Raw genomic sequence first — 72,089 nt, forward strand, 5'->3', positions numbered from 1 at the left:
GACAAATGACGTTGGGGAACCCATAGAAAACTGATACACATTATTAAAATCTTCATAAAATATCAGATAATTTCAGGTGCATATGTGTAATGATCATTTTCGACCGCCAAATGGCATTTTTTTTTACTTTTTTTATTAGATCTCCGAAACCACTAGACCTGCCTTCCCAAAAATTTAATCAGTTCTTTTATCTTGTCAATACAAGTAAAATGTTTTTTGAATTATTAAAATCGGACGCTCCGTTCTCTTAAAAATTGAGTTTCGTTTTTGGCACTTTCTGCCCCGTATCTTCGGAACGGTTAGACCTGCCTTAGCTAAAAACTAATCAGCACGTCTTCTATCTATAGAAATCGATTTTTTTTCCGCACACATACATCTATTTTTTCTAAGGTATCTAAGGTAAAGATATAAAAAAAATTTCATTTTCGATTTTTTTGCGATTACTGTAACTTACCCTACGGAAAGTTAATAATATATTTAAATTAAAATACTGTAATTCCTAGTACACAGTTAAACCAAAATTTCGCGATTCATTCTCTATGTCTGTTGAGTTCTTTAGATTTTTAACGAGAATTGTCAATAGAAAAGCTCAAAAATTTGAGCTCGCCTCTTTGGCAAGTGGTTAGAGGTATGGAATATGATCCAAGGTGCCAGTTTTGATACCCCGTAGTTGACTTGGAAATATAGATAGCAATATGTTACCAATTTAAAATAGTCCTTACCCATTGCTGCATCAACAAAAGATTCATCACTATTACAGAAATTGTAATAATAAAATTCATCATAGAGATGAGACAATTGTTTGGGTTGCTATCTATAAAACCTGACGTGGTTAGTTAAGTAAATCATCAAACAGCTTATAGAACCATTAAGTTCTGATCACTGTCCAATAACAAAAATACCGTAATTTAAACGAGGTGATACGAGTCATTGTTATTTTAGACACATTAATATTTACAGAAAAACTGTGGCAGAAAGGCGAACAAATAAATACGCAGGAGCACCAGGCAACGACAACAATATGGGTCCTTTCTGACCCTTTGGTACGTCAAATCAATATATTCAAATCATCATTTTTGAATTTAACGCGGGTAACATTGTTCAAGGACAAAATTAACAAAAATATGTAAAACGGTCTTATAGAAATATAAATTTCAAGTCGAAATGTCAACGTGAAAACATTCACCTTCCAAACGCGTAGGTGTGGGTTCGTATGTGTTGCGCTGGGGTCAACCTTTTCTTAAGAGTGGACTCACTAAAAAGTCAGTTGTTACAAGGCCGTACAGGGGAGAATTTAAAATATAAATTTAAACATAATGTTCATATGTGTATATTACGAATGTTCAAATAAATTATAAGAAAGCTATAAAAATAAAAAAGAAGAAGAAAAAACATGTTTAAATTATTAAAACGTACTCTTGCATACAAAAATATGCATAATGACGTAAAAAACAATGCTGAATGAAAAACTCAAAAAATAAATAAAAATAAAAATGTACTGTAACAAAAAAATTTTTTTTTATAATTTTATTTGAACAGCGATCAGAACTTATGGGTTCTATGAGCTGTTGTGATGATATCTTACAAACTACGTTTGTTTTATTACGGATGGCAACCCAAACAGTTGTCACATCTCTGTATGATAAATTTTTATTACAATCTCTGTAATAGGGCAAGTATGATGCAACAATGCCGGGTGAGGGCTATGTTCACTTGGAAACATATTGCTATTTATATTTCCAAGTAAAAATCGTTGTCACTGCTGCCTGACAACAGGCTGCTCGAAGTGGGTATCGAACCCGGGACCTCTGAAACAAGTCCCGTCGCTCTTAATCGCTTACCTACGGGCGAGCCCAGTAACAAAAATTTAATTTAATAATTTTTTTTTAATCAACAGAGAAAAAAAAATGCATATAAAACTGGTCCCTTAAAAAACTATTTACATATAATGAAAGATACTCTGTAAATCTTTAGGCTACATGTTGTTATACAAAACTTAACACCAAATCTGATTATATAAACTATTATATATTATATAAAATATTCAAAAAATAATACATTGATTATATTATATATAATGGAAACAGTTCATATCATAAATAAATAAAATAACTGAATGTAAGTAAATTTTGGCCTTAAGGCACGCTGCAAAAGATCAATAAAAATTGAGACTTAGCAACTTTTCAAAGAAATATGAAATTTTGACTCGCTCTATTATTATTTATGAATGTTTATAGTGAAACTACTTTCCTCTTACCTATAATATTTTAACATGCTCAGAGATTGTGAACTCTATCATTACATGCAGTTGCATCAAAAACGCTAAAAAAAGTTTCAACAATTAATTACAAAGAGACGGTCCAGCCAATCTATACCAAATTACTTTACTTACTTTACTAACTGATATCTTTCGAAAATTTTGGTACTTTTGAAATTCAGGATTTTTGGCTAAAACATGAACGAAAAAGTTTACATCTATATGCTAAATGTAGAGAAACGCGAATCCTTATCGAGTTTATAAAACTCGATACCATTCTATACAAAAATGGCTTTTGAATTTGGTAGCTGTTTTTGAGAGAATTTACACTAACTTGAAACGTAGAAAAACCATAAAGTACTCTCTTTCGGAAAGTTAGTAATAAAGTTCTTGAATTGCAATATACTTGATAAAATTTACATCAGCAATCTTTTTTAGTCAAAGGAAAATAATCGGATCTATCAAAAAAATATTTGCTAAGTTTATATCTAAATTAATTATAAATGTTGTTCATTATTAATATTGAATATAAAATTATAGAAATCATGAAAATATTTGTTTTTGAAATTTATCGATAATCAAGAATGATTTAAATTTATTTTAAAATATTTAATACAAAAACGCGAATAGTGACGATGCTCGTTTATTACTTACACGTAAACGGTGATATGAAGTATTGAATTTTGATAAGAACAATTGTAATCGCAGTTATATTGTACGATTGCAATCTGCAACTTTATTGCGTTTAAAAAATGACACTCCTCAAGATATAAACAAGCAAAATTGAAACAAAATATAAAAAATATGGTTTGTCATTAATATCAATTATGAAATCATATAGATAAAAGATATCATATAGGCCGTATCTCATTGGGGTACTCATTAATTTTGCATTTAAATTCGTCATCACTCTAAACAAAACCATGTATGTACATTAAAAAAATTAAGTAAATTTTAAAAGGTTGCAAAAAAACAGCAAAAGTAAATTTTATTAGTTCAATTTGCTTAAATAAAACTGCACATTTGTCAGAAAACCGATAATATTTTTTCTTCTAACTAACATGATGATAAATTTATTGATATAATTATTTATAATAAAAAGAATACTCGAAAATAAAAACATACATTCAAAAGATACATTTTAGCGTCTAATTTAGCAAATGGAATTACGAACAAATATATAACAAAGTCTTTCAAGTGTAGTCAACGTCAAAGCGTATTGTAAAATATATAGCATTTAATTCGTGGAAAAAGTTGATAAAAACATATTTGTTAAACTTTTCTATATTAAATTGTGAAATCGATGCAGTCGTATTTGAGAAAATATCTAAAGAAGAGGTCAAATTTTGGCTTACATACACACATGCTTCTAATTTTGATCTCAAATGATTCAGAATGTCGAGAAGATATAAAATTAGAAAATTCAGATTTAAACAAATAAGTTCAGTTAATAAAAAAATAAATAAATAAATAAATGGTAAGGAAACACAACTATGTATAAGTGGTTACTTTTAGGTGAGTAAGTTCAGCTTTCGTTCTTAGATTGGTTCGATTAAATTTTTAGGTTTACTGACGCAGTGTTAGTGCAGTTACCAAATGTAACAACAAAACATATCTTTTGTTATTAGATAATAAGCAATTCAGATATAAATCAGTGAAAAAAGTGATCCATTGAGTAATTCTGCTTGATTTCCGTTAAAATATAGATAATCAAATCAAAAATATTTGTTATATTTTGCTTATTTATTTCTCCAAAATTAAAAATGCATCTTAAGCTCATAAAATATCATGAACTGTTTATGGTGACAAAGCTTTAAAAAAGGGTAGTGCCAAAATTGGTTTTCCAACTTTCGTTCTGATGCTTCACACAAAGATGTAAAACGATTTGGTCGTCCAGTTGAAGTTGATTACAAAGAAATTTTCTACTTTTACTCTTAAAACCTAACCAAACGATCAATTTTGATGTCTACATTGAACAACTAAAAAAATTAAACAACTGAATTGACAAATCGAAGTGGTGATTAATTCCATTATTGATATCACATATCTTTGGCCACTCGGCAAAAATTATTGGACCTTGGTTGGGATGTTATGCCATATCCACCATATGTAGTCTTGGCCTTGTATCTTTTGATTACAACTTTTTATTTCGATCTTTGCAATTCAATAATTATGAGGGTGTCCAATTGTACCTGATTCCGTTTTTTGCTAATGAAAACCAGAAGTTTTATTAAAGAATAATGTTCAAATAGGGCAATGCATTACAGAATAAAGTTATTTAGTTCCATAAAAGGTCTGTTATTCTAATAGAAATCCGCACTCCGCACAAATTGAGCCTCCGGTCCTGCAACCACAACCACAAAGTTTAGGGTTCAAAACCCGCGTTAAAAATATGTCTAAAGTGAAAAAAATTTTCGAGTAAAAACAAGAATTAAATAAAAATTAATATGATGGAATACATAGATGGAATCTATAGACATTAGTAGAAACATTGAAAAGAATAGCATGAAAAGATAGTGTAAGTCACTGAATGCTGTAGCGAGAACAATAAAAACTAGTGGGATGCATGGCATCGTCCCTTAAGGCCGTAATTAAAAATCTAGGTACAGAACCCAAAAAAATTTACACGAAATGTGTACACATTATTAAAATCTCTATAAAATATCTGATAATTTGATGTGCATATGTGCAATAAACATTTTTGACCAAAAAATGTCATTTTTAACTTCCCGTAGGGCAAGTTATAGTAATCGCAAAAAAATCGAAAATGAAAATTTTTATATATCTTTACGTTTCAGAGGTTTCTGAACATTTTGGCATACCTTAGAAAAAATGGATGTATGTGTGTGTGTGTGTGTGTGTGTGTGTGTGTATGTATGTATGTATGTGTGTATGTATGTGCGGATACAAATTTTCGTCGACGATTTCGGGAACACGGATCAACCGATTTGAATAATTCAAAAAACATTCGATCCGTATTGATAAGGAGACGTGCTGATTAGTTTTTCGCAAAGGCAGGTCAAGCCGTTCCGAAGATACGGGGCAAAAAGTTCCGAAAACGGTAACTCAGTTTTTAAGAGAACGGAGTGTCCGATTTTAATAATTCAAAAAACATTTTATTTGTATTGACAAGATGAAGAATCGATACAACTTTCATGAAGGTAGGTCCAGCGGTTTCGGAGATATAGAGGAAAAAGTAAAAAAATGAGCCATTTGGCGGTCAAAAATGATCATTAGACATATGCACATCAAATTATCAGACATTTTATAGAGATTTTAACAATAAGTATACATTTTGTTAACATTCCTATCGGTTCCGTACCAATGCTTATGCGTTAGACAGCGACGCGGCGCTTACGCGCTTTATATTTTGTCCCTATGTAGTTAAAGCAGTACGATTGCTTTGAAAAAAAAAGTTCAGATCTTCCACAATATGTCAAAATAAAGAAAAAAAAATTTTTTTTCAAAAAAAAAAAAAATTAAAAAAAAAATTTTTTTTTTTCAAAAAAAACTAATTTTTTGTCCAATTTATAGTTTCTCAAAAATCTTATTTTTTCAAAGTAAATTCTTTTCAAAAATGTTAATCGTTTTAAAAAAATAATAATAATTTTTGGTACGGGAAGTTAAAGCAATTTGCCTTAAGGCACGATGCCCTAATTGCCTTAAGACAGAATTCCACTTACAGCTAGTTTAACTTATTTTTATTGAGAGTCTATGACCGCTAGACCTGCCTCTCCAAAAATTTAATTAGTTCCTCATCTTGTCAATACAAGTGAAATGTTTCTTGAATTATTAAAATCGGACGCTCCGTTCTCTTAAAAACTGAGTTACCGTTTTTGGCACTTTTTTCTCCGTATCTTCGGAACGGCTAGACCGCCTTCGCCAAAAACTAATCGTCTTCTTATCAATACGAATCGAATGTTTCTTGAATTATTCAAATCGGTTGATCGGTGTTCTCGAAATCGTCGACGAAAATTTGTATCCGCACACACACACACACATACATATATTTTTTCTAAGATATGCCAAAATGTTCAGAAACTTTTGAAACGTAAAGATTTATAAAAATTTTTGTTTTCGATTTTTTTGCGATTACTATAACTTGCCCTACAGAAAGTTAATAATAATAATAAAATTGGATACTAAGTGTCCCGAAATACGGCCCTGCTGAAAACGCAGATACTATGCACACATCCAGTTCTGGTTGGCATATTGAAAGTGAATTGAATGTTAATACCTAACATACCGTTTGATGAACATGTGCCATTTCGTAATTCCATTAATCAAATAATTGTACAAATGGTATAAATAAAAATGAACAATAGTTCACGATTACACAACGATGAATAAATTTAATTAACTACGCAAGATCATGATAAAATCCTAAACAATAGTATCTGTCAATAATAAGTCATCGATAAACGTGAGCTATTAAATTTCACTTACTATTATTATATTTATAATACATAATATTAAAAGCATCGTGAACATTTGCAGAAGTCTTATAGTATAAGGCGAAAGAAGAGACAATTTAAAAAGCACAAACTTTTGACAAGTTTTAAAAATGCGTCAAAAAGCTTTGGTAAATAATGTTAAAATTGGAAATTTTTATGAATAATTGTTTATGAACTTAGCAGCAACTTTAAACAAAATTTGTCTGAACAACGCAATGCTTTCTTGTTACAAAGCATTACGTTTATTTTTCTAAGAACATTACTACTCTCGCTGTTTTCATGTAAAACTTAAAAAAGGAGCATTAATTAGTTTGCTACTGCTAATTGTAAAGAATTCTTACGGTGATGATTTGTAAGATTTAGATAAATAAACTATTTGTGCGTGGCATCGTTTCTTAAAGCAAATTGCTGGAACTTCCCAAACCAAAAATTAAAATTTTTAAAAAAAACTTTAGAATTTATTGAAACCTTTGAAAATATTAGATTTTTGAGAATTTTAAAATTTATTGAAAAATTAGACTTTTTTGAAAAATTTGAATTTGTTTTATATTTTGATTTCTTTTTTTTTGAAAATTTTAAACTCTTTTCAAAAAAAGTTGTTTTAGTTCAAGTAAAGCTGTTTTAGAGATGAAATATAGAAGCGCGTAAGCGCCACGTCGCAATCTAACGGATAAACATTGGTACGGTACCCAAAGAAATATAAACAAAATTTATGTACTCTTACCTATTAAAATTTCTATAAAATACCTGATAATTTGATATGCATATGTCCAATGATCATTTTTGACCGCCAAATGGCATTTTTTTTATTTTTTTTTATATGATCTCCGAAACCGCTAGACCTGCCTTCCCAAAAATGTAATGAGTTCTACGTTTCGTCAATACAATAAAATGAGAATTTTTATTTTCGATTTTTATAACATACATATAACATATTATTTGTTGACTTAAATCTATACTGATAAATTATAATATTTTTATTTAATTACAAATATCATAATTGTGCCTTGATTATATTTACTATACAAACATAATAATAGATAGATATTGAATTGTAGATATAAAAAGTGAAATTTAAAAATAGTTAATTTGAAATTAAATATAATTAAATTAAATTAATTTAATTTAATTAAATATAAAGCAAGAGAAGATTCGAATTAGAGAAGATCAGAATTAACTTGAGTTGAATTTGAATAAAAAATTAGAAGTAAGAAGAAAAGGCAAGGTTATTAGAATTCGAGAAGATCAGATTTAGAAGAAAAAAAGAAAAATGAAGAAATCAATTGCAAGGATATAAATAAAACAAATTATACGACCAAAATTAAATAAGATAATCTATTAGTAATAATTTTAGTTTAGTATATTGTAAAATGTTAAATATAATTTTAATATAACGATTGTAATTGATATAAATGAAACATGAAGTTTTTTAAATAAAACACTTATGTTTGTGAGTCTCTGATGTCTATCTGGCCGATTTTTTAGTTATTGGCTTTATTTGTTTTATGAATTTTTTTAACTGCCTGTAATGTAAGTTATAGCATTAGCAAAAACATCAAAAATAAAAAAATATATATATTTCTTACGTTTCAGAGGTTACTTAACATTTTGGCATACCTTGGAAGAAATGGATGTATGTGTGTGTGCGGATACAAAATTGCGTCGACGATTTCATCAACATATTTGAATGATTCAAAAAACATTCGATTTGCATTGGTGAGGAGACAAGCTGAGTAGTTTTCGGCAATGGCAGGTCCGTCCGTTTCGAAGATGCGGGACGAAAAGTGCCAAAAATGGTTTTTAAGATAATGGAGCGTCTGATTTGAATGATTCAAAAAATATTTCATTTGTATTAACAAACTGAAGAACTGGTAAAATTTTTGGAAAGACACGAATAGCGGTTTTGAATATAAAACAAGTAAAATAATATCATTAAGCGGTCAAAAATGATAATTAGACATATGCACATCAAATTATCATATATTTCATAAATATATTAATAATAAGAAAAAAATTTGTTCACATTTCTATGGGCTCCGTACCAATGTTTATCCGTTAGACTGCGACGCGGCGCTTACGCGCTTCAGTATTTCTATTCAATACAGCTAACATGATTTATTTGCTATATTTGTGTGTGCGTGTAAATTCAAAGTAGAGTCTAGAGCAATATTTTATGGAATTATAAATTAATGTATATTAACATGCCATCACCTTTCACCTTTGTAGGTGAACAACTTAAACATTTGTAAGCCGAAATAAAAATTCCAATATTTATAAATTGTAGTCATTTTATAACCAAGTTGTCTCATAACCAACTATGTCTCGATCGTTCAACGACCTTGATGAAGAATTTAAGCAAAAATGCATTTTGTCAATGAAAAAATAAACAGCGTTGACGAATAAACGACATATGCTTCGAATATTCGACAAGATGCATGTCGAATGGAAATTTTACTAATTCAAAGCTCGTAGCGGACACAGTTACATACTATGTATTTGTATAAAGGCAGGAAACTTCTTTCATTTGTGCAACATATTATGGTTATGATATATTAGTGTACAAAAATACACCAGAAGCTCAACACTCATATACAATTACGTTTATATAAAAGATAATCATAAAGAGAGGATAAGAAATCCAAGAATCATAAGAATCACTTATAATAGACTTTTGTGCCATTGTTATCATTAAACAATACAAAAAAAACTTGATGAATTTTTTTATGCTTCTATGAAAAGAAAAAATACTTCTCAAAACTAAAATCATGAAAATGTAAAATAAAATACATAATATCATTTGCATACACTCGACAGTAAGAAATATCTATACAAGACGTTACATTTACGCATGGAGATCTAACTACAAATGTGTAATGAAGTTATAAATACTTAATAACGCTTTTAAATATATTAAAATATAAATATTTATTTTAAAATAAAACTACTTAATATGTAAAATTTGTGTTATTTACCTTTTTCTTCAAGCCCATCGTGATATAATGGTTAGAAACGTAGGCTAGTCGCGGCTTTGATCTCGAGCAGTTCGATATCAATCAGTATGATATCAAATTACAACTTGAGGTTATAAATCTCAAATATATATTCTCAAGTAAAAATCGCCAATGCTGCAAAATATATACGTCAACACTATTAGATATCTAGCATACACATAAAAAATAAGAGTGCCTACACTCTAGAGTCTACACATAAAAAATAAGAGTGCTCGACCGCTGGGGTGCCCCCTTGAAAAAAAAAACTAGGCTAGGATGTTTCTTTTCCAATTTTTAAAATAGGTTTCAATATCTATTTATTTGCCCTAGTATAAGAACATCGATTACATAGGTCCACAAAAAAAGCTGTCTACAATTGGATGTATGCAGTGGCGTTGGAAGCAAATTTTTGATGGGTGGGCTCGTTTTTTTTTTGATAGACAGACAGTGGGTTCGTTTTTTTTTAGACATGTCAGGCTATTTCATTCCGACGCCACTGGATGTATGGCATGTTTTCCAATGTAATTTTTACCGCTGAACACGGAATCTAAACTCGAAATTGGGGGTCAAAATTGCAAAAAATTGAAAACAAAATTTTTTTAACGATAAAATTTTCGATCTAGTATTTCCCCTGCATAATAATTAAAATCTCGTAATTTCTGTTGTTTTCTGGCTCTTTTGACCCTAAATGACTCTTGGGTACTCACTTGAATATTTCATTTTTTGTATAATTCATCAGTAATTTGCAAACATATTTACTCCCTATTGTTCATAAATAATCTGCAAACATGGTAGCATTTAAATATTTGAACCTATTTTTGCAAATTGGTGCTGTATTCTACGAAAAAAACTTAATAGATCATAGTGAATACTCAATAGTCATTTACGGTGGAAAGTGCCAGAAAACGACACAAATTACAAGATTTTAATTATAATGGAGAAGAAATATTAGATCGGAGATTTTATCGTTTTTTTATTAATTAATTTTTTTCCATTTGATCCCCAATTTCGACTTTAGATTCAATACAGAGAACTATTTTGTGGACCTGTGTTTTTTAATAAACAATTCATATAAATATCGATTATTATTATTAATTTCTATTATAAATATAATATCTAGATGTTAATGTTTAAAATATTAATTATAATAGTAACTAATAGCGTTCTTATAGTTACCAATCCGTGTCAAAATTCAATAGAATTGATTTATTAATGTGTTACATGAATTGTAGTTGCAGGAATATGTAATCAGTGTCAAAATACACAATCAACAAGTAATATTGGCCAGCAAAATAAGAACATACTACATTTATTTTTTTGTTTTTTTACACCTAAAAAAACTAAACTACTGCAAATTAAATGAGCAAATAATATAATTTTAAATAATCATTTGTCTATAACGATCTTTAATGGCGATAAATCAATGTTTCTTAAGCCCGGATTATATGCTTTTATTACTACACTACTGCAAAACTCTACGAATAGCTTCCATGGACAATTAAATATAAATTATAAATATAATTTAAGACAATATATAAATATGGACAAGATAAAAATATAAGACTCTTATATTTTTATCTTGTCCATATTTATATCTTGTGTTTAATTATATTTATAATTTATATTTAATTGTCCATGGAAGCGTTATAAGTATGTTTGAAAGACATCAATTGGAAATAATATTGATCATTTTTTTCTTATTATAAGAGCATAAACTAGTTGTAAGTAGCTTTATGCCTTAAGGCAAGTTGCAACTAACAATGAACTTTCCAGTACGTATTCATAATCAACTTAAGCAATTAAAATTGTGTTTCATCTATTTAGGTTTAACTGTTTACATATTTCAAAAAGAAAATTTTTGCTTTCAAAAAATGATCAATATATGAAGAAAATAATATAAACAAGAAATAAATTTTTAGAAAAATGTCTAAAGGTAATAAAGTAATGTAACTCAGTAATGAAAAAAAATAGAATTCGTAAACACATTTTTAGGAAACAGCACACTGATCTTAACACTTTCGGGACGGCACCGATTTCAAAACAATCTTCTTTACCGGCTGTGAACTTGATTTCATTGTGTATGTTATGCAATTTGTTTGATAAAAATTTGTGGTCATTGAAGGACATACATTTTTAATATTAATTTATTTTTGATCATTTTATAAAGAATGTGACGTTTCAAAACAATTTTCAAAATGCATGCTGGTTGATTTTGACATGTTTTACAATAAAATGTTGTTCGCCGCCTTCCTCCTGGTGCTTTTCTGTCAGAACAGGCAATACAATTTTTCTTTCTCTCGCATTTAGAATATGCCACTGATTAGTCAGTATATTTGTTCATTTTTGTGCTGCCATAATGGTTTTTTTTTTTTTTTCTATTATATTGTCTAATAATTCATTTGTAAAATATAAAGTAAAATAATCTATTGGATGTCTGATATTGCTTGGTATCTGTAGTCGGGGTGTTTGTTGATGTATGTCAAATTCAATTATTGAAGCAGAATCGGCACATTCGCTAATGCCTTTCCGCTCTTCATTTAATTTGTCGAACTCGTTCTTCTTTTTGTTGGTAGGATAATATCATCATCACATTCATCACTATCTTCGGTGCGAATAGTAATTTCGTAAAATTTGTCTATATGAATGTCTATTTGAAACTCATCTTCCTACTGCTTAATTCACAAAATTTACTGGTCGTTTTGCCATATTTAAAAGCGCTTGGTCGTTTTAAATATTAAAAAAGACTATATAGCAAAAAAAAGACTAAAAATACTACTAAAATAACTTAAATCTATTTTCAAAATACAACACTATTTATCACTGCTATATGTAATTTATTCAACGTTTCGATGCAAACTGAGTCATTGTTTATAAAATAGCCTGTGCCTCACAGAGTATGTTTGTCCACTCAGGTGGACAGCCGTCCCCAAAGAGTTAATTTAAAAATAATCTTATCTCAATGACTATTTTACTTAGAATAACTGACAATTGCTCATTATTATTATTGCACACATACGCTGTGCAACCGGTCTCGAATGGGAACAAGAAATAAATTTTTAGAAAAATGTCTAAAGGTAATAAAGTATGTAACTCAGTAATGAAAAAAAATAGAATTCGTAAACACATTTTAGGAAACAGCACACTGATCTTAACACTTTCGGGACGGCACCGATTTCAAAACAATCTTCTTTACCGGCTGTGACTTTTTCATTGTGTATGTTATGCAATTTGTTTGATAAAATTTGTGGTCATTGAAGGACATACATTTTTAATATTAATTTATTTTTGATCATTTTATAAAGAATGGTGACGTTCAAAACAATTTTCAAAATGCATGCTGGTTGATTTTGACATGTTTTACAATAAAATGTTGTTCGCCGCCTTCCTTCTGATGCTTTTGTGTCAGAACAGGCAATACAATTTTTCTTTCTCTCGCATTTAGAATATGCCACTGATTAGTCAGTATATTTGTTCATTTTTGTGCTGCCATAATGGTTTGTTTTTTTTTATTATTATATTGTCTAATAATTCATTTGTAAAATATAAAGTAAAATAATCTATTGGATGTCTTATATTGCTTGGTATCTGTAGTCGGGGTGTCTGTTGATGTATGTCAAATTCAATTATTGAAGCAGAATCGGCACATTCGCTAATGCCTTTCCGCTCTTCATTTAATTTGTCGAACTCGTTCTTCTTTTTGTTGGTTGGATAATATCATCATCACATTCATCACTATCTTCGGTGCGAATAGTAATTTCGTAAAATTTGTCTATTTGAATGTCTATTTGAAACTCATCTTCCTACTGCTTAATTCACAAAATTTACTGGTCGTTTTGCCATATTTAAAAGCGCTCGGTCGTTTTAAATATTAAAAAAGACTATATAGCAAAAAAAAGTCTAAAAATACTACTAAAATAACTTAAATCTATTTTCAAAATACAACACTATTTATCACTGCTATATGTAATTTATTCAACGTTTCGATGCAAACTGAGTCATTGTTTATAAAATAGCCTGTGCCTCACAGAGTATGTTTGTCCACTCAGGTGGACAGCCGTCCCCAAAGAGTTAATTTAAAAATAATCTTATCTCGATGACTATTTTACTCAGAATAACTGACAATTGCTCATTATTATTATTGCACACACGCTGTGCAACCGGTCTCGAATGGGTTAACACAGTGGCTTCCAACCTTTTTTGCAACGCGCCCCCCTGCTCTGATAAAAAAAAATGTTGCGCCCCACTTAATTTTTGCAACGATTCAATTTTATAAATACTCAACTGATATTATCAGACTACAAATTAATATGCAATATTATGTAACAATATTCATAAAGACAAATTATTTTTTGTTTATTTTTTAAATTCATTTCATAAAGTTTGGGTTATTTTTAAAAATAGTATTCTGGAAATAGATGTACGCGTCCCCCTTAGAACACCCTGGCGCCCCCTGAGGGAGCGCACCCCACATGTTGAAACCGCTGGGTTAACACATTTAGTGTGTTAAAAATGTATTTTATTTGAGTAATCAGTAGCTGCCTACAAAATTTGTTTTATTTAAGTGTGGATGTCAACTATAATCAGTAGAAGCTACGAAACACGATACGTATACATTCTCAGAATATATTCTTATTGGAATCGATTGTGTAGAGTAATTTCAAACTTTGATAAATGTTTATTTTTCAAATAGTTTGTAATTTTTAAAATCGATTCAAGATTGCGGTCTAAGACGTACACGAAAATTTTTACACTTATAACAATGTTACCATGACTTAGTTTGCATCAAAAAGTTGAATAAATTACATATAGCAGTGATAATCAGTGTTGTGTTTTTAAAATAATTTTAAGTTAATTTAGTAGTATTTTTAGCTTTTTTCTTTGCTATATAGTATTTTTTTTTAATATTTAAAACGACCGAGCGCTTTTAAATATGGCAAAACGACTGGTAAATTTTGTGAATTAAGCAGTAGTGAAGATGAGTTTCAAATAGACATTCATACAGACAAATTTTACGAAATATCTATTCGTACCGAAGATAGTGATGAATGTGATGATGATATTATCCAACCAACAAAAAGAAGGAGTTCAAAAAATTAAATGAAGTGTAGAAAGACATTAGCGAATGTGCTGATTCTCCTTCAATAACCGAATTTGACATACATCAACAAACACCCCGACTACAAATACCAAGCAATATAAGACATCCATAGATTATTTAACTTTATATTTTACAAATGAATTATATAATAGAAAAAAACATTATGGCAGCAAAAAAATGAACAAATATACTGACTAATCATATAAGTGGTATAATAAGACTAATATACTGACTAATCATATAAGTATAATATATTCTAAATGCGAGAGAAAGAACAAATTGTCTGTACTGACAAAAAAGCACTAAGTAGGAGGAGGGCGGCGAACAACATTTTATTGTAAAACATGTCAAAATCAACCAGCTATGCATTTTGGAAATTGTTTTGAACGTCACCATTCTTTATAAAATAATCAAAAATAAATTAAAATTTATTTATTTATAGAAACTGGAACTTTCCGTACTGTAATTAAAAATCTTGGTACGGAACCCAAAAAAAAATTACACAAAATGTGTACACATTATTAAAATCCCTATAAAATATCTGATAATTTAATGTACATATGTCCAATAAACATTTTTGACCACCAAATGAGATTTTTTAAATTTATTTTTATTGAGAGTCTATAACCGCTGGACCTGTAAACACACGAACAATTTAACTAACAATAAAATCTTTATGTAATATGTAAAACACTTCTTAACTATTCAATCTACAACTCTTTCATTACTGATATTAAACTGTAAGAACGACAACATGAAGTTGGCTGCATCCGAAACACGAACTGAAACATACCGGTAGCTAACGGGTGAACAAGGCCCACGACAATCATAGTTGGCAATTTGGTAATGATTTCAAGGAATTTGATTTATAAATAATAAATATACTTGCACAATTAATAGTATTATTATTTATATATTCATCCAGCAAACCCAAAAACCGAATCATAGATAAAAAAGCTTGATATTGCAAGCGGATTTTAACGCGCCAAAATTGATAGCTCTTTGCCGCGTTACTATCTAATTTGTAATATGCTGCAAAGTGGTTGAAAAAAGTTTACTTTGAGGATCATATTATATTTCCGTGACTGCTGATTATATTTACTTACAGAGAATTCATTCTCAAACATGTAGAATTCAGCATAAAGCATTTTGGGTGGTATATACAATAAGAGAAAAAATATACTTCCTATGTAAAAAATAGTCTTCTTGCAGCATAACATTTTTCTTCTAAATTTTAATTATAAAAATAATTCAGATGCCAAGATAAATTATAACTTCTCTAATATAGAAAATGATTACACATTTGTGTTATGTATATCTGAATAAATAATTATAGAAATGAAATGACAAATATAATATATATATATATATATATATATATATATATAATTTAACCAATTACCTCCCCATTACAAAATATACATTTCATAAGTATTTGACATTCAGCTGAATAACTTATGGATATTAGCATATTAGCTATTCGATCAAAAATAATAAATGCAAATTTAACAATAAGTTCTTGTTTTATAGTTTAAAGATAAGGGTTGGCTAATTGTAAAATCTTATTCGAATCAAGTTAATGCAATAATTCAGAACATTTGATTCCAATTCAAACGGACCCATAACTAAACTATATAATTGATACAGCATGTAAGAATTTCGCCCAAAAACCTACATTGCAAACCATTTTAAATTCAAAGTACGACGGGTCTAACATATAAATCATTTAATCTGTATTAAGTGTAATCTATTCAGTTTTACAACTACAAAGTCTACATCTATTTGATCGCAAAATATTCTAAAAATCAAAATAGAAAATCTGTTGTTTACTGGTATTCAAAGAGATCATTATAAAACATGATCAAAAGGAGAACAACCAGTAAAATTTAGATTCTGAGAGCAAAACCAAAATAATTTGCAAGTTAAATAACTGCTAAATGCTGTTAGAAAAATAAAATGTTCACAAATATCCATCATGAAGTTCCCAAGGCAGTAATTTTAATTAACAGTTAACAATATTGACAAATTTAAGAATTACGATCTACCTTTTTTTTTCATTTGTTTCACAATATTTGGTTAAATTATATTATTAAACACATTTATGTATATAATTAAATCATATTCAAAAATATATATATTGTATTTTCAAAGAAATGTAAAAACAATTATTGTAATTTTATTCAAATTAAAATATACATATATCACTGTTCATATAATGGAATATCGAAACTTTTTTTCATATATATATAAAAATGCAGCCATGTAAAAACATACATCCATACATCTAATACACATTTACTATATTAATGATTTTTTCAGTCTTAATAATTAAACATCATTTATTATAAAAATTTGTAATACATACATACATATATATATATATATATATATATATATATATATATATATATATTGTATGATTCTGAATTTGATGTTGACATATGTATTAACAAAGTCTAATAATCGGGCATAACATCAATAAAAAACATGAATTTCTTTCAAAAATTTATTTTAAATCCATACGTTTCGGCTATAATCCTAGCCTTCATTCAGTGGAAACTAAAATTAAAATTAAAAACTAAAACAATTGAATTGGAGTGAAAAGAAAAAATAAAATAGTAATTAGTACTTACAATTAGTTGATCTTAGTGTTAAATTCGAAAATTTTAATAATCCATGGTATTAGGATATGGTAATGCACTACACTATGTATTATAAACATTAACTTGAAATTACACAATATTTTCACAAAATACTGATTTGAAAAAATCACAAATGGATAGTGTGTTATTCGTAGACTGGTTGAAGATGTAATGGAGAAAGACATTTTTTTAAAAAATATTTTTACCAAGATTCTGCACATGTGTGGAACGAATTGTAAAACCTTTGTGCGAACGCTTTTATTGTTTTGTAAGAAATTTGGAAATGTTATCTAAATAGAAGAGATTTGTGTCGCACAGCGTGTTGAGTTCATTCCGTTTATTTATTGTCTTATTGTTATAAATAGTTAAAAAAGATCCCTCTATAATTCTTCGTTTAAATAAATTTTGTTCAAATTGTAGTACAGTAGTAAAACACAATATGGACTTTTCTAATCCGACTGTACTACAATTTGAACAAAATTTATTTAAACGAAGAATTATAGAGGGATCTTTTTTAACTATTTATAACAATAAGACAATAAATAAACGGAATGAACTCAACACGCTGTGCGACACAAATCTCTTCTATTTAGATAACATTTCCAAATTTCTTACAAAACAATAAAAGCGTTCACACAAGGTTTTACAATTCGTTCCACACATGTGCAGAATCTTGGTAAAAATATTTTTTAAAAAAATGTCTTTCTCCATTACATCTTCAACCAGTCTACGAATAACACACTATCCATTTGTGATTTTTTCAAATCAGTATTTTGTGAAAATATTGTGTAATTTCAAGTTAATGTTTATAATACATAGTGTAGTGCATTACCATATCCTAATACCATGGATTATTAAAATTTTCGAATTTAACACTAAGATCAACTAATTGTAAGTACTAATTACTATTTTATTTTTTCTTTTCACTCCAATTCAATTGTTTTAGTTTTTAATTTTAATTTTAGTTTCCACTGAATGAAGGCTAGGATTATAGCCGAAACGTATGGATTTAAAATAAATTTTTGAAAGAAATTCATGTTTTTTATTGATGTTATGCCCGATTATTAGACTTTGTTATATATATATATATATATATATATATAATATATATATATATATATGTATATATAGATTACATTTCAAATATACCCAACTTTAAAATTGCAATTTTTAACAAGTAACATGTTTGTAAAATATCTCACTATAGTATTATTCATAAGCAATATCTACAACTTCATATAAAACCAAATAATGGATCAATCGGATTGAATCAAATTATTATATTGCCAAAATTTTGATATAAGAATCCAAGTTGATAATATTTGCAACATTTTCTACATTTGTTAATTCATAGTATTCCAAAACATTATTTTAATTTTTTGGCCATTGAAAATTTATACTTTACTTATATAGTAGTTATACTATAACAAACGCTCAAGCCGTTTTATATTAAACCAAATTTCGCTATTTTTCTTTCAATATACTTACAATTAAATAATTGGCATTAATACACAATTTACCATGGCAGTCTTAAATTCACATGGTAAAATGTATAGGTCTCCCTTTTATTTCTTTGACAGTCATGTCTGTTTATTTCGTGCTTTTAGCTTTTTTAATGCACATTTTGCAGCGGTACATTTTGCAATCCTATAATTTCTACCTATTCCTTTGAATGTTCCTTTACCAAATACTTCCACAGTAACCCTTACCCGTCGACCATCTGCTAATTTTTCTGGTTTCCTACAGCAAAAAAAGACAAATTATAACAATTACCATGTAAATAAATCTAAATATATTATATGAAATTTGTATTCATAAGTTTGCTAACCCAAACTTAGCAGTTTCAGGTTCCATCTCCAGCAATTCTCTAATAGGGCTTTTAGGTACACTGTTCCCAAATTGTGTTAGTTCGTTCTGCATCATAGTATAGTAAACACGCCACACAGCATCTAAACTCATGCCGGAGTCAAGAAATATGGCCCCGGCTACACTTTCAAATAAGTCACCAAGTGCTTTTGGTATTTCAACATCTTCAACTGCTTCGCATTCATCTTCTTCCATTAAATAATACTACAGTGAAACCAATAACATTAACAACAAAAAAATAGAAATAACATGGGCACATTAATTGTTATTTGTTCTTGTACCTCTTCTGTAATTGCATGACCGCTGGCTTCTTGTACAGCAACAAATCTAGCAATTACCTCATGTAAACCTGGTGAACGATGTAGAAAATAGCGATGAAAACCATGCCGAACCGCAAGAGAAGCAAATATAATATTGTTGACTAGAGCACTGCGCAGATCAGTTAAAGCCCCAGGTGAGTGTTTTTGGGGAGCATCATATAAGTGCCGTGTTATTAAATAATCTGTGGAAAATATAAATATGGAATTACTTAAAAATTAAAACTTTCATGCAATTTTGAAACATTTATAAATGCTAACTATTGATCAATGTCTTAATATATAATAAAAAAGATTTTTCAAGACAGAAAACAGTTATATATGTTCAGTTAGTGTGGCAAGTAATAGCAAAATAATATTGAATATATCAAGTTCAATAACAGATAACTAATTACAGTAGAACCTCGATTAACCAGACTAATTGTTGTCGATAGGCATCCTGATAATCGAAAATCCAGATAATCCAAAGTATGAATATTGATGTGTATTTATCAAAAATAACAAATACATACATAGATATCAATGAAAATCAATGTTTAATAAGAAATTAACTCTTTAATTAATTACTTATGTATGTACATATATATTTTCTTAGATTATATTACATACATATACTAAACTGCAGCATGAATCGTGTAAAAATTCGAATTGTAGGTCTGTTCATAAATATACATTGGTCGCGGTTAGTAGTCCGGATAATCGAGGTTCTACTGTATAATTATTTATAATATACATGTCTATTGGTATTTAAAAATTTTAAGTCATTAAACAATATTTTAATTGCCAAACTTAAGCAGTAATAATACTAAAATACAATACAATAATCCAATATAATCTACTTATATCCATTATTACACAGAATATTAGGGCAAAATTTATATTGAATGCAAATCAATCACAAAAAAACAAACAAAAGCATTAATGAACTAACAAATGACCTCATGATATTTCTATATTACTTAGTTACCTAAAACTGCATCACCAAGAAATTCTAAACGTTGATAACAATCAGTAAGCCTATTAGGCGAATACGAAGCATGGGTCATCGCCTGTAGCAAGTAAGATCTATCTTTGAACTTATAGCCCAGATGTTCCTCCAAAACATCATAGCCAATAAGAAGATTTTCAAGGCATTGCTCAGGATATTTTATTTTTTTAACTAAAGGTGAAGGTGGTATTACAATGTTACCATAAAACGGCTGAAACAATAATAAATACAATCAAATAAAATCAAATCAAACAAACAATTTAAAGTTTGCTTTCTCATATCAAAAACATTTATAACAGATATTTGTTATATCTGTAACAAATACAGATCTTTGTATCCAAAAATATCAAAACATTTTCAATATCATCATTAAAAATTTGCAGCAATGATAAATATGCTCAAAATTAATATAAAACTAAATTATATGCAAAATATTTATTCATAATAGATCAAATTCAATGGTAAAATCTCAAAACTATTAAGTCAATCATTTACGCCAATTAGAATTTTTGTACGTATTTATAACAAGCTTAACGTTATTGTAAATATTGTTTTCTTTGAAACCTGTATCCATTGCCCATTTCTGCAAACTGGTTTTAAATATCCGGCATTCCTGTCAATATTCTCATTAATAACTTGTTTCGCTTCTTGTTCCGTGCAAGGTTTTTCATATAAAGGAAGAACTTTAATACCAAGCCAAGACATAAACAACAGTGCACCACGTGGCCCACATTCAATGAGATATGCACCAATAAGTGCCTCAACACAATCTGCTATTGATTTATCTGAAATTATTTAATGAAAATAAAAACATTAATTACATCCCATTCATGTATGTATAAATGTATAAAACTCAAACTTATACACTTGTTATCTAGAACCTATTCAATTTCCAGCAGTATATATTTTCATTACAGTGAAAATAAATAAATAAATATGGTTTTATTCGAAATTTCAAATATACTGTTATTTGTTATCATTGAATCTTATGCATATATTATTTACTAAAATCAAGATATTTACCAGGTATACTATGTTGAGTTATCAGATTGTAGGGAATCATACCACTAGGCCCACAATCTGATTCTGTTAAAACACGTTTTAACTCGGAACCTTCATTCATTTCATCAGTACTTTCCACTAGCAATCCTAATTCTATAGCGCGCCTTCGAACCTGTTTCACCAATTCATCTTTAGGCAAAGAAAGACTTAAAGGTACATTTACCATATCCCATAATGATGCAGGAATCTGTCAAAAATATTTAAATTTAATCTGTTTGCAATAGTTACAATAATTTTTAAAATAGTTACAAGAATAGTTAGTATTATAATATTACATATACGAACAAGATTTGTTTATGTTCATTTCATGCTAAATAGGGCTGTCAATTTTTAAATAATTTTTTTTACAAGATGAATTAATACTGTGTAAAGCACAAATTAAAACATAGGTTTTTAGATACTATCAAATTATGAAAAAAAATTGTGTAACAATTATCATACAAAGACAAAATTTTGTAAAAATGACAAAGAAAGTGAAAAAACTGTATTTTTTAAAATTCAATTAAAGCATTAATATAGTTTATATCTGTAAGACATATGTATAATAAAACATTAAATATATTCCATACGTTTGCTTCCGTTAAAACATCTTCCAAATCCTTTGGTACATGAAAGCATGGAGGCAACCAGTTATCATGTGGTTCGAACTTTGTGGCTATCATACTTTCTCCTAAATTTTTTTTATATCCTAATCTGTACAAGTGTAAGTTGCTAACCTGCAATATTACAAGAAAATTTTATAAAATTAAATACATCTAATTTCCAAATTGAAAATTAAAATTAAATCAATCTGGAAATCAAATGTTTTCTTAATAATTAGAAAATAAATGCAAAATAATTTTATTCTATTTTTTATTTGATATGTCATGTGCTAGAAATCTCGACACTAAAAGTACAGTTTGCAATTTATTTCAGTCCAAATAGAAAAATAGAAACAAGTTGTAAGAAGCATCACTTAAGTACTATGTAATAACCATAAGCCCTTTTTCAAACTTGCCCAGACACTATGTCAGATACACTTTTAAATACTCATGTTTTAACACAAATACCAAATGTTTTCTTTTGTAGATACCATAATAATAAAATTGCAAGATATGTAAATAAAACCTTACTTGGTTTAAGCTTAATTAAGATTCAACTGATTTTTTAAAATAAAAAAAAGTGTTTGGACAATATTTTTGCTGCAAACAAACTGAAATTGTACATAATCAAGCTAAAAATATGCATTCAAGCTAATATATTTCAAGGGCTGTAGATGTTTATATGAAAACCTTTTATATTATTGGTTTACCTTTGAATAAATTGCATTATCTTATAGAAATTAATTTTTACCTGTAGAGATCGTAAATGGCTAAGTTTTCCTTCGTGTATGTTGTCATATGTGCAATATAAGTAAGTTGTTATAGCATACTTTAGAAAGGAATCACCTATGGTCTCTAATCTTTCTAAATTAATACCATCATTAGCATTTGACATTGTTAATGCTTGCAAAATTAAACTTGGGCTGGGTCCTGGGTGTTTTTCAAGATCCGGTTGATAATCAAAACTGAATTTAAAATCAGTTTCATGGGGTTTGATTACTTTTTTGTTTTTATTCTTATCCAAATTTGAGAACACTTTATCCATATCAATCCCTTCATAATGATCTGCATTATTTATGAGCCTCTTAGAATCCTCACCATGTTCTTTCACATAAATCTCATTCAATTCAATTAATTCTTCAATAGAGATTTGATTTCCCAGATTTGTAGAAGATTGACAATAAATCAGTTCATGCATAAAATGCGAATTTGATTCACTAAACTTTGGTACTTGGTTCTTTAACAACATTTTTCTTGTTGGAACTTCGACTTCACTTCTAATCAAAGAGCCATTGTTGATAATATTTTCTCTTATTTTTTTAATTCTGTCCTGTAAAAACATAGTTGAATAGATTTATTGAAGTTAATTAAATATATCAAACTATGAAGATACAATATAGCAATACAAAAGGGCTCCGGAAAGAGATTTCATTTTAAACATTTTCAATTTCATTTATGAAACGTTTGATTTTTAATCATTTGCTACTATTTTTTTGTTAATAAAAATGCCATTGTTTAATTAAGAACTTTCATGAGAAGAATTAGAAAACTTTAATTAAAAAAACACAAATATAATTTGATCAACTAAGGCTAAAGAAGACAAGACAGTCTATATATACAAAACAAAAACCTTGTGAATGGTAATGAAATATATCCATTATATACAAATTACCTTAACAAATTATTCAACGGTACAAACACAATAATAAAGTAAGTTTTTTCTGCTTTTTCAAAATAATATTGAAATAGTATAAATTTGTAGATTATTAAGCAATTAGGAACAGTTTTGTTGGTAAATTTGTCAAGTTTGTTTTATACACATAATTATTTATTATGTATGTACATATATATACAGACATTCATATACATGTCTATTCACATTAAAATTATTGTTACACGCACTTTCATTTCATAATTATTATGCTTCAAACTCCAACTTTGTAACTATTCATGTTGAAGTCATAACTTGCCACATCAAATTATTACATATTCCCTTATGAAGAAGACTATTAAAATAACGGCCTCATAAATGCAAAATTGGGTCTTAAAAACAGCCTAACTTTGCATATACAAAGCAGTCATTTTAACATATTTTCACATATCCACTAAATTTCACAAGAAAAGAACTGTAAAATTCCCAACACTCTCTTGAAAGCTCTCAAATGGTTTTTTAATGCCAAAAATAAAATTAATTTTAATGGAGTTTCACATAAGCTCTAATTATTTAAATAAATAAAACTTGAATTTTGTGTTTGCCCAGTGCTACTTAAATCGTTATAAAAAAGAACTATTAATCATAGCAATGCAGATCATGTATTACATTACCACATTATAATTGCAATGAAAGATCGTAATTATAGCCTTCCGTTGCAATTATAAAGTCACAGTGATAATGAATTTTATGTTACTATTTCCAAAGCATTGATAATAATATATGAAAGAAAGAATGTACTGCTGTGATTGCACATGTCATGCCATATTTAAAAATAAATTTTAATTATGTCACAGTATTTACTAATTATTTTTGGATGTTAATATAGTTATTAGCGAGAGTTAAACATAATAAATACACTATATTTTATAAAAAAAATATATGTATATATTTTCGCGCTATGATGATATTTTGCTCTGTGTACATTTAAATTCATTCTTTTATATTGCTGTAATTCTATTGTTATTCATTATTTGAACTAACATTCCAAGTTAATCAAGAATCAGAACTGAATAATTAAGTTATAAAATTTCATATCATCATTGATTTATACTTGCAATGAAAAATCTTTAAAGTAGCTTTTCCTTGCAAGTATAAGGTAACAATGATTTGAGCTTTTATTTAAAGATGATTGAAATAAACCCCGCATAAAATATGTGTAAGAAATAAAAAAATATAAAAATTTGCTTGAGTTGAAAGTGAAGAAAATTTCTTTTTCATAAATTGCAAACGGTATACTGCCCTTACCTGTTTGCAGTAATCATGGTGCGAGAGATTAAAATTGTATACACTGTGTAATCAAATAATTATGTATGATAAAATTAATAAAATACTCACATTATATTGCTGTACAAACTCTGTTTTTAAAACAGGATCAATATCAGAAATTTTCCAATCTAATTCCACATTATCATTGTTCTGGGACATAAATAATGGAAGATTTCGATTGTGAGAATCATTATCAATCGCCTCAGCAAGATTGTCACTTTGAAATTCAATGTGTAGTCGACCTAAAGCAATTTTTAACAATTTTGATTGCCAATAAGATAGTAAACATTTAGTAATCAAGTAGGCATTTTAAGTTGTTCAATTACAAAACTTTTTTCTTTGAATCACCTGTATCAGCTGCAGATCCATCACATTCATCATCATCATCATCAGAATAATTGTCAAAGGAACCATCACAATCACTATCACTATATATTTCTGAAGGATCACGATTGCTATTTGAATTCCACTGTGTAGGTGAACTAAATCTTACACCTTCGACTGCATTATAATTTGTCTCATTATCCAGTGGTGCCATATCATTAGACCATAGGCCAATTTCTAGTTGATTCTGCAATTAACAAATAAAAAATGTTCAAAAAACAATAAAATAACAAATTTTTAAAAGACCTTGACCTTGGAATTTCTTGCAACAAAGAGTAAGAATAATAAATGATGAGCTTTAATAATTTTTTATAAATAAGAAATAAAAACCACAAAATAAAAACAAATATAAAATGACCAATGTAATTTCCTTAATACTAAAAAGAAAAACAAGATGTAAATAATTTTAAATAGCAAAATTTAACTACCTCATCAGGATTATCATTGATCAGTGCAACTTCTTCAGATTTTTCATTAAGCAGTTCTATTGACTTTGAGTTTAATGCATCCACTATTTCTATAGGATCTACTTTCACTGATTCCACAATCGGATTGTTAATTTTGTTTTTTGATTTGCTATATACTTCAGCTAGACTCCAGCCAAAATCTAATTTTGGCCACTCTGAACCTGATAATAAAGTTCAGAAATTAAATTCACATTTATAGTAATAATATAAAGAAACATGCGAGAATATATTGAATCTTGCTTACTTTCTGCTAATTGTTTAGTGCCCAGGCCTATGTCCTTTGCTACCTCAGCTCTAATTTGGTCAGCAACCAAAAGACCATTGACACGATATAGTGTACATGGTAAACAAACTGCGGCCCGCCACAAAGCACCCGGAAAGGCATGAACTGTACATAGTTCAGGTATCAAAATTTGTTTATTACTGAGGTCTTCACGTTTTGCTCGCTTTGTCTCCTCAGAGCTAGTTGGCAATGCAATTCCTTTACGATTAACATACCTGTTTTTTTTTTTAAATTTTAAAATAGATTGAGTTAATTATAAATATAAAATGAATGCAATTATAAAATATTAAACATTAAATCTGGTTAACTACAACCAATAAATATTTGTAAAACAAAATTAATATTTATGGATTATACAATAAACAATTGATGATGATTTATTGCATTACAAACATATTTTAAACCACTTGCCTGGGTGTTAAGAAATTTAATCTTCCTGAAGTGTGATCTACATCTAAGAGAGGCTGTGAAAGATTTCCAACTTTTATATTATATTTTGACCGGTAATAATGCTCAAAGCATTTAAAATTTGATCCAGGAAATGGTGATAAAGGATTTAGATCTTTGCAAATCTCAGCAACATAAAAATACTAAAAATAATTTTGATTTATTTGAATTTGATATAAACATTGATAGCAACATTTTTACAATATGTTGCACGTATTTGAATAAATAAAATAAATTTTTAATAAATCTTTTCAATATTGTTAAAAAAAAAACTTCCCAAACAGTCAAAAGTCAATATTGTTAAATTACACACTTGAGGCGTATCCTGATTCCTGTACCATGGCATCACAACTGCATCTCGAAACTTCTCAGGATCGAATATATATTCGTTTTTTGGTTCAGTAGGTGTCACTGTAGTGTCCGCACAATTATGTGCAAGTATTTGCTTGGAATACTCTTCTGCATGAATAACTTCTAAAAAATTCCAGTCTACTTGGATTGTTTGATCAACTAGAAAGAAAATATGTCATTTCACAACCAATATATAATAAACTAATCTAATTAATTATTTAGGCAGTTTGAATTACCTTTAAGAGTAGGCACTATAAAATAAGAGTGGTTAGAAATATCAGGGTCAAAAATCATAAATAATTTTTGTAATTTCAGCACTTTTGTAAAGGTGTAATTAATAAATTTGTAAATCATCTCCATTCTTTTCTTTGTTATGATAATTGAAGATTGGATCAAATTTATTGAGACACTCACTTCACCTGATCTGGTAAAGATAGGAAAGCTACCAATCTAAAAATTAGACAAATTCAATTGATTTATACATAATGCATTTATTTCATTCGCATACTTCATAAAAAATTGGTATTGAGTAATAAACTTACTCATAATTATAAATTTACTAATATGTACCTTAGGCATGAACTTTCTAGTTAGGATTCCAAAACCATTTGGAGAATCTTCAGGATCATAAATCTGACGACCTCGAGTGTTGTGCTCATCAGGTAAAGGGCAAGTTAAATGCATATGGATTTCATAAAAATGACAAGGTTCTCCTTCGATAGGTTTACATTCACATAAAGCGTCAGCAATCTGAGAAAAATTGAAATAAATAATAACCATGGATTAAATTTGAAAATATTCAGAAATATTCTGATTTTGCAGTCTGCTATATTTTAACATAAAAGAATTAATACTTTTTTAAAGTAATACTGTCTTCTTTTAGTGGTGCCAGGTCTTGGTTCCAAAGTATCAGTATTGCAAGCATCTTCATCAAAAAAATCAAGCAGATGTAGTTCTTCTTGCACCTTTAAACATTCTTTACCCAAGGGTTGAAGATTATCATCTAATTCACCACCTTTATGCAATTCAACACATGTTTGAAAAGCTGCTATACGACGTGCTAATATTTTTGATGGTACCGGACAGCCCTAAAAAAGACATCTAGTTTAAATCAAGCTACATTATCACTATTTGATGTATTAAATATCTTAAACTGCAATTTTCCAGACTGCAGTTTGTCTTACAGTTGTAAATTGAAGTTTTGTGTTATTACATTCGAATAAAAATATAATTTTAGTCCATGTTTGGTTTATAAAATTGAATGAGAAAACTTGTATTTAAATGATTTTAAAAGAAATTAATGTTAGATGTTTTCATGATAAATTTAAATAAGAAGTATGTTGTGCAAACATTTATAGTTTTGAAATAATTTGATAAAGTTAGTGCAAAAAAACAGTAGTGTGTTTATGTCTACAATTTTTATATTTAGTTACTTATAATACCATCGATATATATAGGTTCTAACAAAGCCATACATCTGCTGCTTTTGTACAACGTATATGTATCAAAGTTAATGCATGAAATGCTATTTTGCAAAAATATTTCTAATTAAATCTAAATATTTAACTTACTATAATATCCTTCTTGATGGGCGAGTTAATTGGTAATCTCACAACACACTGAAACAAGATTCTGCCATTTCTATTTAATTCATATAATTTCCACAAAGGAGCTAAACGCGTAAATGTGTCACTTGGCAGCTTGGCACAATATCTAGAAAAAAGATAAAACAAAGTATATTCTTGAAGTACTAGAAAATAAATAATAAAGATTTATGGAAGTCAAAGCAACTTACCTATTAACCAATGCAATAGATGACAATAAATTAACACTAGCACTATTTTCATCACATGAAGGCTGATAAGATTTTATACAATTTGTAAATCTGTCTGCATATTTCTCATCACATTCAGAAGGTTCCATATTGTTACATTTGGAAAGAAAGCATCTAAAATGAATGCATAGATTTATTACTTTCAAAATTTAACAGTGGTCAATTTCATTAATAATTAATTAGCTGTACAATTATATGATGCCTAAATTCTTTATTATTTTATTCACATTTGAATAATAAATAAGCTACAATTTCAGTCCTGACATATTCATAAAGATGTTTTTTGTGAAATACATTGAGTGTTGTTTTGATAACATCTATGCCATACATCAAACACATTAAATAAACTTTAATTGGGATATTTTTAATTTAAACTTTGTTATTTAAATAAATATTACCAAAACATTATTGTACAGAATACATCTCATATGTAATAAAAATATATGTAATAATACATATAGAGTTAATACGTACTTGTTCAACTTCACAGTATTCTGCAAGTTTACAAACAGCTGAATCTGTGGAAGAACTTGTAACCAAAAATGCATGCAAAGCACTAGACGCTCTTGCTCGGCCTTTGCTATGAGCAAAACTACTGAAAGAATTTGGCACATTCCAATGAAGAACCAAGTTGCAGCGTGGCATATCTATGCCGTGTTCTAACATGGCAGTGCCTATTAACAAATTACATTCGTGCATTCTAAATCTGAAATATGAAAAAAACTGAGAAATAATCACAAAATACTAATATATTCAAAAAAAAAAAGAGATAATGTCAATATATTTACATTGTCAATAGAATCCAAAACAGCAAAAATAGATTTAGTGAATTAAAACTATTTACGCAAAAAACTTGAAAAGCAAAAACTGAACCATTTCATCCATAAATTTGTTAACAAGTATAATTGATGATACAAATTTAAGACACACAACCACAATTACTTAATATGCTAATTATTATGTCAATGGACTTATGTCAGTGAACCGAACATCACTGATGTTATAATAATATTTGTTCATAAATTAATAAAGCTTCTGTAAAAATTCAAAATTTACGTACCTTCTTAGAACGTCTTCTTGCACTCTGCTTTCAGCATCAGCATCTTTCGGATCTAAAATTGGATCCGCTGATTTTTCAGCTGTGAACTGAACATTTAGAAACTCATAATCTGGATGATGTCGAGTTAGTTCCTGAGAAGTAATAAATCAAATCAAACAAAAATATTAGATGTATATAATTCCTTCAAAATTAATTATACTCACACATAACAAGGCGAATAAAATTTTTGCCATGCATTTACTTTCAACTATTATTATACCGCACAAGGCATCTGGATCCAATTGGTAATAATTAGACCTTGGGCCTCTGTGACCTACATTTGAATTTCGTTTACTCGTTCGCTGTTTACGCAAATGTTGATCTGGTCTTAAACAAAAAAAATATGTGACTTTTGTGACTAGTGATGTACAATGATTTTCAAAAATAATTACTTGTTCTGCTTATTAAATTTGGGGGAGTTATTAATGGTATTGCTTGAGCTTCTATCAATTGCTAAATTACTACTCAAACTAGAGCCTTGACCAGAGTCTTTTGAACAATCAAATTCTTCAATATTGGTAACTTTATCTTGAAGGTCATCACTAACGTTGATCATATCCTTAAAATTATTTATTAATTTCTCTACTTCATTATTATCGCTCGATAATTCTTCACACTTTTTCACTATTTGATCACTTAGTGATTTAAAATTACACTCATTTAATGCCTGAATATTGGTTTCTAAGCAAGACGAACTTGTTTCCGATTTGAATGATCTAATAACAGACATTAACCGCAAAACTTTTGGTGTGGAATATTTTATTATTCTGTCAATTTCATTGTATTTAGATAGCTCATAGTCACATATACAACGGATTTTTACTAGTAAAGTTTCAACCAGCGACAAAAGCAAGTAGTGACGTTCATAAGGTGTTTTCAACTTTTGCTTTTGTAAATAAACTAAATAGTTATATGCAGCTTTATCAGCACACCATACACCTGAAATAATCAACAACTAATTTTAAGTTTAATAAAAAGCATAAAGTAATTTAGAGTTTTATATAAAATGTAAATAAATTTTACTTATTCTTATACTCAAACATCTTGTCTAACGGACAATCGAGAAAGATCAAAATTTCAAATGAGAACAGAAAAAAATGAATGCTATATCCAAAAAAGTCTGAACTCTGTCCAAATCAAATCATAGAAAGCTTTTATCCATATTAAAATTCATTATAATTTGGATGACAATATAGCAAATACCTAATGAACTCACCAAACTCATCTAATGTTGTAATAAATTCGTCCAGGATCCTATTTGGTTCCTCTTTTGGATCACACATAGCATTCAATTCATCTATATATTCCTCATCATAGATTTCGTATGGTGCAAATCTATGATCTGCTAGAAAACTTCTGACATCATTCACATGCTTCCTCAACACTAGATCTAACTCATGGCTGATAGGTTCATGGCATTCTATTAATAGTTGTGCTGGCTGAGTGCTGTACCTGCAAATTGAAAGTGAAAGCTTCTTATTGCAATATCAAAGAAAGCAACAATAAATATCTTAACTTTGTCAATTAAAGTTTTATTACATAAAAAAAACACTATCATATTCCTAACAAACCTCAAGGAAGAAACAATATCACTAGCAGTCTCTACTTCACACAACATAAGTTTTTCAATATTCTGTACAGTGGCAGAAAGAAATCCTCCAAAGCATTTGCATGAATACAATGGCCCAGTCATTGCCACAATGCGTGTATTCAAAGAATTTGAAAATTCACTTCGAATATAATCCATAACCTGGAAAATAAAACAAATTCTATCATTTATTTAACATAATGATTAAGTGCAAGACAGAAGAATAAATCTTCTAGTCTATTACCTGCTTTAATTCATTGTCTTCCTTAACAACATTATGGCAATTTTCCACAATCATTACATTTACAGAACGAAAATCTATATAACTACATATTAAAGCATTTGCATAATTAGATGGTGTAGTTACTAAAACCTGAAAATATAAATAAATGTTAGTTAGTTTACAGTTTTTGTTTGGAAAATCACATTTGCACTTTGTTATATAATTATAAAGAAATAAATTGTTTCTATATAAAATGTTCAGTAACTATCAATCCATGTACTATACATATAAAAAAACTAAACTAGTTGAAAGTGCATTTAGCCTCAAGGCAAGTTGCATGAAATTCCCAAAATGTGTAAATAATATACTTAATCAATTTTATCTGTCTTTCACAATAATTTTTTATTCTATAAATTATTAAGAATTTATTGTAAAAATTGTATAAAAATAAAATAATATAAAAAATATAAAAAAAAATAAATGAAAAAGTTTTTAAAAAAGGACTCTTCTCACCGACACATGTTAAATGCTTGAAAAACTTTTAATGAGTGATTTGTTTTTGTATGTATAGATGAGAAAACTCAAAGAGCTGTTTCGCCATTGGTTGAAAGACCGAGATAGAGAAATATTAGAGGCGCTTTGGCCGGCGGAAAAATTACGAAGTAGGGACATGGAAAATATCGCATGTGGATTTAATCTGTAATCAATAAGCAAAATATTTTCGATATGGAAAATATAGATTGTGGATTTAAGCTGTAATCAATAAGCAAAATATTTTCAATGAAAATAATGTAATAGAAGAATTAGCATAGAAGATCTTATAAAATATGGAAAAATATATGGAAAAATTATGCAAAGAAAGAGAATAGAATATATGTATACATGCACATATATGTACATATACATATATGTACACACAAACGAAAGTAATTGTAAAACTTATTTTACCGGGATGGTAAACATACACATATAAATACTTTTCAAGCTTTGATGAATTGTTGAAATTAAACTACTTGTTGTTTAAGGCCTTAATATTTCAATAAGTTCTATAAGACCATTATATATATCATTATACAAAAGTTTCTTAAAAGAAAGCGGCTTAAATTTGTTTTTCAACTATTAATTACAAGAAAACGGATCCGTAGATATTCACCTAAAACTAATTAGTATCATTCCCAGCTAATATCTTTCGAACAGTTTTCGATTTTTTTAAATGGATTCAGTAGTATGAACTTAAATGTGGACAAAGTTTAACACTTTTTTCCAAATTACAAAGAAACGGCTCAGCAGATCGTCGCACAAAACTGACAAACGATGGTCCTCACCGAGATACATCAAATAGCTTTTAAATTTCTGAAATCGATTGAAGCGTTTATGAGCAAACGTCGATGAAATGTCTAATTTTGACAAATGCCGAAAAAACGACACTAATTTTTGCAAACTTTGAAGGATTTTTAAAGTCAAAACGACTTGTCGTAAGGCCGTAATATTTTAGTATGATCTATAAGACTATGGAATCTACCGTCAAAAAAAAATCGTCAAAAAAAAGTTTTTTAATACTTTATACAAGAAAACAGCCCGGCCGAACTTTACCAAAAACTAATCAGCACAATTCCCAACCAATATCTTTCGAACAGTTTTTGAATTTTCAAAACCGATTCTGAATTGCGGGCTAAAACGTGAACGAAAATTTTTTCACTGTTCTGCTATTTACAAAGAAACGGCTCGGCCGATCGTCGCACAAAACTGAGAAAAGCTAGTCCTCATCAAGATACATCGAATGACTTTTGAATTTTTGAAATTGGTCCAGCCGTTTTTGAAAAAACGTCGATTTATGGCAAAAAATCTGTTCACACACATACTTTTTTCAAATTTGGTCTCATTCAATTCAGAATGGCTTGAACCGTCGAGAAAACATAAAATTAACGAATCGGATTTTTTTATGAAAACATAAACTTCTCCTTTGTAAAGTTAAAAAATGTTCTCATTATATAAAAGTGACATTAAAAATTAATAGAAATACATACCTGAACTGTTTCTTCAAGATGATCCAAGTCAGATGGATTTTTTACTAGACCAACATCTAAATCAGTAAGATATTTCAGCATAGTAGCTACTGATTCCACTCTTACTTCATCTACCAAATATACGCTCTTTTTCCTCATATGTAATACATCACTGTAATTAATCGTTACAAATTTATCAACCACAATTTACAAATGTATAATAAATAAGATTTTTTAATATTTACTAAATGTACTTAAATACTTCCATATATATTGAGTAAGTTCTTATTAAGCCTATGAAGGCAATTCCATCACCTGTTTGATGGGAATTACATGTTACTGCCAAAATACTTTCTGTAGCACCTACCTTCTCAGTTCATTCGCATGTTCTTGTATTATCTTTAAAGCTATAAAATCACGAGCAGAGTTTTGAGCAAGACACATAATAATGTTACGGTCTCTGGCAGCATCTATTAACTCAACTTGGTATTCTCTAGGCGTAAAGGATGCTGTATTAACGTTTTCAACCCAGTGGAACGCCATTTTAATACACCAAAAGGATTGCTCAAAACCCTAACTGTAAAAATAAATTAATTCATATTTTTGTTTTGAAAATTCTATTTTAAAGCAAATAAAATGTTATAGGACCAAAATGATGATAAATGCTTAATTGATCAAAAAAAACAAATTTATTGTTTTGAAGAAAAACTGCATCTAAAGTTATAAAAAATGATTGATGAAAATAGGTGCTAAAAATATGCAAAACCTAAAACTAAACTTGTATCTTCATTATTAAAAGGCCTTATTTTTTCCCCTGAGCATGCACTGCCTACTAACTACTAAAATGGGAAAAGGCTTATTCATATATAAAATACTATACAATTGTTGACGTTCAGAATATTGACCTGTACTAATATTTCTTAAACTATAACTCGTTCCTTCTTTGGACAAATCAATAAAAAATGACTTCTTAATTGTCATAACCGCTTAAGCACTTTTGTCAAGTACTTCTAGTATAAACATAATTTTCATTTCATATCCATTCATATCGTCAAGAAATAATTCTCCAATCATTTTCTTAAACAAGCAGCTTAAATTTGATCCCAACATAACCTCATGCATCAAAAATCAATGACAAAACAAAGTGCAGAAATTTATTTTAAAATTAGCGTTGTTAGGAGATATCAACAGATTGCCGCAACTGAATATTGAAAAATTGCACAATTACTGAGTTTCATTTTCTTTTTAACTGAAAATACATAAATTAGCCCATCAAATAAACGACGCATTTCACTCCACAGTCACACACTGTGTCGTAACACAATAGAAAAAGATGCGACATCGACATGCAACATGCAAATGCAAACGATAGCTTCTTAGCGGAGGAACGGCGAAACGGAGAAACTTGTGGATTGTGGTGTGAAATATGTGGTTTGTTTGTTCATGGTTGTTTCATAAAGATAAACTAGCTGTAAGTGGAATTCTGTCTTAAGGCAATTAAGGCATCGTGTCTTAAGGCAAATTGCTGGAACTTCCCGTACCAAAAATTATTATTTTTTTAAAAACGATTAACGTTTTTGAAAAAAATTTACTTTGAAAAAATAAGATTTTTGAGAAACTATAAATTGGACAAAAAATTACTTCTTTTTAAAAAAAAATTAAATAAAAAAAAATATATTTTTTTTTAATTTTTTTTTTGAAAAAAAATATTTTTTTCTTTATTTTGACATATTTTGGATGATCTGAACTTTTTTTTCAAAGCAATCGTACTGCTTTAACTGCATAGGGACGAAATATAAAGCGCGTAAGCGCCGCGTCGCTGTCTAACGCTTAAGCATTGGTACGGAACCCATAGGAATGTTAACAAAATGTATACTTATTGCAAAAATCTCTATAAAATATCTGTTAATTCGATGTGCATATGTCTAATGATCATTTTTGACCGCCAAATGACTCATTTTTTTACTTTTTCCTCCATATCTCCGAAACGGCTAGACCTATCTTCATGAAAATTTTATCGATTCTTCATCTTGTCAATACAAGTAAAATGTTTTTTGAATTATTCAAATCGGACGCTCCGTTCTCTTAAAAAACTAAGTTACCGTTTTCGGCACTTTTTGCCTCGTATCTTCGGAACGGCTAGACCTGCCTTCGCCAAAAACTAATCAGCACGTCTCCTTATCAATACGAATCGAATTTTTTTTGAATTATTCAAATCGGTTGATCCGTGTTCCCGAAATCGTCGACGAAAATTTGTATCCGCACATACATACACACACGTACATACATACATACATACATACATACATACACACACACACACACATACATCCATTTTTCCTAAGGTATGCCAAAATGTTCAGAAACTTCTGAAACGTAAAGATATATAAAAAATTTCATTTTTGATTTTTTTGCGATTACTATAACTTGCCCTACGGGAAGTTAATAAGCGTTGAGTAAGCGATAAATGAGTTTCTTCTATGTACAAGAAATGACCGTAAACTGTGCGAATATAAAATGTTATGGTGCATCCCCATCTCGCGTACGCGCACGGCGAATCCTGTGCGCATGATTTGCTTTCGTTTGCAATAATTTAGTATGCGGACATTGCGAACAGACTCGCCGAACGGATTCGTGCAATAGGTAGTGGGCAAGCAAAACGATCACCGCAGAAAGATGAATAACCCATGAATAACTTATTGCGTGTCGACATCTAGAATTTAACAAACCGCATTTTAATTTTCCATGAGGTAATTTATAGTAATAGTAATCGCAAAAAAATCGAAATTAAAATTTTTTATATATCTTCACGATTTAGAGATAATTCTAAACGTGTTAGCATACCCTAGAAAAAATGATAGTATGTGTGTGCGGATACAAATTTTCGTCGACGATTTTAGGAACACTGATCAACCGATATGAATAATTCAAAAATTATTCGATTCCTATTAGACGGGGCAAAAAGGTTAAAAAATGGTAATTCAGTTTTTGAAAGTACGGAGAGTCCGATTTGAATGATTCAAAAAACATTTTTGGGAAGGCAAGTCTGGAAATTTCGGAAAACCAATGAAAAATGTAAAAATGAACTCAATTTGGCGGCAAAGAATGATCACTAGTCATATGCGTTTTATCCGTTTCATCTCTGAAACGGCTACGCAGCGCGATTGCCATAGATAAACAAGTATAATATTCAAAAAAAAGTTCGAAATGTTCAAAATGTTCAAACAATTTCAAAATAATAAAAATCATTTTTTTCAAAAACGTCAAATCTTTTCAACATTTTTCAAAAATCTTTTTTTTTTTTTCAAAAAATTTTAAAGTTTTTTTTTGACTTAAATTTTAGGTACGAAAAGTGCCAGCAATTTTCCTTAAGGCATTATGCCTTTACATTACTGGCTTATTTACGAAGTCAGCGTTATCACAATCACAGCTTTCACTTAAGTGATTGACTTTATCTTTTATGGAACGTATCTGACCGTCAAATTATACGCGTACATTAATGGAAGAAAATTTAATTATTTTGCGAAGGAAAGTTTAAAAGGCTTTTTTATTAGACAAGTAACATGTCTTTAATAATAGATAGCAAGCTTCGCATTCCAAATTTCGTTATGTTGAATCGTTCAATTAAATAGTAGTTAATTACCTAATATTTTTTAAATTAAATGACAATTGAATCGAATAATATCCCTTTTTTATTTATTGCCTTCGCTTACACTTCTTTTTTTTCTATTTTTTTATTCTTTAAGCATTATTTCTTGGTCTATATTAATTTGCATCTATATATTTTGGTCACGCTTGTCGCAATTACGTACTTTACTTAATACCGCACTAAATTGATTGATATGCGACTGTTCTCTTGGTGGATCAAATCCTTTTTTTTAAAAAAAAAAACAATATTGATTGATGAACATAGACGAAATATTTTGCCTTTTTGCTAATTACAAAGAAACGGCTTGGCCGTCGCTCAAAACTGACCAACGCTAAGTTTTTATCGCCCAGCCATTTTCGTGAAAATGTCGACGAAAGGTTAAAAATCGGCTCACATACACACACATACGTTTTCCAAACTTAGTCTCAATCGATTCAGAATGACTTGGAACGTCGGGAAAACATAACATTAGTAAATCGGATTTTTTCGCGAAAACAAACTTCTCCTTAGAAAATAATAGAAAAATGGAAAAAAGTAAATAAATCAAATTCCAGATTTGGGCAAAGTTGTTCACATTGAACTCCTGAGTGCAAGTGATACGTTTGTTTACTTTCCCCAGTGCCCATTGCATAATTTTTGCAGAGTTTTAATATGAATAACAACGAAGTTGAAAAGCTCGAGGCTTCTAATGCATATTGTATACAGATTAGTACAGTATATCAATTACTTATATAAAAGAGATTAAGATCTTATTTATTTAAATTATCTTATTATCTTATTTAAATTTATTGTTTTTTTTTTATTAAGAATCACATATCTCAACACTCTAAAATTTTATTATAAACTTGCTTACAGCAATACAATTATAATTGTAATCATGATTATTCTATGTCTCTTTATAACAAAATAGGGAAGTTAATAGTAACATCACAAGACTTAAAATCTATTTACTGACACAACCATTATTATTTTGGTGCTTAGTTTGATCGTCGGTATTTTTCTTCTGGATTTTTTTGTGCTTAAAACTTTGACTTTGTTCTTTGCCTTTTGCTGATAAATTTTTGCTACTTTTTGGTCTTTTCATGGGCCTCCTGGGTTTGGATAAAGTTTCCTCATCTGATGATGAAACTCCAACTATTTCTAATTTTGCTTTTTCTAAACGCTGCCTGTGAGTAAAATGTATTAAATATTTTATTACTTAAAGCAATTGTCTAATAAAAATACCTTTTCCTCTTAATTTTAGTTTTTTCATAATTTGGAATGGTAAGAATTCCGTCTCTCTTTGGTGCAGATGTTTTTAACAATTTTTTATTTTTCTTTGAAGTCTTTTTAAGTGTTAACATATACTCTGGAACTTTGCAACCTGATGATTGTAAAACTCGTGCTATGCTAAAATGAGAAATCAACACTATTATGAAAAAAGATTTACATGTTACTACTGGTAATTTGTTACATATTAAATATTGTAATGAAGGTATTATAAGCTTATTTTTTAAAAAATCTTTTAAAACATATTTTGTAAATCACTTATCATATTGACCTATAATTGTTGTAACTTTTTTATTTGAAATTTTGCTTATAAATGATTTGAGTGTAATGATTTTATATAAAATCATTGTTGAACATTGTTGTTAATAACATTAATTAAAATAACACCACAGACATGTACAAACCTTCTTAAGTTAACAACATCATTTTGAGTATAAAATGTAATAGCTTTTCCTCTCTGACCAGCTCTGCCTGTACGACCAATACGATGAATATAAGAGATGGCCGAAGTAGGAAAATCATAATTCAGTACCAAATTGACCCCACTAAAATCTACTCCTCGACCCATCAATTCGGTACATATCAGGACCCATACACGACCTTCCCTAAATGCACGCACTGTGTTATCTCTCTAAAAAGTAAAAAGTTTACTACAATTCTTTAAAAATAACATTGAGATTGAAATACTATTTTAATGATAATTCTATGATCGTACTATTTTATTTTTGATTTTAGAACCTTTTTACTACAACAAAGTTTTCTTTGTTGAAAGTAGTGTTCTTACCTGATGCATACAATTTTTCCTTTAGATTCAATGGTATATGTTTAACATCATTTAAAATTAAAACAATATTAGTTCAATTTTAGGGATAACCCACTTTTTTTTCTAAACTTTATGCCCCCATAAACATGAATATTAAGTTTTAAAATACGCCTCTAACATTTAACCCAAACTTCACAAATACTTGAGACAGAAGTATGATCCAAAAGCGTGCATTTATCAATAAAATTGTAATTTGTAAATCTATCTTTTGCAAGCAATTATATCGAATTTTTCTTTTCCGAAAATGAGGCTAGTAAGGGAGTCTTAAAGACCGAGGAGGGGTTGTCAAAAAATTACGAAATATCACTAAGGGAGGAGAGGGTCAATTAAGATATCACATGCATTTATTTTTTTTTGCTCAATTCAAAAAAAATCCAACATTTTTCGAAAAAGATTCTAAAATTTTACGCATTTTATGCATTAAAGCAAGTAGGTACATATGCATAATCAAATTTATCAATAGGAATTGTTATTCAGCCATTTATTTTTGTAAAATGGCTGTTTAATTTTAAAATAAAATTTTCGTTTTCATTAAAAAAAAATTCAATTAAAAATGCAATTGAGTATGAAAAATTGTTGAATATAAATATGTTTAATTTTTCTTAATGATAATCTCAATACACAAATATTTTAAACTGCTATATGCTTTAAAACTCAATTATAATTTAATTGATGGATGGTTAACCAATGAATTACTTATTGTTAGATATAATAAAGCATTTCATAAAATTTGTTGTAAAATAATATACACCTATAGTATTAAAATTAACAGAAAGATTGATATACATTTCATAAAGAATAATTCATATCTAAAAGCAAATATCTTACTTGTGTCTCCGTCCTGTCAGCATGGATAACATCTACATTTATCCCGTCATAGATAAGTTCAGTAAAAAGCTCCTGAGCACGTTCTTTACTTTGTACAAATACCAATACTGGTGGCTTGATGCCTTTTCTTATCAAATCTCGAACTGCTAATAATTTTCCACTCTCATCACCTACAAAAAGTAGCTCTTGGTCAACTGTATCAGCAGCTGAATTTCTAAAAATAAAAATGATTCTAATTAGCCATCAAATTTAATAAAAATTAATTATATTATGTTAAAATTTCAATAGAAATACCGTTACATTAAAAATGAGAGTTTATAGCAAGATATTAAAAATTGCAATTCTAGCACTAAAAGCTAACAACAACTGTAACACTCATTTAAGTGTAATATATATGATATTTGTTTTTGCCCTAGTTTTGCAACTTGGATTTTGTTGTTATACTGCATTTTACAAACCTTTGTCCGATTGTGATATTAATGAGACCTTTCATATTGTGCCTGGCCCATTTGGAAATAGCTGGAGTTTGAGTGGCACTAAACAGGGCTATTTTTCTATTTTTATTAGAACATGCTAAGAGAATCTTATCTAATTGGTCTCGGAAACTTCGAATACCAGTCTCAAATAACTTATCCGCTTCATCGATTACTAACCACTCAACACTGCGAAATGAATTAAATATTAAATGTTAATGTGATTAAAAAATAAATTGTACATTTTTCTCTTTTCCTAGAGGATTGTACATTCAAACACAAAATTAAAAAAATAGAATCTGATTATGTGAGTATTTCATCAACACTGACATAAATATATATATATATATATATATATATATATATATATATATAAATGATGTGCCAAGTCGAATCAGATTTTACTTGATGCAGTTCGTATCAAGCCACAAAATATTTACTGTGATAAAATATGTATAAACACAAATTTTTATAAATATAAAAAAATATTTGAATTTAATCAATATTACGATACTATAAAAAAATAATAATAATAAACAACATAAATATAAAACTGAATATATAGTAAAATAAATAATTGACCCATGATTCAAATTACGAAGTCAGCACATCACTATATATATATACATATACACATATAAATATATATTCTAATTATCTTGCTGCAATCGGGATGCAAAAGCAATTATAGTTTTCTCAATTTTATAAAAAAAAAAATTTATTTACTACTATAAAATTCATATTGATATCAATACATATATCTCAATAAAAAATTAACCTTAATGGTTAAATAAAAATGAAATAAAGCATACTTACTTTTCCAAGGAAATTAAGACCGGATCTTGGTTCAACATGAAACAAAGTCTTTTAGGTGTTGTAATCAATAGATCTGTAATGTCAAACCATTTAATTTCGTAAATTAAAATGTATGAATTCAATTCTATGTACACAAAGCAAAGAAAGAACTTGTTTTCAATAATTAAAAATAAAACATACCAAACTTCATGAATGTTTTAGCACTGTATCTTTTTGCTTCCTGCTGGGCTTTGTAAATAAAATGAGGTTTAAGAGAAGTACCATCACTGAGACGTAAACATTCTCTTAATATTTGTTTTGCTAACTCTCGGGTTGGACAAAGAATCACAGCCCTGTAGAAAGACAGAAGTCATCATAAACTGACTTTTAAGTGTAATGTTACATGCTGTTATTAAATCTTAGTGAACTGAAGGAACAATATAATTATGATCCCTTCACATAATGAAGCAGTTGTCATAATTGCTTCAAGCTTTTGACATTTGTTACTTCATACACAAAAACATAAAATTGAAATACATACTAAAAAAGTAGATCAAGAATAGGCACATTATATAATTGCATCCATAAATGCATGTATATCAGCTTAAATAATATTAATTTTGAATTGTAAATGATTAAAACAAAACAATAACAATTAAATTCAATTAAATTTATTACAAGTTACCCATAATTTTTTTAATTTTCTTTAAATTATACAATAAAATTTAATTTAAATTATATATAAATATATATATATATATATATATATATATATATATATTGATTGTTTCTTTTCCGAACAGTAAATCGAATAATAAAAAATAATTTGTTTTTTGAAGATGTTTAATACGACGTTTCGGAACTAGGTACGTTCCATCATCAGGTTTATTCTGTCAAATACAATGTTTTTTAAAAATATTGATTAACATTAATTAATGATGGTCAATACAGATTAATTAGAAAATTTTTTTATAAAGGAATGGATTATGTACCGGGGTAAAGAGTAATAAGAACTAACTAAAAAAGGTTTTATATAAAATTGAGAAGCAAAAATTATTTACCTGTAATAATTTATATATCCATATCACTAATATTTTTTTGTTAAAAACACTCGATTTTTTTGAAAAATATTTGTAGATGTTACGACTACACAAGACTTAAACTCACTGATATGGAGTTCTGTCGACCAGATGCAAAGGACCAGATTACCAATACAAGAGCCATAAAAAATCATTTTTGCCAGGAATTCCGTACGTTGTCCTTTGCATCTGGTCGACAGAACTCCATATCAGTGAGTTTAAGTCTTGTGTAGTCATAACATTTACAAATATTTTTCAAAAAAATCGAGTGTTTTTAGTGACATATAAAGAGTTAGTGTAGATCAATCATTCAGATAAATAATTGTTTTTTCTTAATTTCACTTTTTGAAAAACTTTTGGCAATCATTTTAATATTTCTTACATTATCCATTCATTTATTATATTCATTTTTATGATTTTTTACATAATTTCATTAATTTATAAAAATGCACTAATTTTTATTTTTCCTTAAGTATGTTATTAGTTTATATATAATCAAGATTATGTTTCGTGTCAGATGTCACAAACGTACTTAGTTCAAAAACGTTAATAAATAAAAATTTCTCACAATACTTTTTGGGTTTGTATTACAATTCGATTCTTTGGTCAAAGCTCTACATAAAATATATATATATTTTTTGCGAAATATATTGTATGAATGTTTGAATGGATGTTTGAATATGGCTCGGATCATGTCAGTCCTGTGCAGTATATATATATGTGCATACATGCACATGTACGTCGTTGTGAATATACATGCACGTTGCATATATGTATATGCGTATATTTATATTTGTATGGTCGTGCATGTATATGTGTACATATATAGGTATATATTGTTGTATCTGTATATCATGTGTGTGTATATGTATATATGCATGTATATATATATATATATATATATATATGTGTATATGTATATGTATATTTGTGTATATGTGTATGTATATATATATGTATATATGCGTAGGTTTATATGAGTGTACTTAGATATTTTTGCCTATATTTTTTAATTATTTATTTAATTCTAGTCTCTACTACCTTTCCTATCTTTTATATTTGGTTTGTTGTTAAGTGTTGCTGTTTGTTAATTTTCCTCTTATTGTATAGTTACTTTACCAATCCACATATATTATAATTACCTAGATATACTAATTTTCATACTGTTTTTAGATCCACTGATGATGACATTAAATTGAATGTCGAAACGTTTGGAAATAAAGATTATTTTATAAATCTTTGGCTTTTCTTTGTTTGATGTATCGCCCTCAAGAACTCACTCACATATTTCAACATCAAAACTAACTACTAAATCATATATATATATATATATATATATATATATCTATATACTATATATATATATATATATATATATATATATATATATAATAGAAAAGTCCTGATTTTTTTCAACATGTTTAATTAAACATCTACAAAAAACAAATTGTTTTATTTATTGGATTTATTGTCCGGAAAAGAAACATATATATATATATATATATATATATATATATATATATAAATATTTTGTAGAGTTTCGAACAAGAATCCAAAAGTAATAAAAAACAAGAAAAGTTTTTAATAAACAATTTCTTTATTTATTGATTGATTTACTGTCAACGTTTCGGAACTAGGTACGTTCCATCTTCAAGACATCTGTCAAGAAACATGATCTTGATGAGATTTAAGCAAACAATATGTTAAATCTCATCAAGATCATGTTTCTTGACAGATGTCCTGAAGATGAAGTTCCGAAACGTTGACAGTAAATCAATAAATAAATAAAGAAATTGTTTATTAAAAACTTTTCTTGTTTTTTATTATTTTTGGATTCTTGTTCGAATCTCTACAAAATATACACAAATCCAAGATTCTACCATTCAATATATATATATATATATATATATATATATATATATATATATATATGATGAAAGTTTTGTCGACGTTGATACATATTTGTAAAATTTTTTTTTGCAGCCCAACCGTCGAATTAAAAAAAAGATTAAATAACAAAATTAATTAAATTTATATATATATATATATATATAATATATATATATATATATATATATATATATATATATATATATATATATATATATGTATATATATCTATATTTATAAATTCTGCAAAGAAGCAAACATTACCTAAAACCCCGTTTTTCAGCTCTTCCTAAATGATTTAGAAGAGGCAACATAAAGGCCATAGTTTTTCCGGACCCTGTAGGAGCACAACACAGAATTTGTCGTTTCTATAATAGAACATAACAACACTGTTGAAAAAACTGTTATTAACAAAGATTAATATGTCATAGAAACCTCAAGCATAGCCGTCATTGCTTGCTTTTGTACAGCTGTCGGATCATCATATCCACAGCTTTGCAAATTTTGCATAAGCAATGAGTCAACATTATACGTTGATTTCAATTCTTCAAAACACTTAATGGGAGCTGGAACATTTCTTCCAACCACACTTATAAGATTTAAATTTCTGTAATGATTAATCTGCAATAAATCAAAGTAAATAAAAACATAAAGAATAAAAATGAATAACAATGACAGTAGATCATACCTCTTCTTGCTTCAATTTGTCCTGCAGTTCTTCGGTTATTACCTTCCTTTTCCTTTTACGTCTCATGATATTACCGTTTTCAGTTGCTGAAATAGAACCCAATAAAGAAATGGTCCTGTCACTATTTTCTTCATCTATGCAATTTGTTGAATCCGGCCTTTCGGCACTTTCTACCGGTTCTGACTTTACTGCCGTCTTAGGTTCAACTTTTGTGACCTGAGTTCGAGACATCTATAACATACATTTTATTAGTGCTACATTAAACATCATACATTATATTCAAAATTCATTTGCTAGGTTAGCCTATATTACATGTGAATTAGAATTGGTTCTTTTTTTAGTGAACTTAGCGCCCTTCACTAATTTCACAAATATATCACGCATATCCATTTTGGAATAAATATGTAAAAACTATATACAATTACTTAAAAACGTTCACATTGGAATTTACATTTATGTCTAACAACAACATACACCAACAATGTATTTGCTAAATGAGAAGTATGGGCCAATGGTCATATTAATTATAAAGAACGTGAATTTACACGTGCAAGTTATTATTTTTGCAATAAGATGGCGATGAATGTCTGATAAATGACACGACAATTACTGTTGCCGGGTAAGCGGAGCGCATGGAAGCTTGGTTATGTACAATCAGATCAGACCCTGATAATAATGCCCAATTAGACCATCCAGATTCAGATGAAAAATGAAATCTAGTTTTTTATGCGTTTCAATAAACGCTCGAATCATTTTTATTTCCGCAATACAATAGAATAAATTATAATTGTTTAATGACATAGTATTATATTGTATTTATTATTAGCAAATATGCCTTGAATCTATCACAATATAATATAAAAATTTATACGTGATTATAACTACACCGAACTATAAAGAAGATTTTGTTCTAAATGTAGAGTAACTCCCTCAATTTTTTCTAATATACTGAAAATTAAAACATTCAAACATTTAAGAGAACAACGAACATTATCATTCGATCGGTCGCTAATCAGGCGTTTTTTAGATAAAATAAGCTAATATTATCGTTTATTCTTGAGAATCGAAACAGAAACGGTAATAAACAATAAATTTGAATACATCGCTTATTACTGTAATTGATTTTAAGACCACACATTATGAGTTGTGATAAAAGTCGTTCCATTCAAAAATTAAGTTAGACTATCTCTTATTTTATGATATACCCACCTTTAGTATGTTCTTCTTTGTATTGATATCAATCCAATGTATTAAAGAAGTAATTATTTGACTTAAATATCGAATTAAAAATTACTGGTAACATATAAAAAATTCACAGCGCAAAAACCAAAATGGAGTCGGCCGTTTTAAACAACAATTACACAAATTGAAATTCGTTATTAGAATACAACGTCGTTGATTGGTCGAGCAGATGAAAATCATGCCTAACAACATCGCAGTGCTGCGCGTAAATAAGAACAAAAAAAATAAATTTGAATTACAAATAATGCGTATTAAAATAAAAATTTTATATTTATATTTTTATTATTATTTTGTTTATTGCATTTTGAAAACAATTAGGTTTTCAAAACCAAATAAATGAAAACTTTTCTTTTTATTATATAGTTGGAACGTTGGAAATAATGTTTTATATAAATATTGTCCTGTTTTTTTATAGAACACAAAATATTTGATGTAGGAATATTAATAATATATTAATGACATAATTTACCAATTAATTAAACTGATAATTTGATTTTAAAAATTTTGCTATTTTATTGTATTATTTTATTGTTTTTGTATTTCTTTTCTTTTCAGATAAAATTTCTAAACATAAAAGTTTAGCCAAAGAGCCCAATTATGCGATAGATATTTAGTTATGGGCCATAGTAATGGGCCAAAAATCAAAAATTAAAATTTTTACATTTCTCAACGTTTTGAAGGTTTCTGAACATTTTGGCATACGTCAGAAAAAATGGATGTGTGTGTGTGTATGTTTTGTATGTCCACATTTTTTCGTCCACGTTTTCAGGCGCACGGATCAACCGATTTGAATGGTTCAAAAAACATTCGATTCCTATTGAAAGGGAGATGTGCTGATTAGTTTTTGGCAAAGTCAGGTCCAGCCATTACGGAGATACGGAGCAAAGAGTGCAGAAAATACAAATCGAGTTTTTGAGAGAACGGAGTATCGGATTTGAATTATTTAAAAAACATTGAATTTGTTATGATTGGGAGAAGAGGTTAGTTTTTGGCAAAAACAGGTTCAGCCATTTCCATATTATAATTATAATTTATATATATATATATATATATATATATATATATATATATAAATATTAATGAAAACAAGAATTCTTATTCATACAAAGCAACTAGGTATTCAAAATAAATTATTATAAACATATATCTGACAAAACAAAGCTGGTGTTGTATCCTATTAATTTAACGTAGCTGAAATCTTAATTTGAAGTAAGCTAAGTTTATATATTTTGTAAAATTATTATTATATTATAGATATTACCACACAACTACTAAAGAAAAAAACAAATGATTACTGATTTCAGAGCTAAAACCAACATAATATCAAAAAAATATAATTTTCATGATATTTAATGTAAGTCATTAAAAAAATGACAGACAAAAAAAATATGCAAAAGGTTTTAATGTTAAACACTTAACATTAAGAATTATGCGTAATCAAACTACTGTTTTTTTTTAAAAAAAAGCAAACTATATTGTACATTCTATAAGCTGTTGTAAATAACAATTATTTACAAATGGCTATTGGCCAAATAGCCATAGTTTTTAATATATATTTTTAGATTATAAGGAAATCTCGATGATTGTTCTCTTTCTGTTTGTGATCAAACTTTTTCGTCTGAAAGAACTATTTTCACTTAGAAACATACAGGTCCAAATAATAAATTCATTGAAAATATTATATTTTTATTAAATATATTTATATATAATATAAAATTAATTATTTACATAATTGAATAACTTGTTCATGTCGGTATAAAATGTCATGTAAAATTCATGTATTGTGTGCTATTATTACAAGTATCTAATCGTCTATTTTCATCATTTTCTACTATAGCTTCATTCAAACCATTTTCTCTCTGAGCTGCGTGTTTTATAGCAATCTCTCTTCTAGTTTTGACAAGAATTCTATGTCCAGCACAGTCCAGATTTTCATGGTAACATTTTTCTTTGCAGCACTTTTTACATAAGGTATATGTGCATTTGTCCCCCTGAATTTAATATTAAATTTAAATCCTAATAAGTTAATTAAATACAGAAAATCAAATACTTACAATAGGATTTGGGCAACACAAGCAATATTCTCCAGTTCTTTTAACATATTCAGAAGGATCTCTTATTGGTCGTCTTTGAATCCTTCTTAATTTTTTCATTCTCTTTCGACTTATCATATTTCCATCTGCATCCTCATAATTTCTTTTGGGTAGCAGCTAAATAAATTCAATCACAAATACAATTGTTACTAAATATTAAACAAAAGTTTATATAATATAATATAATAAAAAATATATACATCTGCGCTTTTGTTTTGATTTTCTTCAACTTTCTTTAAATGTTCTTCTGGTGGTGGCCGTACATAAGGCTGACACATCCATGGCGGAAAAACTAAATTGTAAGTAGGTTCGGCAGAGAGGTTCCAGTATTTCTCTCCTGTGTAATATGGCATGTATCTCATTCTAATTTCAGATACTATTCTTGAATATTCCCCTACATTCTGCGCAACAGCAAGTTGGGATCTTTGCTCAGCATTTTCAGGTAATATCATTCTGTAAAAATATATTTTATATTATATTACACTTATTGATTTTAATCCCTATACATGATATACTGTTTATTAAAAGTGCAGAAACGCATTTGGAGGGTAGAGCCATTCATTTCAATTAAATTATTGCGTTACAATTAATATGCTAATATATCACTATATAAAAACTTACATATGTTGGAACAGCTTGAATAGATGACCCCTAATGTAAGATGATGGTGCAGGGTATAATTTAACAAGCTCTAGGTATTCTTCTGCAATTTCCCATACAGGAACGGATTTACCTTGAAATATTGCAGGATTATAAAGATGTCCTTCAGCAGCCATTACACCATGTGCTCCTGTATATTCTAAACATTTTATTGCATCATGTAGATACTGAATGTTACCATTAGCTAATACTGGAATGTTTACATTTTGTCTGAAAAGGATACAAACAATGGTATCAGATATAAATATGTGAAGCCTAAATTAAATACTGCAATCAAATATATTTTGGTATTATTTGGACTATAATAAAGCCACATGCAGAGTATACATTTCGCTGTTGATTAGGTGATTAACACGATTGGATGGATCAGTATCAATCTTCAATTTATTTTATTCGCTTAATAATACCTGACGGCCCTTATGTGATCCCAACTAGCCAGCCCAGTCATGGGTCCCTTTTGCTCCCTTGTCCTACCATGGACGGTTAGCATACTGCAACCGGCCTCCTCCAGCATGCGCGCATAACGCACGGTATGCTCTATGCTCTCGAATACACGAATCTTGCAGGTAACAGGCACAGATAGGCGAGATGAAAGAAGTGACACTGTCAAAACAAACATTATTAAGATAAACATCATTTACTGTTAATGTGAAATTTTTAATTAAGCCACAGCCCAGTATTAGTGTCAAAATTCTACTTGTATAATCATATATATCAACCCTTTCGCTGCAGTACGGAACAGCGAGCAGCTTGGCAAAGCTACTGAACGGACTATATAAGACAACATATCTTAAGATTTTTTATTTATTATCGATAAAAATGTATTTAAAAATACAATCACTTGTACGGTAGGGAATGCAATATCGGTATACCAAAATACCAGTATACCGCCCGATTTTTCGGCGGTGTAAATACCGGTATTTACCCTAAAAATACCGGTATTATACATATTACACTCAAGTTTAAATTTCTCGGAACAAATTTATCTTTAAACTCCATAATGGCATAAACAGACATATCTTTAAGCGACAGGATAAACAAATTATCAAAATATCGGCATTTTACCGGTATTCCGCTTTAAAAATACTAGTGGGGTGTATGGCATCGTGCCTTAAGGCAAATTGCTGGAACTTCCCGTACCGTAACGGAATGTTCGAGGAATACTAAATGTTTTCAAATAGATTATTATTAATATTGTAACATTGTCTAATATAAGAATTATATAAACTGAATTGCAAAGTTGAAATTATTTGTTTAAAGTATATTAGAACTATAGTCAGAATTAAAAATAAGATTTGAATTATTTTCGATATACAAAAAATTTTTTTTTGAAAAAAAAAAGTTGAAACAAATTTTTTTTCCAAAATCAATTATTTTGTTAAGACAAGCAGAAAGTTCTTTGAATCATTTAAATCGAACACTTAGTTCTCTCAAAAACTGCCATTTTTTACACATTTAGCTCCGTATCTTCGAAATGGCTGGGCCTGCCTTTGCCAAAAACTAATAAACAATTCTCCCAATCATTACTAATTGAATGTTTTTTAGATCATTCAAATCGGATGCTCCGTTCTCTCAAAAACTCGATTTCTATTTTCTGCACTCTTTGCTCTTTATCTCCGTAACTGCTGGGCCTGCCTTTGCCAAAAACTAATCCGCTCATGTCCTTATCAATAGGAATCGAATGTTTTTTGAACCATTCAAATCGGTTGATCTGTGCGCACGAAAACGTGACTGGAAATTTGTATCCATACATACATACACACACACACATCCATTTTTTCTGAGGTGTGCCAAAATGTTCAGAAACCTTCAAAACGTCGAGAAATGTAAAAATTTTCAATTTCGATTTTCGGCCCATTACAATAACTTACCCTACGGGAGGTTAAAAACTACCGATATTGAAATTTTTTATCGGTATTACATTCCCTACTGTCTGGCAATATCTGCACATACAGATAGTCTACAGACAAAACTCGGGCCTACAAGTAGTCATGTGAATGTCGTCCAAAAGGCGAAGCTCGTATCGAAAGGGTTAAAGAACTTTTACTTTACGTAATGAATAAGAATTGCCAAATGCAAAGATTCAAGGACGAGTCGAAAGAAAATAGTCTTCCATATTAATAATTTTAATAATTCATTTTCAATTTTACGAAAATTAGCAAAAATTATGAAAACGAACTTTTTAGCTGTCTGGCGTAAGTGCTAGTTTTACTAACTATAAATAAGTTGAATTAACGAGTGAATTTAATGAATGAGATCTATAGAAACAAAAATATTAGCAAACCATTTAATTTAGTGACATTATATAAAAGACATAATATAATATAATAAAGAAATATATAAGTATTTAATTAATTTTATATCGGAGTGTAAAATTAAGTTATAGAATTATGTGTAGAAAAGTTTATAAGTATACATTTTATTTTATTTAGAGTAGTAATGATTTATATTAGACTGTAAGTGGCTAGTTGTAATTTAGAAGCCAATAAAAATAAAAATAAAAAAAGTTGAATTATGAAGAAAATTGAACAGAATTTTAAACAAGGCTTTAAAGCGAAAAAACATAGATCAAAAAATGTAATATATAATATACCATAATGGATAAAAGAAGTAATATTAATTCCTTTAGACCCCGCTCTCCTTGTGCCGGATTACATAACTATAAATTAATGTCATGGTTTTGACATAGAAAATAATAATGTTCAAAATTTCAAAGTTTTATCAAAATCAAAATATTCAAAATGCTCATTATATTTTCAATTTAAAAAAAAATTGTTAAAAAAATGAGGAGCACGGATTGATAAATTCTTAAGCACAAATAATTTAAAATTTCATTACAATAAAGGGATAGGTGTATTATATGTATTAAATGATATATATTTTTAACTTCCCGTAGGGCAAGTTATAGTAATCGCAAAAAAATCAAAAATGAAAATTTTTGCATTTCTCGACGTTTCAAAGGTTTCTGAATATTTTGGCATACCTTAGAAAAAATGGATGTATGTGTGTGTGCGTGTGTGTGTGCGTGTGTGTGAGTGTGTATGTATGTATGTGCGGATACAAATTTTCGTCGACGATTTCGGGAACACCGATCAACCGATTTGAATAATTCAAAAAACATTCGATTCGTGTTGATAAGGAGACGTGCTGATTAGTTTTTGGCGAAGGCAGGTCTAGCCGTTCCGAAGATACGGGGCAAAAAGCGCCGAAAACGGTAACTCAATTTTTAAGAGAACAGAGCGTCCGATTTTAATAATTCAAAAAACATTTTACTTGTATTGACAAGGTAAAGAACCGATCAACTTTTCATAAAGGCAGGTCTAGCGGTTTCGGAGATCTAATGAAAAAAGTAAAAAATAATGCCATTTGGCGGTCAAAAATGATCATTAGACATATGCACATCCAATTATCAGATATTTTATAGAGATTTTAACAATAAAGTATGAATTTGGTTTACAGTCCTATGAGTTCCGTACCAATGTTTACGCGTTAGACGTCGACGCGGCGCTTACGCGATTTGATATTTCGTCTTTATGCAGTTAAAGCAGTACGATTGCTTTGAAAAAAAGTTTAGATCTTTCAAAATATATCAAAATAAAGAAAACATTTTTTTTCAAAAAAAAAAAAAATTAAAAAAAATTTTTTTTTTCAAAAAAAAGTAATTTTTTGTCTAATTGTCAAAAATCTTATTTTTTCGAAGAATTTTTTTTTCAAAAATGTTAATCGTTTTTAAAAAAATAATAATATTTGGTACGGGAAGTTCCAGCAATTTGCCTTAAGGCACGATGCCTTAATTGCCTTAAGACAGAATTCCACTTACAGCTAGTTCAAAAATATATCATCAATGACGCAACATGTGGGTGCATGGTTACAAACATGTGTATACATACGAACCCATATTTTGAAGAAGTGGCCAGTCATCTTGGAGATAGCTACCGTACTTTCCCCTCTTCGCAATGGCTTGTGGGCAGCCCAGATTTATGTCGATTGCGTCGCAGTGGTCTTGGGCGAATAGGGCGGCTTCGAGCATAATATTTGGATCGTTACCACAAAACTATACCAAGAATATAATTATAAACAGATTAGCATAGATTTGGCAACCAATATTTGAATTATTAAATTGCCCCATACATTGTATTAAGTTACAAGTTTACTGCTCGAAATAATTATATTCCAAAGTTTACGTAACATAATATCATTCAATACAAAGTGCTTCATGCCATTGAGACCAATAATTACAATGAGATTTATTACCATAGTAGCAATTGCAAATACATTCGATATAAGTATAATAAATATATACATTAACCAAAAGTTTCAAATTTACATTTGAAAATTTATTAATTTATTTCATTAATCATTTTTAACATGATCGATAACTACTCAATTATTGTCTTTTTGTGAACGTTCTTCACTGAATTTCGATTCAAATTTTTCAACGTTAATAAAAAAGAGTATTTTTTTATTACGGGTTTTATTTTTTATTCATATTACGAGATGATCACTTTTAAAATTTTTGAATTTTTTGAAAACATATGAAAATACTGCGGAATTAAAAAGTAAATATTAATATAAAAATTAATGTAAATATAGGGTAGAACAAGGTTCAAAGGTTAGCGGATAAAAAGGTCTACCTTAAATTACGTTATTTAATTGTTTTATAATATGCATTGATATTTCTATCTTAGATGCAAAAGATTTTTTATATAACCTCTATAAAAATTACAGGTGGTTGGGGTAAAAGGGACCAATTGAACTTATACTCTAGCAAAGATAATACTAAATAAAAAAGTATGTTAAGTTAAAAAAAAAATTTTACAAGAGATAAATTGAATTAATAGTTATTCCAACCTTGCTGATGAATATTTAAGTATTATCTTTACCATTGAAATTTGTATTTGGCATCGTGTGAATAATGCAGCTTTTAGCTCGAAAAATCACTTATAATTAAAAATTAGACATTGGGTGTGTTTGCCTTCTGTGATATAAACGGGGACAGACAATTTTTTTTTAGAAAAAATGGCAAATAAATATATTTCTGTATTAAAGCAATGACTGGGAAATTTTCTGAACACATTTCGACAGATGGTTGTTTGATATGTGTTATGTGCTGTAATGCAATGTATATCGTTTTTTATTTGTATGCACCGTCTATATATATATATATATATATATATATACATATATATATATATATATATATACATATATATACATATTAGGGTGGTCCTTAATATAGACATTTTCGAATTTCCCTGCTCCCAAGGGCTCAAATGGTTCCAAATTGATAAAAAATAATTTTCTGACAGTTTTAGTTCTTAATATTAACTCTTAGATAGTGCGCAATTCAATCAAACTTCGTATGAAAATAGCATGGAAAAAATTTTTAAAATTAAAAAAAATTTTTTAGGTATAACTTAGCGACAAATGAATGAGCTTTATTCATTCATTTGTTCGCTAAATTACATCTAAATTTTTTTTTTTAATTTTTGAAATTTTTTTCATGCTATTTCCATACAAAACTTTGATTGAATTGCGCTCTATCTAAACGTTAATATTAAGAGCTAAAACTTCCAGAAAATTGTTTTTTTATCTATTTGGAACCATTTGAGCTCCTGGGAGCAAGGAAATCGGAAAATGACCATTTTAAGGGCCACCCTAATATATATATATATATATATTTCTGAAACACTAATGTACAAATGTTGAACGTTAAGAAAAAGAGAATGTAACTGATTAAAATCAAAAATTTCTGAAGATGTAGATGTTTTACTTTACTTCAATATATCAGTAATGAAATATGAATATATCATGTATATAGTTGTCATGAACTAATAAAAGAATTTAGAGTAGATAACAATAATGATATAGCAGATAAAACCAATACATACTTGCACAATGAGTGGTCGATCGGTGGCACAACTCTGCAAACCTTCCTGTCTGTATTTCTGGTCCCTTCTAAATACTCCACTATGAAGCATAGGCGTATAGCACAGATTGGCACCCCTTCGTCGAGCCAACTCCCTCCAGGCTAATTCGCTCGCATCTACCATAGGTGCGACCACTAATCGGGGTGCCCCCAATTTATCGACGAAAAGTTTTCGTCCTTTCTCATTAGTGATACCTTTCAAGGAATCATCGTCTATTGGAGGTACTCGATCGATAATTTTAGGTATAAAATTAACATCAGCTGGCATGTTGTTATTTGAATGACCCGCCATATCATCCAATTTGTCAGTTTCGTCCAACATAATTAGATAACACAATAAAATTTACGTTAAAAAATAATAATATCACATTTATTATGAAAATTATAAGTTTATTATACAACAGTAATAATAAAAAATAAAAATTATAAAAAATAAATATAAATAACTGGTTTTTGGTTTAACTTTTAAGTAATCATGAACTTCATTTATTCTTTAACTTGATCTACGCAGCACTCTGTAATAAAAATAAGAAACAGGATTTATCTAAAATATAATATCTAATAACAATAATAATAATAAATTTATCTAACAAGTCAATGGAAATTACATTTCAAATATAATAGGGTAAATCAATTCAGAAAATTATGATCCTCACATAAAATATATCAGAAAAAATTATAATTGAAAAAACAAATAGAAAAAATGTAGCAAAATCATAATAAATTTTCAATTTGAGCATTTTGAACAATATACCAAAAATGAAATACAATTCACATACAATACTTTGCGCACAATGAAATTCTAATTCTAACCTATAATTAGTAAGACTAGAAAAAAAGTTAAAAAACAAATTATTAAAAAATTTAACTCAAATCGGATGAGTAAGAAGCAAATAGCTAATAAATATGGATGATAAAAAGTACATCTTAAATTTTGGTGATTTTATTTGTAAGGCCATAGACATTATTAATATTTATTTCTCAATGCTGTGATTTTATGCATTAATATATTCCAAATGCCATTATTATATACCTATTATTATTTGGAATTTTAAAAATATGAGAAGACTACTAAACGGAAAGTATGCGTCGCCAGATATTCCACGTATAAAATATATTATTTTATAATAGTGGAGATATTCGTGCGCTGGGTAGTATCATACTTTCTCGACTCTAAATAACTAAACGTCAAATATTTTCCACATAAGAAATAGTTTCATCATAATTCTAATAATTGTAATTGTGAATAAAAAGATAAATCAAAATTAGATTATATAATGAGTATTATATAAAAAAAAATCATATCATAGAAATACATGTTATTTCAGAAGCTCTGTGCTTGGCAAATAAACGATTTTGGTATCGATGATGGCAGAACGAATATTAAGACCAGTTTGATCGATGTGTTGATATCAACACAGGATATTGTGAAAAGGGGAAAAATATCAGTTTAAAAACAATCGAAGTATATATCATTTTTTGGGGTATGACATTATAGCAAAGTTACACTCAACATAGTCATATCTTTTTTGTAAATATTTTTATTTGTTGAAGTTAAAAATATATATAAAATATTTAAAGTTATGCATCGAGTTAAATTTTATTTCAGAATCATCAAGGTACTGAACATAAAAAATATCATTGTTAAATGTAGATTGTAAACATAATTAGCATTAATATGTCAAGAAAACTGTAACCTTCATTTATACATTTATACATATGTGTTAGGAATATGCATAAATCCTTTTTTTTTCTTACAGTGGTATGTAAAAATGATCAAATAGTCATGTTATGTGAAGATGAAATTAAATATGAATTCTTAACGTGTTCATTTAACATTAATTTATATGGGATAATTTTATCCAAATTTAGGTTGCAATGTCTTTAGTGATTACATCTAAACTCATCAGGGGTTAAACTGGCTGATAGATAGCATTGCGTAAATTTTTGAAGAAAATATTTTGACATACAGAAATGAAGTAGAAAAATGTATTTGTTTTGAATCCTCATAGTTTTGCGCACCATATCTTATTTTCTTAAATATGTTTCCAAGTTAAAAAAGCTGCATCAGATTGAATAATATATCAACCCTATTAGATGAATTCTAATAATAAAATAATCAAATATGAATGGATCAATCTTTGGGTTACCATCTAAAACTACGAAGTATGGAGAAGTATCAGGCCAACAGCTCATAGGCCTCAAAGCGGTCGGGATTTTTTTTTTATCATTACACCAAAATATTTTTGTCTAAGTTAATATCACCTCATGGCTAAGAGAGATTACCCCTACCCAAGCAACTCCTTAGCAAAGACAGTAAATATCAATTAAAAATATATACTTTGTAACTTATCCCGGTTCATCAACATCTGCCGTAAGGTATTCGCTCAGAGCGTGACTGCAGCGCCCATGCAGCGCCGTAATAAATATGAACTAATTGCGGCTATCAGTGTGTGGTTTTCATGGGTTTTATATGTTTGTAAAAGAAAAAAGATATTAAACTAGCTGTAAGTGGAATTCTGTCTTAAGGCAATTAAGGCATCGTGCCTTAAGGCAAATTGCTGGAACTTCCCGTACCAAAAATTTTTTTTTTTTTAAAAACGATTAACATTTTTGAAAAAAAAAATTACTTTGAAAAAATAAGATTTTTGAGAAACTATAAATTGGACAAAAAATTACTTTTTTTTGAAAAAAAATTTCTTAAAAAAAAATTTTTTTTAAATTTTTTTTTTTGTTTTTTTTTTGAAAAAAAAATTTTTCTTTATTTTCACATATTGTGGAAGATCTGAACTTTTTTTCAAAGCAATTGTACTGCTTTAACTGCATAGAGACAAAATATAAAGCGCGTAAGCGCCGCGTCGCTGTCTAACGGGTAAACATTGGTACGGAACTTATAGGAATGTAAACAAAATTCATAGTTATTGTTAAAATCTCTATAAAATATCTGATAATTTGATGTGCATATGTCTAATGATCATTTTTGACCGCCAAATGGCTCATTTTTTTACTTTTGCCTCCATATCTCCGAAACCGCTAGACCTACCTTTATGAAAATCTTATCGATTCTTCATCTTGTCAATACAAGTGAAACGTTTTTTGAATTATTCAAATCGGACGCTCCGTTCTCTTAAAAACTGAGTTACCGTTTTCGGCACTTTTTGCCCCGTATCTTCGGAACGGCTAGACCTGCCTTTGCCAAAAACTAATCAGCACGTCTCCTTATCAATACGAATCGAATGTTTTTTGAATTATTCAAATCGGTTGATCCGTGTTCCCGAAATCGTCGACGAAAATTTGTATCCGCACATACATACACACACGTACATACATACACACACACATACACACACACATACACACACACACACACACACACACACACATACATCCATTTTTTCTAAGGTATGCCAAAATGTTCAGAAACCTCTGAAACGTAAAGATATATAAAAATTTTCATTTTCGATTTTTTTGCGATTACTATAACTTGCCCTACGGGAAGTTAATAATTGCTATAGATAATAATAAACAAGATACAGTAATAATGTGAACGCTGAATGTTTATTGAAATTATTAAATTCACTTCAACGTACTTAAAACATAATTAAGTATAATGATTAATTAAATAAAGAAATGCAGTAAACATTTTTAAGGTTAAGTGACTCAAAGCTTATGTCATAATCTCGGAATAGTTCTTAATAAAAACAATATAATAATGATAAAAATATTTTATCAATAGAATAAGTAAATAATGAATTAATTTACTCATGTTATTTTATTATTTTTGGTCAGACTTACAATAGACATTATAATAAAGACATGATTTGATTCCATCATCCATTAAATAAAATTGCAGAAAAAAAAACTACATTAACTTTTCGAGGCATGTAAATTGAAGGAAATATTGTTGGCAAGTAGGTAGGACTCAATACCACGTCCGATTTTTTTCCTCTAATGGAAACCTACGGCGGTGATCCATCAACACTACGAATATATATTTTGCATTATTTCAGCATTGTATTAATTAAACTGTTTGCAAAATAAACATTTTAGCGCTATGTGATAACTTTTATTTTTCTTTTGATCATAAAATTACAATTATTAGATAATAAAATGTAATTAATATATAGATAATAGTTATACATAATCAATATACAATATATAAATATATATTTTTCATTATTTTAGCCTTGTATTAATTACATTGTTTGCAAAACAATTTTTTCTAGTAAGCATTAAATTTTGATAATTTAACAATTTATCGACTTATAATTTTTCTTTTTCCTAAACATAACAATTTTACAACTATTTATAGTACTCCGAATTGTACTTTTATAACAATAAGGTTATGATACTTTATTCTTCTAACCGCTGCGATCCACTTTTCCCGTTGATTTTCTTTCCACTTAGCTGTAGAAAATGTATAGATTTTGCAGTCACTTTTTCTGCTCTTATTTCTACAACCCACTACACAACAGCTTTTGTGGCTCATTTTTAATTATCTTATTTAAATTTGAAATAAACAAATATTGTATGTATTTTTGTTTAAAATTTCTGTCATAATAGCCTACATTAATGCTCAAAGTAGCCACAACGAACGCTTCGGTCGATTTGACTTCCCCTTCCATGCCTTCGCACATAGCCAATAAAATGAGTATGTAAAAACATATTATTTACTATAAAACTGGTATAATTTCAATAACGTTCAAACGTTTGAATAAAGTTCAAAAGATGTGCAATAAAAAGATCCGAATAAATTTTGTCAAAAAAGACATGGGCATCACCATAAATATGATAAATTGTAGATCGCACAACAAATGAATTGATATTATTGATCGCAATATACCTACCAACAATAAGATTTTAGATTGACGCGCGCATTTTTAGGAAGTCATTTCAAAATCTAATTTTACTTATTGTTAGGGCAATAAAACAATTTATATTGCACGCATAGCAATACGTAGGTAAATTCTAATAAACGATCAAACTATCTGATACGAATGCGGCGGGGTTGTAATATGAATCCATTGGCATTAATTTTATATTCATGGCATGTATCGGGCGCAGCCCAATAATCGTTTGTTGCATCAGGACCCCATATCGATGGCACTATATTAAAACATGAATATTTAATGAAAAAAAGCTGTTCAAAAAGTTTTGCGAAATAGGTCATTTCCAAATTACACGTTATTGATTGAATAGAAAGTGTATTATTCAATGAACATATGACTTGACTGAACAGTATTCTTTTGTTGGATTTTCTTTATTGAACGGAGTATTGTTCTTTCCCTTCAAAATTATGACGTTAATAATAATTAGATCAGAGTTAGATTTTAATAATAAATAAAGCATTTATTTTATAGATGGTTGAACGCAAGTTTTAGCTGTGATTGACTATTACATAAATTGTAGTAAAACTGAGTACAATAATAAGACTCCAAACGAATCGAACTCTCATTTAAAGTTAATTAAATAAAATGAACATTTTGGTACTAACCCGACTATTGCATTTCACAAAAACAAAAATAATGGTACATATGTTTCAATGTATATTTTAATAGTCAAATAATCCGAAAGTATTGTGTAAGATAAACTTCTAGATAATTCCATTTAATAAAAAGGAAAACCTTTCATGATGAAACTGTAGACTCACGTTATTTTATATAAAAGCTAATTAAAAAAAATGTTCTTGTTGAAAATGCATTTGTAATAGATCTGTAATGACTGTGACGTATGAACATAAAAGTGGACCAATTATTTGTATACTAATCACGCTAATTAGACATTCTCATTTCTCTAATTACAGATGGATATAACATACGTAATGTACCAGTATTTATTTAATACTGGTAATAATACAAATTTTATATTACTCAATTAACACGATAATTAGTATTAACTAATTATTAATTAATTAAAAGAAACTTTTCATCTGGTTCTATAGAAAAAATAACACATACGCATAAAAACTATTTGAATAGCTGATAAAACGTTATATTTTTAGTAATATATATTTTTTTGTCACATAATTAATTCCAAGTGCAAGCTATTAGTTGTTGGGTAAAATACGTGAAATAATTGATAGATTATTAATATTAATTAATTTTAAATAATGTTTTTTTTATTATTTACTACTATATTTTCAACTGTCCAGTTAAGAACATTTAGCAAATTTGTTGATTTACAATTGTCAGTCGTAATAGTTGTTATTGTAATAACTCAATAGTCTCCATTCGTTATAAATAATGTTAACACTATATATACCACACAAGTCAAAATGACTGGTCGGGCAATTTCAATTCAAAATTCCCATTATATGTAACATTTGTTTTGTGAAAAAAGCAAGTTATGATTTTTTTCGTCAGCCTTCGAAAATGTCAAAATAAATTGTTTTTATCAGATTTGATAAATAAAACCAGCGGATCTCTGAAATTTTCGGACATAGAAGGTGAATTATATGATAGTGAGGGTGAATTTTTAACTTCCCGTAGGGTAAGTTATAGTAATCGCAAAAAAATCGAAAATGAAAATTTTTATATATCTTTACGTTTCAGAGGTTTCTGAACATTTTGGCATACCTTAGAAAAAATGGATGTATGTGTGTGTGTGTGTGTGTGTGTATGTACGTGTGTGTATGTATGTGCGGATACAAATTTTCGTCGACGATTTCGGGAACACGGATCAACCGATTTGAATAATTCAAAAAGCATTCGATTCGTATTGATAAGGAGACGTGCTGATTAGTTTTTGGCGAAGGCAGGTCTAGCCGTTCCGAAGATACGGGGCAAAAAGTGCCGAAAACGGTAACTCAGTTTTTAAGAGAACGGAGCGTCCGATTTTAATAATTCAAAAAACGTTTTACTTGTATTGACAAGATGAAGAAGTGATCAAATTTTCATGAGGGCAGGTCTAGCGGTTTCGGAGATTTAACGAAAAAAGTAAAAAAAAATGCCATTTGGCGGTCAAAGATGATCATTAGACATATGCACATCAAATTATCAGATATTTTATAGAGATTTTAACAATAAGTATAAATTTTGTTTACATTCCTATGGGTTCCGTACCAATGTTTATCCGTTAGACAGCGACGCGGCGCTTTACGCTTTATATTTTGTCTCTATGCAGTTAAAGCAGTACGATTGCTTTGAAAAAAAGTTCAGATCTTCCAAAATATGTCAAAATAAAGAAAACATTTTTTTTAGAATTATTTTTTTTTTAAAAAATTTTTTTTTCAAGAAAAAGTAATTCTTTGTCCAATTTATAGTTTCTCAAAAATCTTATTTTTGGGAAGTAAAATTATTTCAAAAATGTTTATCGTTTTTAAAAAAATAATAATTTTTGGTACGGGAAGTTCCTGCAATTTGCCTTAAGGCACGATGCCCTAATTGCCTTAAGACAGAATTCCACTTACAGCTAGTTGGACAAACCAATTGATCCATAAGATAGTGCTATTATCGACTGTTGTGTGGAAAAAATCGCGATAAAGATAATACAGATGGATCAAGTAAGATAGTGGTATATATTACAAACAAATGTACGAAAATATGCATGCGACTTTATTCCAGTTTTGAAGATGAAGTTGGAAATAATGTACCACATCAGAAAACTGCAATTGATTTACACGAAACTATAGAGACCAGACAAGAATGATTTTACCGAAATTTTGAGATACGTTCGCTTCGACAAGAAAAACCAAAGAATTCTATGTTTGCAAACAGACAAGTTCACTTTGGTTTTAGCAGTTTGGGTCAAATTTATCGAAAATAGATAAAATTGCTACAAACCGGGGGCTCATAATATTGTAGATGAACAACTTTTTCCAACAAATTCCAGATGCAGATTTATCGTGCATTTGCCAAGTAAACCTCATAAATTTGGCATAAAATTCTAGCTGGCGTCTGATGTAGAGACAAAATATGTGATAGATGGCTGCTCGTAGTTAGGAAATGGCGAAGCTCGAAGTGCATCAACTTCTCAAAGCGAATTTTTCTTGATAAAAATTCTCAAATCATATACGATAAAGGATAAAACTGCAATAACCGATAATTTTTTACAAGTATTTCTCTAGAATTAAAATTGAAATCTAGAAATACTTCGCTAACTGGACTTTACGCGCAACACGGGAGGGCTGCCGAAAAGTTGTATTTAGTATTAAAATAAATAACTATAAAAATTATTAAAAATTAAGTTTTTTATTATTTGATAATATTTATTCAACTACTGTAATTAGTTTTGTTCGACTTAAAGCCACAAAAATCATGTTTTCTATATACCAGTCATTTTGACTGGTACTGGTAGAAATAGGTGTATTCAAATGGCTGGTATATCTAGTGTTAACAATATATTAATGATAATATAAAAGTAAATATTCTCTTATAAATAATAACTAATAAATATTTTCTTATAAATAATAACTAAGTTCTTTCAATCTTCATCAGGAAGATTGATGACTTAAATCAAGTGGCAATTTTCTCTTCAGCCTACGACGATAGTTTTCTGTTAGTAAGAAGTTTACTAGTAAATTTGGTTGACTGTTAAGCTTGTTTCTATATTTATGCGCTGTTTTTGTTATTACATCATTTATGGTAGGTGTATTCGTGTCGAAATGAATTAGCCAGTTAGGGACATATTTTGGGACATATGCGCGTATCAAAGCTTTACCATAATATACCCATTTTATCCGAGAATTGGCCACTTAAGCTTAAAGAGTTAAAGTTATTCTTAAATAATTGAGGTATAATTTTTATGTTTCCGCAAGTAAAATAAGCAACAAGGTATTTTCATTATAAATTTGTTCACATTGCGATGCTAGCTTACAGAATAATCTTCTATATATATAAAAATATGTCGGGTCTTCCTTCCTGACGATTTAACTCCAGAACGGACGAACCGATTTCGACAATTTTGCATTCCTTGGAAAGGTCTCGGACTCCGCAAGGTTTATAGCTAAGAAAATTAGTGGTGCATGGCATAGTGACCTAATGCAAATTGCTGGAACTTCACGCACCGTAATTAAAAATTTGAGTGGAAATATGATGTACACGCACTGAATTTTACCATTCAATCAAAAATTGCTGGCGATTTGGTGACATACCAATGATTCCGACTGGTCTTCCGTTTGACTTCAAATGATTGCAATTTCCAGTTCGCCTTGCGTTCGCAATGACAACTAACAAGTCGCAAGGCCAATGCGGCTTAGTGTTTGCGGGATAAATTTCAAATAGATTATTTAGAAAATCATTGTTTTTCACATGGGTAGTTATACGTTGCCTGTTCACGAGTTGGAAAACCATCCGCTTTGTTTGTGTTAACGTCAGACCAAAAAACAAAAAATGTGGTTTGCCAAAGAGCATTTCAATGAAACGGATAATTTGCGGATTCACTTTCATTTACTTAGAGAATTTCAACTAAAAAATACTTCATTTTTGTAATCGAAATAAATTCATTACTGTTGTATAATAAAATCAAATTTTTCCTTTTCAAATATAAAACAAACAAAAAATTTCTTCATCTATCTCAGGAAACCATCTGGTGGCGAAACAGAGTTCGTCGGGTTTGCTAGTTGTATTTATAACAATCAATTCAACTTGTACATTATACAACAAATTCTGCTAAAAATAGATCTTCTCTTATTAAAATCTATCCTTTACAAAAATAAAACGCATTTACCCATGCATCATCCCACAGTAGCTGCAAAACTCAATTTGCTGCATATTTCAAACTGTATTAGGTTTTATTACGTATTCATATATACCTAATCGAGTATTCAAGGGCTAAAAATAAATCGTAGAAACGAATCCGCCGTCGGACTCGAGCGTAGGCAATGATGGTTAGAGCGTGACCCGTGACATTTATCGGAGCGTGATGTGTAGCATTTGTAACGTAGCGGCTACGCAGACGAACTACGAAGATCCGATTAGATCAGAGGTCTACGACCCACACGGTATCTGCGCTATTTATGACCTCTTTTTGGCATATGCCTTAACGCACCCAATTCAAACAATACATATATACATACATACATATATATAGGTAAGGAAAAAAAATCCATTATTAGAACTTTAGAACAAAAATAATGAATTTCTGTTTCGCGAACCTAATATATATCCAAAGTACTGAAGACTTATTAACCAGTAACTGTGATTGACAAATATGCTCGTCATGAAAAAGTGTCAGAATTTGCGTATAAAACAGTGACCATTTGCTATTGAAATTGATTTTGGATTAGAATATTTTGAGGCTATAACTGTACAAAACTAGTGGTGTATGGCATCGTGCCTTAAGGCAAATTGCTGGAACTTCCTGTACCGTAACGAAATGTTCGAGAAATTAAATGTTTTCTAATAGATTATTATAATAGTTGTAACATTGTCTAATATTTATAAGAATTATATAAACTGAATTGCAAAGTTGAAATTATTTTTTTAAAGTATATTAGAACATTAGTCAGAATTAAAATTAAAATCTGAATTATTTTCAATATACAAAAAAAATTTTTTGAAAAAAAAATTTGAAATATTTTTTTTTCAAAAGCAACTATTTTATTAAAACAAGCAGAAAGTTCTTTCAATCATTCAAATCGGACGCTCAGTTCTCTCAAAAACTGTCATTTTTTGCACATTTAGCTTTGTATCTTCGAAATGGCTGGACCTGCCTTTGCCAAAAGCTAAGCATCTCTTCTCCCAATCATTACAAATTCAATGTTTTTAGATCATTCAAATCGGATACTCCGTTCTCTCAAAAACTCGATTTGTATTTTCTGCACTCTATACTCCGTATCTCCGTAACTACTGGACCTGCCATTGCCAAAAACTAATCAGCACATCTCCCTATCAATAGGTATCGAATGTTTTTTGAACCATTCAAATCGGTTAATCCGTGCGCCCGAAAACGTGGACGAAAAAATGCGGACATACAAAACACACACACATCCATTTTTTCTGAGGTATGCCAAAATGTTCAGAAACCTTCAAAACGTCGAGAAATGCAAAAAAATTCATTTTCGATTTTCGGCCCATTACTATAACTACCCTACGGGAAGTTAATAAATAATCAGATTTTTGAGAATTTAGAAATTATTAACAAACACTGACTTTATTTTCGTTTTTTTTTCTTTTTCATCTCCGAAACCGCTGGACCAATCTTCCCAAAAATTTAATGAGTTCTTCAATTTAAAATGCAAGTAAAATGTTTTTTGAATTATTGAAATCGGACGCTCCGTTCTCTCAAAAACTGAATTACCATTTTTAGCCTTTTTTTGCCCCATATCTTCGAAACGGCTTGACCTGCCTTGACCAAAAACGAATCAGCACGTCTTCAGCATTCAAATCAGTTGATCCGTGTTCTCAATATCATTGACGAAAAATTGTATTCACATACATATACATTAAGAAACCTTTGAAACGCAAATATATGCAAAAAATTTCATTTCCGATTTTTTGCGTAATTAAAGTAACGTCACTTTCAATTTTGTAAAATAAACCCATACTTTTCATCCAATATTTTAGCAGTGCAACTTATCGTGTGATTGACGAATATACTCGTCATGATCTCGATTCGACTGACACAAAATTGTTAGTACTATTCGATTTGAGCGACAGCAAAATATATTAACTTTATATTAACTGAATATTAATTGTTTATAATATATTTAAATTTATATTTTATATGTTACTTTCATGTAGTGTAATTGCTGAACTTCTCACATTGACATCTTACTAACGACTAACTGAAATAATAAAATGGAAGTTCGAATTAGAACAATATTGTTTTAAAAAAATTATCATTTGTTATGGCCACAAACAACAATCATTTGCGGAATTTAATTTCGATGTTAGGAATAATAATTTCGCATTACAGATACCAAAAAAATAATAATAAAATTTCATATCCATTTGATAATCGTATCGTAAGTTATTTCAAGAAGTTGTGTTTTCCACATCCTGTAAAGATACTCTTGCAAACAATAAATCACATTCTTTCTGATTTGGATGTGTTTGAAGGTATGTTTCTGGAAATGATATCATAACGTCAAAAATATTTCACACAAAAAATTAATCTATTTTACATAAGTTAGAATTCACCAATCAACATGATCGATTTTCATAATATAGACTTTATCGTTGCACGGTGAGTATTTTTATAAAGATTTGTTTTCATATGGTTAGGAGAAAACTATTTTTATATGATTATGTACTGCGATTTGATCATTAAACACATGCTAAATATAACATATAAGTCACCTAATGACGATAATTAGAAACTGACATTGAATCAACTCATTGCAAGTCCCTTAATCATGGATGTAAATCTAATTAAGTTAATGCAAAACTACTCAAATAAAACCAAATTTCCACAAAATAATTGAAAATGTTTATATTAAGGTATTGTATATTACAAACTTCATTTATCATTTATTCATTTATAAGAATATGATATCAATTTACGACTCAATAATAATAATAATAATAAAAGCTTGCAACTTGGTAAATTAATGAGTCATTAATGACATCTGGCTCTGCCAGAAACGTAAAATTATTGTCGTTTTATGATCAAAATAAAAAGTACACATAATGCAATTTATACCAGTTATTATAAAAGAATTAGGTACGTTACAAAATGGTCGTCGATGGAATCGAAGAGTGTGGGTTAAAAGCTTTTCGTACTACGCTATATAATATCAGATATAAATAGATCCTCGGCTAAAGATAGAGCACAGACAGAAAAAAGGACATGGACTGATGTATTTCAGTAGGTATGTGCTTTACCCTACGGATTATTTTAGATAATGTATTTATAGATCGCATTTTTCGAATGGCAAAACCCTCTGTAAGATACAAATCGATTTAGCAAAATTCCAAAAGGAATACATCTGGCCTAAAAGAGCATGGTTATGGTATCCTTGTAGGCGTATAGTCTGACAGTGCCATTTAACGTCTTAGCATAATTAGATAGGTAGACGACGATAGAGTCGATAAATTTGTCAGCTTAATTTTAAACTGGATATGAATAATGCATACCTCGATTATAGATAATTTCAAATTTACAACTCAAAACTAATTCTAGTTGAAATTTATAACTTATTATAATTTATAACCCAATATTAGTGTCTTTAACATAAAAAAGGACCGCTACAACTATTGATAAATAATTATATTTGTACTGTATGGAAAACCATTTATAATTCATTAATTCTAGTCATTATATTAATGTAATGAAAAATTTTCATATCTACCGCCCACATAAATTGCAGTGTAACAATGCAATATGATCAGAATGAAGATCACTTATGATTCTCGTACTGCATAAGAAAAAGAGTTACTCCAAATAAAAACTAATTAAATCTCTGATTATTTTCTTAAATATATTGAATCTCTACTCAAAACAATTTAGTATTTTAGTATCTTTCATTAAAATATTTTTGATAAATGATGGTCAAAAATCACCATCAAATTAACAATAAGAATTACTTTGAGTATGGTCATCAGTACAGTCAAGTTTCCAATCACAACAAAATTTCAAATTTGAAGTAATGCGAAGTTATTGCAAAGATAAAGTCCATATCTTTGCATTAAGATATTATTGTATAATACGAGTATATTATAACTAAACGAGGCAATAATGCAGAACTTTTAGATCTCATAAAAATATTTATTGTTTTTTTATTAGAGTTTCACATATTTGATAAAATGACCAACACTGAAAAATAATTGATTTATCATATAATCAAAGTCAGATTACATTGAAAAGTGGCATTTTGAATAAATATAGCATTAATATTTTTAAAATAAACACCAAAAGCGATCTATATATAATAACGACGATAAAAAATCACGCAAAAGAAGTCACGTTATTTTTAAATGGATTAAATAAAAAAAATCGTACTTGTCCAGCGTGCGTGTAAATAAATTTTTGTAAAAACAAAATATCTTGATTTTGCACACAAAAAAGCTGGACTCAAAAATTACATTTAGAGTTTTTTTTATTACATTTAAACGATCTGTTAAAAACATTCAATCTTACAATACTTTTAAGGTAACTCTACTTTCTTTAGTAACTTAAATTAATGCGATTCAAGACATTGAAAATCTCATCTGTCATGAGCAATCTTATAGAAAAAATCATTTACCATAAATGTACAAATCTAAAACATCTAAAAATGTACAAATCTAAAATATTTGTGTTGAACAATTAATCAAATTTTAAATTTATAATTTAAATGCTAATGTAGTCAGTAGCAGAAAAAATACATTCAATGTTCCTGGTCTAAAGCGCAAAGTAAATGGATTTCATAAAGGAGCTTTTCTAAAATGACATTCTAACAAAACACTCTATAGAAAGCTTTTACAAGTTAAGTAAAAATAGCAATCTGAGTATCGTTATAATGGAAAGAAAAAAATAAGGTATTAAAGTTTAAACAGAAAATGGTGAGAAATATCAAGTACTTTTTTATTTGCAAAAATAGGCTAAGAATTTTTGTTGGCATTTTCGGTCATTTAATTAATCGCATTAAAGTTTCACGTAAAATAGTTCTATAAATATAAAAATAAAGTTTTACGTATTCAGGTGACTAACAAAATACACATTTTATAAAAAATTTCAATCATATTGAACATTTTTATAATAAAGGGCTCCTGGCGATACAGAACTACTAAAGCAAAACATAGAGAAACCCACGCAATCGACACTATAATGAGTTCTAATAAATTAATCAACAAACTAGCTGTAAGTGGAATTCTGTCTTAAGGCAATTAAGGCATCGTGCCTTGAGGCAAATTGCTGGAACTTCCCGTACCAAATTTTTTTTTTTAAAAACGATTAAGATTTTTGAAAAAATTTTACTTCGAAAATATAAGACTTTTGAGAAACTATATATTGGACAAAAAATTACTTTTTTTAAAAAAAAAAAAAAATTAAAATTTTTTTTTTTTATTTTTTTTTTTTTGAAAAAAAAAATGTTTTATTTTATTTTGACATATTTTGGAAGATCTAAACTTTTTTCAAAGTAATCGTACTGCTTTAAACTGCATAAAGACGAAATATCAAAGCGCGTAAGCGCCGCGTCGTCGTCTAACGCGTAAACATTGGTACGGAACCCATAGGAATGTAAAAAAAAAATTATACTTATTGTTAAAATCTCTATAAAATATCTGATAATTTGATGTGCATATGTCTAATGATCATTTTTGACCGCCAAATGGCATTTTTTTTTACTTTTTGCATCAGATCTCCGAAACCGTTAGACCTGCCTTTATGAAAATTTGATCAATTCTTTATCTTGTCAATACAAGTAAAATGTTTTTTGAATTATTCAAATCGGACGCTCCGTTCTCTTAAAAACTGAGTTACCGTTTTCGGCACTTTTTGCCCCGTATCTTTGGAACGGCTAGACCTGCCTTCGCCAAAAACTAATCAGCACGTCTCCTTATTAATACGAATCGAATGTTTTTTGAATTATTCAAATCGGTTGATCCGTGTTCCCGAAATCGTCGACGAAAATTTGTATCCGCACATACATACACACACACACATACATACATACATACATACATACATACATACATACATACATACACACACACACACACACACACACATACATCCATTTTTTCTAAGGTATGCCAATATATTCAGAAACCTTTGAAACGTAAAGATATATAAAAAATTTCATTTTCGATTTTTTTGCGATTACTATAACTTGCCCTACGGGAAGTTAAAAAATTTTTATATATCTTTACGTTTCAGAGGTTTCTGAACATTTTGGCATACCTTAGAAAAAATGGATGTATGTGTGTGTGTGTGTGTGTGTATGTGTGTGGTGTGTGTATGTGTGTGTGTGTGTGTGTATGTATGTATGTATGTATGTGTGTGTATGTATGTGCGGATACAAATTTTTCGTCGACGATTCGGGAACACGGGTCAACCGATTTGAATAATTCAAAAAACATTCGATTCGTATTGATAAGGAGACGTGCTGATTAGTTTTTGGCAAAGGCAGGTCTAGCCGTTCCAAAGATACGGGGCAAAAAGTGCCGAAAACGGTAGCTCAGTTTTTGAGAGAAACGGAGCGTCCGATTTGAATAATTCAAATAACATTTCACTTGTATTGACAAGATGAAGAATCGATAAAATTTTCATGAAGGTAGGTCTAGCGGATTCGGAGATATGGAGGAAAAAGTAAAAAAATGAGCCATTTGGCGGTCAAAAATGATCATTAGACATATGCACATCAAATTATCAGATAGTTTATAGAGATTTTGACAATAAGTATACATTTTGTTAACATTCCTATGGGTTCCGTACCAATGCTTATGCTTTAGACAGCGACGCGGCGCTTACGCGCTTTATATTTTGTCCCTATGCAGTTAAAGCAGTACGATTGATTGCTTTGAAAAGAAAGTTCAGATCTTCCACAATATGTCAAAATAAAAAAAAAAAAATTTCAAAAAAAAAAAAATTAAAAAAAAAAATTTTTTTTTTAAAAAATTTTTTTCAAAAAAAGTAATTTTTTGTCCAATTTATAGTTTCTCAAAATCTTATTTTTTCAAAGTAATTTTTTTTTTCAAAAATGTTAATCGTTTTTAAAAAATAATAATTTTTGGTACGGGAAGTTCCAGCAATTTGCCTTAAGGCACGATGCCTTAATTGCCTTAAGACAGAATTCCACTTACAGCTAGTTAGATATCAACTGCAACTATGTCTACCATCTACTTCAATGTACGACTAGAAAATAAACAAATGTGATTCACTTCTAAAGA

General features: G+C 28.7%; 2 protein-coding genes across 2 annotated transcripts; both read right to left on the minus strand.

The window, feature by feature from the left end:
- Positions 1-18,827: 18,827 nt before the first annotated feature.
- On the minus strand, positions 18,828-45,971 carry LOC113375119 (endoribonuclease Dcr-1-like). The gene is made up of 39 exons (XM_026615069.1): positions 45,724-45,971; positions 45,412-45,642; positions 45,159-45,344; positions 44,988-45,091; positions 41,956-42,107; positions 41,776-41,848; positions 40,945-41,148; positions 40,487-40,700; positions 39,240-39,466; positions 38,791-38,955; positions 38,522-38,732; positions 34,285-34,490; positions 33,939-34,089; positions 31,933-32,061; positions 31,672-31,850; positions 31,317-31,552; positions 30,493-31,039; positions 30,265-30,427; positions 30,062-30,192; positions 29,472-29,707; positions 28,963-29,110; positions 28,739-28,880; positions 28,022-28,255; positions 27,738-27,917; positions 27,404-27,617; positions 27,130-27,326; positions 26,781-26,959; positions 26,331-26,584; positions 26,048-26,247; positions 25,584-25,806; positions 25,305-25,477; positions 23,007-23,585; positions 22,244-22,390; positions 21,636-21,861; positions 21,204-21,397; positions 20,592-20,823; positions 19,589-19,809; positions 19,270-19,511; positions 18,828-19,181 (listed from the first exon to the last, which is right to left on the minus strand). Exons 1-39 carry the CDS (start codon positions 45,799-45,801, stop codon positions 19,022-19,024), a joined length of 7,968 nt encoding a protein of 2,655 aa, XP_026470854.1. The 5' UTR covers positions 45,802-45,971; the 3' UTR covers positions 18,828-19,021.
- A 2,436-nt stretch (positions 45,972-48,407) lies between these two features.
- LOC113377348 (tRNA-dihydrouridine(16/17) synthase [NAD(P)(+)]-like) lies at positions 48,408-55,836 on the minus strand. Its single transcript, XM_026617634.1, has 7 exons — positions 55,298-55,836; positions 53,301-53,460; positions 49,814-50,009; positions 49,368-49,616; positions 48,947-49,199; positions 48,708-48,863; positions 48,408-48,644 (listed from the first exon to the last, which is right to left on the minus strand). The coding sequence occupies exons 1-7, from the start codon at positions 55,655-55,657 to the stop codon at positions 48,417-48,419; spliced, it is 1,602 nt and encodes a 533-aa protein (XP_026473419.1). The 5' UTR covers positions 55,658-55,836; the 3' UTR covers positions 48,408-48,416.
- Between the last annotated feature and the right edge of the window lie 16,253 nt (positions 55,837-72,089).

This window comes from Ctenocephalides felis, unplaced genomic scaffold, assembly GCF_003426905.1.
Source record: "Ctenocephalides felis isolate EL2017-DRISC unplaced genomic scaffold, ASM342690v1 CF-g0.4_SCAFFOLD_01886, whole genome shotgun sequence".
Taxonomy (NCBI): Eukaryota; Metazoa; Arthropoda; class Insecta; order Siphonaptera; family Pulicidae; genus Ctenocephalides; species Ctenocephalides felis.

Coding starts and splice junctions, on each gene's coding strand:
- LOC113375119 (XM_026615069.1), bottom strand. CDS start 45,801: ATGGATATGCGTGATATATTTGTGAAATTAGTGAAGGGCGCTAAGTTC. Junction 29,708..30,061: donor CAAGAAGACGTTCTAAGAAG/GTACGTAAATTT, acceptor TTCATATTTCAG/ATTTAGAATGCACGAATGTA. Junction 26,248..26,330: donor CACTAAACAATTAGCAGAAA/GTAAGCAAGATT, acceptor CTTTATTATCAG/GTTCAGAGTGGCCAAAATTA.
- LOC113377348 (XM_026617634.1), bottom strand. CDS start 55,657: ATGTTGGACGAAACTGACAAATTGGATGATATGGCGGGTCATTCAAAT. Junction 49,617..49,813: donor GATCACATAAGGGCCGTCAG/GTATTATTAAGC, acceptor TATCCTTTTCAG/ACAAAATGTAAACATTCCAG. Junction 49,200..49,367: donor TTCAAGCTGTTCCAACATAT/GTAAGTTTTTAT, acceptor ATATTTTTACAG/AATGATATTACCTGAAAATG.